The 60,948-nt window shown below is 27.9% G+C and overlaps 11 protein-coding genes across 11 annotated transcripts; 8 read left to right on the forward strand and 3 right to left on the reverse strand.

The window, feature by feature from the left end:
• Positions 1–5,319: 5,319 nt before the first annotated feature.
• OCT59_019425 (uncharacterized protein) lies at positions 5,320–5,652 on the forward strand (the record flags this gene model as incomplete). The annotated part of the gene is made up of 1 exon (XM_025329456.2): positions 5,320–5,652. One exon carries the CDS (start codon positions 5,320–5,322, stop codon positions 5,650–5,652), a length of 333 nt encoding a protein of 110 aa, XP_025169010.1.
• Positions 5,653–10,655: 5,003 nt separating this feature from the next.
• Positions 10,656–10,979, reverse strand: OCT59_019426 (uncharacterized protein; the record flags this gene model as incomplete). The annotated part of the gene is made up of 1 exon (XM_066143528.1): positions 10,656–10,979. The coding sequence occupies one exon, from the start codon at positions 10,977–10,979 to the stop codon at positions 10,656–10,658; it is 324 nt and encodes a 107-aa protein (XP_066005266.1).
• Positions 10,980–12,679: 1,700 nt separating this feature from the next.
• OCT59_019427 (uncharacterized protein) lies at positions 12,680–13,132 on the forward strand (the record flags this gene model as incomplete). Its single annotated transcript, XM_025331365.2, has 1 exon — positions 12,680–13,132. One exon carries the CDS (start codon positions 12,680–12,682, stop codon positions 13,130–13,132), a length of 453 nt encoding a protein of 150 aa, XP_025188872.2.
• A 2,762-nt stretch (positions 13,133–15,894) lies between these two features.
• Positions 15,895–16,623, reverse strand: OCT59_019428 (uncharacterized protein; the record flags this gene model as incomplete). Its single annotated transcript, XM_066143529.1, has 1 exon — positions 15,895–16,623. The coding sequence occupies one exon, from the start codon at positions 16,621–16,623 to the stop codon at positions 15,895–15,897; it is 729 nt and encodes a 242-aa protein (XP_066005267.1).
• A 206-nt stretch (positions 16,624–16,829) lies between these two features.
• OCT59_019429 (uncharacterized protein) lies at positions 16,830–17,776 on the forward strand (the record flags this gene model as incomplete). Its single annotated transcript, XM_066143530.1, has 4 exons — positions 16,830–16,924; positions 17,069–17,175; positions 17,301–17,524; positions 17,585–17,776. The coding sequence occupies 4 exons, from the start codon at positions 16,830–16,832 to the stop codon at positions 17,774–17,776; spliced, it is 618 nt and encodes a 205-aa protein (XP_066005268.1).
• Positions 17,777–18,965: 1,189 nt separating this feature from the next.
• Positions 18,966–22,474, forward strand: OCT59_019430 (uncharacterized protein; the record flags this gene model as incomplete). Its single annotated transcript, XM_066143531.1, has 11 exons — positions 18,966–18,984; positions 19,172–19,187; positions 19,398–19,433; positions 19,509–19,543; positions 19,616–19,640; positions 19,723–19,756; positions 19,839–19,866; positions 20,677–21,469; positions 21,571–21,868; positions 21,941–22,028; positions 22,332–22,474. The coding sequence occupies 11 exons, from the start codon at positions 18,966–18,968 to the stop codon at positions 22,472–22,474; spliced, it is 1,515 nt and encodes a 504-aa protein (XP_066005269.1).
• Positions 22,475–23,167: 693 nt separating this feature from the next.
• On the forward strand, positions 23,168–23,683 carry OCT59_019431 (uncharacterized protein; the record flags this gene model as incomplete). The annotated part of the gene is made up of 3 exons (XM_066143532.1): positions 23,168–23,234; positions 23,300–23,557; positions 23,622–23,683. 3 exons carry the CDS (start codon positions 23,168–23,170, stop codon positions 23,681–23,683), a joined length of 387 nt encoding a protein of 128 aa, XP_066005270.1.
• A 6,874-nt stretch (positions 23,684–30,557) lies between these two features.
• OCT59_019432 (uncharacterized protein) lies at positions 30,558–31,237 on the reverse strand (the record flags this gene model as incomplete). The annotated part of the gene is made up of 2 exons (XM_066143533.1): positions 30,558–30,640; positions 30,826–31,237. 2 exons carry the CDS (start codon positions 31,235–31,237, stop codon positions 30,558–30,560), a joined length of 495 nt encoding a protein of 164 aa, XP_066005271.1.
• A 641-nt stretch (positions 31,238–31,878) lies between these two features.
• Positions 31,879–35,609, forward strand: OCT59_019433 (uncharacterized protein; the record flags this gene model as incomplete). Its single annotated transcript, XM_025332668.2, has 7 exons — positions 31,879–32,167; positions 32,237–32,574; positions 32,651–32,828; positions 32,919–34,430; positions 35,032–35,219; positions 35,295–35,368; positions 35,447–35,609. The coding sequence occupies 7 exons, from the start codon at positions 31,879–31,881 to the stop codon at positions 35,607–35,609; spliced, it is 2,742 nt and encodes a 913-aa protein (XP_025169006.2).
• An 852-nt stretch (positions 35,610–36,461) lies between these two features.
• OCT59_019434 (uncharacterized protein) lies at positions 36,462–36,950 on the forward strand (the record flags this gene model as incomplete). The annotated part of the gene is made up of 1 exon (XM_066143534.1): positions 36,462–36,950. The coding sequence occupies one exon, from the start codon at positions 36,462–36,464 to the stop codon at positions 36,948–36,950; it is 489 nt and encodes a 162-aa protein (XP_066005272.1).
• A 1,253-nt stretch (positions 36,951–38,203) lies between these two features.
• Positions 38,204–38,602, forward strand: OCT59_019435 (uncharacterized protein; the record flags this gene model as incomplete). Its single annotated transcript, XM_066143535.1, has 2 exons — positions 38,204–38,308; positions 38,372–38,602. 2 exons carry the CDS (start codon positions 38,204–38,206, stop codon positions 38,600–38,602), a joined length of 336 nt encoding a protein of 111 aa, XP_066005273.1.
• Between the last annotated feature and the right edge of the window lie 22,346 nt (positions 38,603–60,948).

The raw sequence follows: 60,948 nt of genomic DNA on the forward strand, positions 1-60,948 counted from the left end.
ATTAAAAAACTGTTGCGAAACAGTTTTTTTCATTAACTTAAAATAAAAAACATTTCACAACGTTTTTTTATTAAAATGATTAAAAACTGATGCGAAACGTTTTTTTTCATTAAATTGAAATAAAAAAATGGTTCGCAACGTTTTTTTATTAAAATGATTAAAAACTGTTGTGAAATGGTTTTTTTCATTAAATTGAAATAAAAAAAATGTTTTGCAACATTTTTTATTAAAATAATTAAAAAACCATTGCGAAATAGTTTTTTTTTCATTAAATAGAATAAAAAAATATTTCGCAAATGTTTTTATTAAAATATTAAAAAACCATTGCGAAATGCTTTTTTTTTCATTAAATTGAAATAAAAAACGTTTCACGAACATTTTTTTATTAAAATATTAAAAAACCGTTGTGAAATGGGTTTTTTTTATTAAAAATTGAAATAAAAAACGTTTCACAACATTCTTTATTAAAATAATTAAAAAACCGTTGCAAAACAGTTTTTTTTCATTAAATTGAAATAAAAAAATGTTTTGCAACGTTTTTTTATTAAATAATTAAAAACTGTTGTGAACCGGTTTTTTTTCGTTAAAAATTGAAATAAAAAACGTTTTGCAACATTTTTTATTAAAATGATTAAAAAACCGTTGCGAAACGGTTTTTTTTCATTAAAAATTGAAATAAAAAATGTTTTACAACATTTTTTATTAAAATAATTAAAAAACCATTGTGAAACAGTTTTTTTTCATTAAATTGAATAAAAAACATTTCGCAAATATTTTTTTATTAAAATATTAAAACCCGTTACAAAATGGTTTTTTTTATTCGTTAAATTGGAATAAAAAACATTTCACAACATTTTTTATTAAAATAATTAAAAAACTGTTGCGAAATAGTTTTTTTTATTAACTTGATATAAAAAATGTTTCGCAACATTTTTTATTATAATAATTTATAATAATTAAAAAACTGTTGCGAAACGGTTTTTTTTATTGAATTGGAATAAAAAACGTTTTACAACATTTTTTATTAAAATGATTAAAAAACTGTTGCGAAATGGTTTTTTCTTCATTAAATTGAAATAAAAAATGTTTTGCAACATTTTTTATTAAAATAATTAAAAAACCGTTGTGAAATGGTTTTTTATTCGTTAAATTGAAATAAAAAACGTTATGTAACATTTTTTAAATAATGGATTCGAGTCAAAATCAGATTCATCCGATTTGATCCATTTGGAACACTAAGTTGATAATCATGATGATCAACTAACATATGTAGCACCAAAAAAAAAATTTTTAAATTTTCAGTTTTTTTTTTTGTAAACTAACTATGGACGCAGAAGACAATAATGAAAGAAGTTGTCATAATTCTGAGGATGAAATTGATGTGTTCCTACTGGCAACACCAGCAAGAAGATTAAGTAATTTAGAATCATTAGAAAATGCTCAAAATAATCAAGGCAGTTTTGTATAGAGCCATTTCGAAAAAGATGATATAATAAAAGAGCTACCTGTACTTATTGCAATAAAACTTATATATGTTCTGGGGGTAGTACTACAAATATAACAAAACATTTAAAAAATGTTCATTCTATACAGCAAGAAACTCAGTCAACTGGAATAAATGTTTTAAAAATGTTAAAAGCATCAAAGGTAAAAATAACTTCTTATTTTATTTTTATTTTATAATATTTTATTTATTAATAGATAATTGTATTATTATTTAGTGGTTACAGTCAACTCTCTTTATAGTCACACATTTGGGACAGTCCATATTTGGTGATTATAAAGAGATGTGACTATATAAAAAATTTCTTATATTAGTATATCATAATTCCGGCCAAAAATTAACATAATTTTGGCTAAAATTATACTCAAAACTTTATTGTATCGTAACTCCGTCAATATTAATCGTAGAGAGATGATCTTACCACCATTCGATTCGTCTTGATGAGACGGTTCTAATGGTATAAAATACATCGAAATCCAATCACTAGATTAATTTCCGAAATTAAAAAAATATTAATGGTTTTTGTGTAATAACTCTGCCAATATTGATCCTAGAGAGACGATCTTACTACCATTCGATTCGCCTTAATGCGACGAATCTAATGGTATAAAATACATCGAAATCCAATCATTAGATCAATTTCCGAAATTAAAAAATATTAAATAGTTTTTAAGTAGTAACTCCGTCAATATTGATCACAGAGAGATGAGCTTACCACCATTCGATTCGTCTTGATGAGGCGATTCCAACGAGCTATTAATCGTCTTTTTACAATCACTAGGTACCGAGAAATTTGGCAAAATGTTAAATGGCGCAGTAAACGTAAATCAAGAAATATAATAATGCCGATGCTTACCATTTTGTTGAATAACTCATCAGCCAGTGATCGTAAAAGGATAAAAATACCACCATTCGATTCGTCTCAGTGAGACGATTCTAACAAGCTATGGTACATCTTTGTACGATTATTAGATGCCAAGTTATTTAATATATTCTTTATAATACTGTGATTATAAACGGTTCTTTTTAATATAAGATTTTTGAGGATAGGTGTGATAGTGACTATAGATAGGTTGTAACTATATAGGATAGATTTTAATAATAAAGTGTTTTGAACATTCAACTGGTGTGACTATATAGTAGAATGTGACTATAACGGGAGTGACTATAGAGGGAGTTGACTGTATATGATCATAATGAAATGATAAATAATCTGGTAAAATGGATTGTTATTAAACAACATGCATTTACAATTGCTGAGGAGCCAGATTTTATCAATTTTATACATTCATTACACCCTACTGCGAAAATTCCCAGTGCTGACACAATTAAATCTCATATTTCAAATTTTTATAGAACTGACAAAGAAAAAGTTCAAAATATTTTGTTAAATATTTCAGGAAAAATTTCATTTACAATTGACTGCTGGACCAGTCCTTCAGTCAAATCATTTTTATCAATAACTGCACATTTTATTGATAAGGACTGGAAATTACAACATATACTGTTAGATTTTCTTGAAATGTTTGATTCACATACTGGGCAAAATTTAAAAGAAACATTTGTGACAGGTTTGGAATATTTTTCAATGGAAAAAAAAGTATTTTTATTTTTTATTAGTTTATTCTGATTTTAATTTAATTAATTATCAAATTTACCAATATTTAATATTTATAGTTAATGGGCATTACATTAGATAATGCATCAAATAATGCAGTATTCATTTGTTTATTAACTAATTGGGCAATAGAAAAAAGAATTTCTTTTGATAAAAATGATAATCATTTTAGGTATTTTGCCCATGTCATTAATTTAAGTGTTCAAGCAGGATCCCGAACAATATATATAAAGGTAGGTTTTAAGTTTGCTTAACCAACATATAAAAATTTTTCCTATGTGAGATTTATTATTGCTTATTTGATAACATAATTTTTAAATAGTCAGATATAATTATGCGTAGCAGAGTATTAAATTATTAATAGTCAGATATTATATTTGCGTAGCAGGATAGATTTTTTTAATATATATATATAATATAATATATATTTACATTTTTCACATTAAAAAAATCTAATAAAATATGTAAATAAAGTTATAAACATGTTTATGTAAAAAAAATTTACTATTTTTAATACAAAGAATAAGTTAATTATATACGTAATACAGGAATCATTTTTAGACGTGATCGTGTAATATGTTTTTGATAAAATAAATACGCGTCCACGTAACATTAAAACTATAAATCATATATGCATCTGTGTAATACTTTACAGAAACTTACCATTTTTAATCAATATAGAATCGATATCATTAAGTTTATCTTAACGGTATCATTTCGATATCATTTCAATATCATTTCAATATCGATTTAATATCAATACGATATTGAAATAAAGTATTATCACTTCGATATCATTTCGATATTAAATCGATATTGAAATGATATCGAAATAATAATTAAAATGATATCAAAATGATATCTTTAAATTAAACTTAAAGATGTTGTTTCGATATCATTTCTATTATCATTTCGATATCATTTCAATATCGATTTAATATCGAAATGATATCGAAGTGATAATACTTTATTTCAATATCGTATTGATATTAAATCGATATTGAAATGATATTGAAATGATATTGAAATGATATCACTTGAAAACTTAAAGTTTCTGTAAAGTAGTAAAAAAATATATATTGAAAATAAGAGCAACGGGTGGGTGGGAAGGGAAAATAAGTGTTTTTCTGTTTTTTTATAATTTTACACTATAATTTTTGTAATAATCAATAAAAGTTATTTCATTTTTACTTAGAAAAGTTTTTAAAAATATTTTTTTTGACAAATTTTACAGTAAATTTTAAAAATAAAAATTCCGCGTATTGGTGGCGTTACAAAAAACATGAATAAATCCATAAATATCTATTCAATCATGATAAAAATTTATATGTTAGTAGATTTGAACCTGCTAAACAACTTTACTTGGATATTTCCTTTGACTAAAGTGCTTAAATTACACTCTAGAGTTACAGAACAGATATACGAAATATTAATAAGAAACATTTATAAGTTGTAATATTACAAAAAAATAATAATAGCTTTATCCATATATTATTTCAAAAATTTTTGTTTTTTTAGTTTTTTTTATATACATATTTTATAAAAAAAATTATATATAAATATATATATGTCATAAAATAAATTGCTTAGTAGTGTAAAAAATTTATGGGTTAGATAAAAGTTTGCTTAGCAGACATGAAAAATATTTGCTTATTGACCTTAGTAAATTTTGAATTTTTTATCTGACCTATATATATATTGTTCAGGGTCCTGTTCAAGCAGTATTAACCCAATTGGAAAGTGAAATTTCTAAGGTAAAATTATTATTTAACTTATTTATTATTTTATAAATTCTTTTTTTAATACTAATAAAATCATTATATCTTACAGCTTAGAGATCTTGTTAATAGAATTCGAGCATCTTCTTTGCGTCGTGAAAAATTAAAAATGGCATGTAAAAATAATTAATTAAAGGATTTAACACTTATACCTGACGTACTCACGAGATGGAATTCCACTTACGAAATGATTTCAAGATCATTACAATTAAAAATTGTAAGTTGATTTTTGTAAATATTAAGTTTTTAATAATTTCAATAATTCAATTATTTATTAATTTTAATTATATAATTAAGCCATTGATTCTGTTACACTTAATGATCATGATCTTAAAAAATATTTACTTACAGAGAATCAATAGACTGAACTTGAAAAAATTAAGGATTTTTTATTTTTATTTAAAGAAGTAACAACTATAATGTCTGAATTTACTTATCCAACACTTTCTGCTACTATTCCTTTATATAATATTCTTATTGATCATGTTGAAAATGTTATTGGAGATGAAAATGAGAAAGTTATTGAAGATGTAGATAATGATGAATCTGAAGCTAATAGTGGCAACAACAATGAGAATGAATGGAGTCAAATTATAAAAAATGCTGCGAAAATATGCAGATTAAAATTGTTGGAGTATTACAACAAGACAAATTATTCATATTTAATTTCTACTATTTTGGATCTAAGATTGAAATTACAATATTACAAGGATAATGAATGGGGAGATGAATTAATAAATGATATTCAATAAAAATTAGTATTTTACTAATTATTTATATTATTTACAATGATTATATATACTAATTTTATAATTTTATTAAATTTTTAGGTTTTTAAGTATATATAATAAATCATATGCTGTTTCTATTCAATCTGATCAAACTGAAACTCCTAATAAAGAAAAGTCAGTAATGTCCCGTGTATTTAAACATCATTGTGTGGAAAGTTCTGCTGATGAATACCAAATATATCTTTCTTTACCCCAGCTTGATGGAAATGAAGATCCATTTGAATGGTGGAAAAATAATGAGCAACAATTTCCAAGCCTTCGCTAAAATGGCACGTGATTTTTTATCAATCCCATACGTAAAGTAATACTTCGAACAAGTTTTTTCATCAGAAAAAAATTTGATTACTGATAAAAGAAACTGGTTGGTTGGAAAAACTATAAGAATGTGTTTATGTTTAAGGTCGTGGTGGTTATTATCATTGTTTAACAGTAGTTAGTTTAATAATTTTAATATTTCTTATTTTATCTTTGATAATATCTCTATTATTATAAATAGGTTTAATTTATTTGTAAATAGATTTAATTATAAATAAAGTTTAAATGAAACATAATGTGTAAAGTCAAGCAGAGATAACAATTTTTTATATTATTAAATATGTATAGTAAATGAATTCGATTTTAACTTGACTTGTTAATTGACCATTAATTAAATTAAAAGATTAAATTAGAATTTTATGAAAAAACGCTGATTCAGTACTTTTTTGATAAAAAAAATGAAAAAGACGCCAAAAAATGGCATATTTTTTTATAAAATGATATGAAAAGATGCCGAAATAGCATCTTTTTTGATAAAAAAAATGAAAAAGATGCGAAACAGCATCTTTTTTCATGAAATAATACGAAAAGATGCTGAAATAGCATCTTTTTTAATAAAAAAAATGAAAAGATGTGAAACGGCATCTTTTTTCATAAAATAATACGAAAAGATGCCGAAACAGCATCTTTTTTAATAAAAAATGAAAAGATGCAAAACAGCATCTTTTTTCATAAAATAATATGAAAAGATGCTGTTTCGGCATCTTTTTTGATAAAAAATGAAAGAGATGCCATTTCGGTATTTTTTTTCGTAAAATAATATGAAAAGATGCCGAAACAGCATTTCTTTTCATGAAATAATACGAAATGATGCCGTTTCAGCATCTTTTTCATAAAATAATATGAAAAGATGCCAAAGCGGCATCTCTTTTCATGAAATAATACGAAAAGATGCCATTTCAGCATCTATTTTCATAAAATAATACGAAAAGATGCCGAAACAGCATCTTTTTTAATAAAAAAATGAAAAGATGCAAAACGCATCTTTTTTCATAAAATAATATGAAAAGATGCTGAAACAGCATTTCTTTTCATGAAATAATACGAAATGATGCCGTTTCAAGCATCTTTTTTCGCTAAAATAATATGAAAAGATGCCGAACGGCATCTCTTTCATGAAATAATACGAAAAGATGCCATTTCAGCATCTATTTTCATAAAATAATACGAAAAGATGCGAAACAGCATCTTTTTTAATAAAAATGAAAAGATCTGCAAAACGCATCTTTTTTCATAAAATAATATGAAAAGATCTTTGAAAGCAGCATTTCTTTTCGTGAAATAATACGAAATGATGCCGTTTCAGCATCTTTTTCATAAAATAATATGAAAAGATGCCGAACGGCATCTCTTTTCATGAAATAATACGAAAAGATGCCATTTCAGCATCTATTTTCATAAAATAATACGAAAAAATGTTGTTTTGCATCATTTTCATAAAATAATACGAAAAGATGCTGTTTCGCATTTTTTAGAAAAAATGCTGTTTTGGCATTTTTTCATAAAATAATCACGAAAAGATGCCGAAGACAGCTCTTTTACTAAATGAAATATCGAAAGATGCCATTTTGGCATCTTTTTTGATAAAAAAATGAAAGAGATGCTGTTTTGGCATTTTTTTCATAAAATAATACAAAAAGATGCCATTTCGACATCTATTTTTATAAAATAATACAAAAAGATGCTATTTCGGCATCTATTTTTATAAAATAATACAAAAAGATGCTATTTTGGCATCTATTTTTATAAAATAATATAAAAAAGATGCCGAAATAGCATCTCTTTTCATGAAATAATACGAAAAGATGCCATTTCAGCATCTTTTTCATAAGATAATATAAAAAGATGCCGAACGGCATCTCTTTTCATGAAACAATATGAAAAGATGCTGTTTTGGCATCTTTTTTGATAAAAAAAAAATGAAAAAGATGCTGTTTCAACATTTTTTTGTATAAAATAATATGAAAAGATGCCAAAATATCATTTTTTTCATAATATAACACCGTTTAACATTTTTATTTGTACATTAACAAAAAAACGCTTTTCCCAATAGTTTTTAACCGTGTTAGTAAAAAAAGTAGCGAAAAGATTTTTATTTAATAAAAAAACGTCTTTCGCAACATTTTTTAACTGTATTAATGAGAAACGTTGCAAAACGTTTTTATTTTATAATTTAATGAAAAAAAACATTTTTTGCAGCAATTTTAACTATATTAATAAAAACATTGCGAAAACGTTTTTTATTTGATAATTTACTGATAAAAAATCATTTTCGCAATAGTTTTTAACTGTATTAATAAAAAAGTTGTGAAAAACATTTTTTATTTGATAATTTGCCAATAAAAAGTCATTTTGCAACGTCTTATAACTATATTAAAAAAAACGTTATAAAAGACTTTTTTATTTGATTTATTTATGAAAACTGATCTGGATCCGGATCAGATCTGAATCAGATCAGATCAAATCAGTTAGGATTCGAATTGGATTGAATCAAATCTAATTTGGATTCGAATTGGATCAGATCGAATCTGATTCAGATCTGAATCAGATCAGATTGAATCTGATTTTATTTGATTCGAATTCAGATCAGATCAGATTTGACTAAAATCTGGTCTGATCTGATCCGTTCAGAATACTAAGCGTGGATACCGAATCCCAAAGATAAGTTTTGAAAAAAGAATTTCAAAACTTTCTTTAATAAAAACGTTTTTATACTAAAAAGCGTTTTTTTTTTATTATTTTTATATAGAAATATCAGTTCCAGCGTGGATACCGAATCCCAAAGTTAAGTTTTAAAAATTTTTGAAACTTTAATATAAAAACGTTAATTTTTAACATTTTTTTAATTTTTTGTAAGGATATCGGTTCCAGCGTGGATACCGAATCCCAAAGTTAAGTTTTAAAAAAAAAATTTGAAACTTTATAAAAAAAACGTTTATAACATTTTTTTGTTTTTTTATATAAGAATTTGGCTCCAACGTAAATGCTGATATTTTAGGTAAGTTTTGAAACAAATGTTTCAAAACTTTTTTAAAAACGTTTTTTAATAAAAAAAAATGTTTTTTTTTTATATTTTTTATAATAGGAAATCAGTTTCAGCGTGGATACTAATATTCCAGGTAAGTTTTGAAACAAATGTTTCGAAACTTTTTTTAAAATATTTTTTAATAAAAAAACATTTTTTTTTTATACTCACAGGTCAAAATATAATAAATCGGCCACCAATCGGTCATATAACTGATTGGTAACTGATTAGTTACTGATTCTTTTAATCAGTTACCAATCAGTCATCAATCAGGTGTTAATTCCAATCGGTTACCAATCAGTTATATGACGATTAGTAGCTGACTGATGACTAATTGTCAATCATTAACCAATCAGGCATCATTGGGTCATCACCTACAGGTCGAATTTATTAGGCCTGTTCAATTCCATTCAGTTGGATTTTTCTTTAATTTTTTTTCGAACTACGTAATTTTACATATAAAGCACCGGAACCATCAGTTTTCAGCGATTTTACATATAAAAACACCGGAACTATTAGTTTTGGCATTTTTTTTTGTAATTTTACATTTAAAAAATGCCAAAACTAATAGTTTCGGCATATTTATTTAACCAAATGACCGATTAATGACTGTTTTGTCAATCAGTCGTCAGCCAGTATGTGACCGATTGATGGCGGGGATATAAAAATGTCATCGATCGGCGTTCGTTTTAATACATTATAAAATTAAGGTCAATCACCACCTATCGCATATGCCGGTTGGTGACTAATTGGTAGCCGGAAGAATAGAATACTAAAAGCCGTGGTCTGTTGCCTCTTGTTATCTGAAATTATTCTCAGGGACAATTTTTTTTCTTAATGTGCCGGTTTGTGTATAGTCGATCAACTTTACTTGTACAACTGAATAGGTTTGGCTGAATTATATAAATTATTATAAATTTCACTACCGATTGAAATTTTTTTTTTTGTAAACGTATTTTATTAATTTTATTAAATCTCTCCATACCAAAACTTTAAAACTCAATTTAAAGTAATCACGTAAAATTCTTCTAAATCTATTTTTATTAAATCTTTGATTTTTTTATTATTTTTTTTTGTTTTCTAATTTTTCTAATTCTACCTCGCTTGTGTTTGTCCCATTTTTAGATCTTTTCTTTTTCCTTTTCAAATCCTTGAAGATTCCCATTTGTTTTTCCAATTCAATCGTCTCATTACATCTTTCAGTCCATATTTGTTTTTGTAATCTTATCAAATATTCATCACAAATTTCTCGCATTAATATTATTAGCACAACAATTCATCCACTTCTCATTTATAAGTCCTCTAGTCAATTCTCTAATAACACCTTCCGTAACTATAATATTTGACCTCGTCGATGCCACTTCTAAAATTTTGTCAATGAAACCACTCCTAATCTTATCTTTGTTAATACTTCACTGGTACTTTCTTTTAATAAATAAAATTCTGTATTAGTATCATTTTTGGAACACGACCAAACATGATCCCACGTTTCTTTTTCGATCTTGCATCTTGGACACTTCATGTTTAGAATTCCCCATACTTCTCTTTCCAAAGTGTTTCATACGTCGGTAATATTTTTAGAAAATTTTTAATGCGCCAGCATCTAATTGACACGTCTTTCTATTCATTGTATTTTTGACGTCATGATTTCATTATTTATCAATTTAAAAGTTTCTTTCCAATCGATGAAAATGTTCGCTCCATTTACTTCAATAAAACAATCTTTGACATAGTCTAATAATATTACATTTATTTTTGTTATATTATTACTAAGCTCTTTAAACCAGTATCTATACCCTCCTTCGATCGGTATATGATTCCAACGTAGACTATATTCATCAATTATCAAATTGTTCAAATTTATTTTCACTTCAGGTATAACTTCTTTACACTTAATTAATTCCTTTTTCAAGGCTGGTAATTTCAAGTCTTGCATCGTCAAATCCATATTTTTGAGCTCCAATATTGTGTTAACAAAATTTAAATAGCCCGTCATCTAATTTTCTTCTCATACTACCTGTTTCACTATATTTATATAACCACTCTACTATCCTAATATCCGTTCTTAAATCTAATATAATATTACATGGTAACATTATTAATGCAACTATTCTCATTTTTAATGATTTAATTTTTCCTTCAAAATTAAAATTTATTGACTTCATTATTCTTTGGAATCACTTCTATTCCAAAAAACCCGTTTAGACACAGATCAGATCCTTTCTGAATTATACCTTCAACCTGTAAAATCACCTCTTTGTCTCATTTTCCCTGTTACAAATTCTTTAATTTTCACAGAACCTTCTATTTCTTCTTCGACCCATATTTTATTAACACATTCTTCTATATTACTATAAACTTTCATATTATTGTAATTTTTTTCTTGTAAATTCACCAATATTTTCTTTAACTACCATTTCATTTTTCTCATATATATTTTCCCTCGTCATGTATGGTTTCATTAATGTTATATCATTCTTATCTTTCACTACCCTCCCCTTAATCAATAAAGCTGTTTCTTTCTCAATATAAATCATACATTTTTCTTTATTTGTCTTCCTTCTAATATTGAACGCACATCCTTTACAATCAATTAAATAAGGTGAATTATAATCATTATTACTATCTTGTAGTTCTTTATTCGATCAAATGTTTTCCAATTTCATCGTATTTCCTATGACGTGACTTTTTACTTCTAATACTATATATGATCTCGTTATCTTTGTTCCTTACCGATTGAAATCTATGCGCAAGAATTCCTCTTATATGATATGCTGTCTACATTACAGACTAATTACGATTATAAATTTTGATTTGATCGGTTGCAGCAATATTTTATCAGTTTTCTTTTTCGATTAGATATAGCTTTTTTCTTCTGATTACCGATTTTTGTCATTATTTTCTGGCTTTTTTGTAGTAGTAAACTTGGTAGTAAACAAGTAATTTTTTAAATAATTTTCACTTGATACAAAATATATTTAGCGATTATCACTTTTATGTTAAGAAAATAATTAATTATATGTGTTAAATATATAAAATAAGTTATTTGCATAATTGAAATAAAGTTTAAAGACCGATTAATAAATTGAATCAGGATTGTTAAGAAAAATTCGCGAGAATTTTCCTTGAACTGCTTAAAAAACACGTTTATTGATTTAATTTTAATAGAATAATAAATATTTATTTAGCTCAAGGTTTACGTCTTTTATGAATTTCGATACACAAATTACCAATTTAAAAAATTTCATTATAATTGAATCTATTTTTGAGCAAATAGCACATTTTGGTGGCGAAATGAGATCTGTTTCACAAATTCCTATTAGATTCTGATATAACCAATAATTTGAAAGTACATCTTGTGACCAATATGACCGATATAGGCTTATCTACTGGCTTATCTATCATGTTATTGTACCATATCCAGCATATTAGCAAAAATGTATACTTCTATACTGGGTAGCATTGCATCATATATATAAGATGTAAGAAATTTCTCACACTTTTTTTTTTTTTGATAAAATTTCTCACACTTTTTTTTTTTTTTTGATACACTTTATTTCTCACACTTTATTTCACACTTCATTTTATATATAAAGGATGTAAGGATGTAATAAATGTCTCACACTTTATTTCTCATTTTTAATAACAATGAATGACGGTAATAATGAAAATACCACGGAAGAGATTGAAATTATAAACGTTGGTAAAGAAGGAATATCTTACGGCGAACTAAAAAGCGTCCATAGCACGTCCATGTTGACATTAAGCAACATGTCGAAAGTTATATCGTCTCTTCCATCAACGTCAATGTCAACATCATCATCACCAACAAACCCAATAACATTATACTCTTCAAAAAATGTTAAAATTTCAAAAACAAACAATAATTGGTTGATTCCGTATTATCCTTTCAAAGAAGGCTGCCGGGTGTGTCATTATTATGGACATTCTTTGAAAAATTGCCCTAATCTTAAACCTGAATTTCGAGGAGTAGATCGTTGTATACATTGTTGGGAACCAGGGCACTTAAGTGGTAATTGTAGTAGGGATTCAAAGGTACCACCGTATAATGAAGATTTTTTATCCCCGAAGAAATCATAAACAATTTATTTTATAAATAATTTTTTTCTTTTATAATTTTTTAAATAATTTTTTTTCTTTTATAATTTTTTAAATCTTTTTTTTTTTTTTAAAAATTTATCATGTGGTTGCCGGTGGCAGTGATAAATTTGGAAAAAGTTCACCTGGACACCGGGTGATGTGGTGACTTTTCTTTTTATATACTGTATATAATGTAATAAAATAATAAATATACCGTAATAATATAAAATTATAAGTTCTTAAATTTAATTTGCTAAAATATAAATTAGATTAATTCCTGCATTTATTAAAAATTAATAAAATTGACAATATAAAATCAATCGGATTGCATTGCATTTAATAAAATTTTATTAAATTCTACTTTATTATTAGTTTTATTGTAATGTTATATGACAAAAGTGTTTTCTTTTTGTAGTAGCAATTAAATATGAAAGTGTCTGTTTACTGGAATAACCGCCATATATTTAATAGGGTTCCTTTTACCTATTGTAAAATCACTAGTTATAAATTGGGCATAAATGTTATGAACTGGTATAATACTGTCTCTACCTATATTGTAAAAATCATATTTCCATATCTCAATATTACAACTATTATTGTCATTATTGACCCGACATTGAAATCTTTTTTGTTGATCTTCTGCCGGTAAATACCACTTAACGAATGCTAACTGATGCGTATGGTAGCCATCTGGAAGTTCAACTGTATGCTCAAAGAAGAACTGAACTTGACCAGGGAACGCTTCAACTATTTCATTTTCTTGTATAAAATTAGCTAATATATATGAATTCTTTTTATATTGAGGTGAAATTACTGATCCGAAAATTTCAGAACCAATTCAGACACGACCAAACTGATTAGCTCAAGAATGAACAATAATCTGCTGGTTTGAATTTCTCAGCTTTATTTGTCTGCTTGAGACATATTTGTTAAATGATATAAAATCCAAATTATACGCATCTTTGTAATATTGTACTGCAGTGATCGCAAATTTCTTCAGGAAGATTAACCTTTAATCTTGTCGGTTTCATCATTTTGCCGGGGAATGGTTCCTTGCCAGTAATTGTTTCATCAACATCAAGACGAAAGCTTCTCATGAATCGGTGCATTTCATCAAAATTAAATTCATCGTATGCAGATAAGCTGCCGACAGATCAACGGGCGTAACAACTTTAATCCTTCTTGAGTCTCAGATTATCCGATTGATCAGATAATAAATTATCAAGTTTCTGATTTTGCATTATGATACGTAGGAGCTCGACTCAATTTGACGATGTAATAAGAATACGAACCTAAATACCAAACATTATCATTTAATAATATGGTCGTAAAAAAAAATTTATCAGCCTCAAAAACTCACCTAAAATACCGTTCATTCTTTCGAATGAAAAACACCAGAACGAATACAAGGGACCATAATCATGGCAGCATTCAGTAAGATGAAGGGAAAGGTAAATGTTCGGAGTGATGTATTCTGATCCGTAATGTTCTTCGATTAATTTAGCAACAGTTAACAACCGGCTATGTGCTTCATTTAATGAATTTCTATCAATAATGCGTGATACTAATAAGAAGCACGCTTTAACGAAATTTGCTAAAATTTTCCTATCAGATTCATCTAAAAGATCCCAAAGAATTGGTGTAGCATAAATCATGATGAAGGATCTCCATTGATCGGCTGTAAATGTGGAAAATCCATCTCCAGTTGCTATATTATCAGGAACTCTCCCTAAATCGGCGGGTATTTTGATTCTTTTTGCCCGTTTTTCGATTAATTCGAGGTCAGATTTTGTTAATTTTCCATTTTCAATCCATAGTCGCTTCACAATCCAACGAGTAATCCCAAGAAAAAGACAGTACATCGGATCCACAATTAGGTGCTTAATCGGATTGAAATAAGGAAGCCTCAACATTTCTGACCAGCGTACATGTGTATCAGAAACATGTTGTTTTCTTTCTTCATTGGATATGCAGCTCAGCCAACCTTCAGCATTACGTTGATGTTCATCTACACTTCGCTCTCTAAACCATTCTCCTATATTATCAAATCCCCCGAAGTTTGACCTTTTGTTATCACCATTTCTTTCAGCGCGTTTATAGCATCTATGGCAGCCAACTAATGCCGATATGTGGCCACACAATTTTCACGCTGCGGGGATATCGTTTGAACAGCAAATGATGGCTAATCTGATTTTCTTTCCTGTTGGATGTTTTGATGACACTGGTAAGTCAAAACCATGCCAAAATTCTAGCAATACATCAACTATCGGGGCAAGGTAATGGTTTATATGGTGTAATTTAACTTCTGTGGGTCCCAGTAGTAGACCAAGTGTAAGCATGTATTCCTTCTTGAATCTAATATCACGAGGAAGATTACAGATGACGCCATAAATCACACACACATAGAATTCTTCGAATCAAATGGCTGGAACCGAATCCAGGTTTAACATTATTCCCAGATGAGTATCTGCTGTTTCTGGGGCAAAAAATGGCGAAGGATCTGGGATATCATGTTGTGAGGAAAAGTTTTCCAAATATCGCCGTCATAAATATCAAACATTAACGCCATTGAATTCACTCCGATTTGTCCATTTTCGTAAAAAGCTCTTCAAAACCTGCTCGTTGATACAATGCAACTAGCTGTGTCTTTAAGCATGGTAGAGGGTAAATCATTATCGGCCGCCAAATATATCCTTTAGATATTGGTACCTTTTTTAATAAGACTGTATTGCAAAATTTTTGTTGAATCTTTATCGGATGATTTAAGGGAGCTCGACATTGTTGCATTTTGTGCTGGAGTCGGCTGAGCTTTTGGAAATGACTTCTGTTGGATTGAATAATTTATTACATTGGGGACATACTGCATAAGTATTTGATTTTTTAATAAATCCCATTAGTTTTTTTGCCATATAGGCAGATGAAGGAAAATTTTCAAATCTATTCTTATCGATTTCCAATAAAACCAACTTGAAAAATTTAATTAACGCGTCGATTGCTGAATCGGATAGCTGGAATCTTGTTTGATACTTAAAAATCCAAAGTAAAATCCATGTATCACTAAAGTTCACGCGTGTATTAGAAGTTTCAATAGTATCATCAAAATCGGGAGCAGAAAATTGCTTCATAGTTAATGCTTCATCATCATCTGATAGCGTTTCATCATCAATTGGCAGAAAATCTTCATCACTATATTGTTGGCAAGCTTCTGCCGGGTTAATAAATTGAAGCCTGGCATGCCTGCCATCACGATTTTTAATAGTTGCAGGATTCAATCCTGAAACTTTCCTTTTCTTTTTATCAGGTTCTTCCATTGCCAGCCGCAACTTTTCCTCCTTTGCATAGTGTTTTTCTCTCGTTCTCGACTCAGTCCACTTACCATTGCATTTTTTGCAATTGCATGGCACTTGTGGTCTTACTTTCGTAGTTTTTGAAGCTACCGGTATAAAGAATTGGTTTTTTTTAGATTGACCAACTGTTGTTTGTTCTCGCATCTTTAAATATAATGTGACTGAAAAATTAAAAATGCGCGTTTACCCAATATGATGGTATACGCGGCATAACCTATTTAGGATAAATTAAATGATGTCACATACTCTCTCCCTACCGATAAATATAAACACGTAAATAAAAAGAAATTTTTTTCACTTTAGCTGGTCTCCACTTCTACGCTCCACCTTTTGAAGTCTTTTTCGCCGAAATGGGCGACAAGGTTAGGAAAGACCACAACAAAAAAGAAAGAGCTATGATAACTCAGGGACGTCATCCATGTGCAGACAAAAACCGCCAACCAAAGTCCAAAAAATATAGCACGGAAGAATCATAATATTAATAATATATTCTTAATTATTGTTTTGCGAATATTTCATTATTTCGTTCGAATATTTATTTGAATATTTATTTGAATATTTATTTGAATACAAATTTATTAATAAAAAGAAGACGCGCACACGAGAGACGTAAAAACGAATATTATCACCCATCTTCTTGTCCGTCGGACTCAGAAGAACAATTATCAATACGTAGAAGAGAGAACCGACAAGCAGGTTAATGTTTAATTAGAAGTCTTTTGACCTTTTTACTTTGTATCACTTTACACTACTTTACAATCCTAACTCGTATACATGTAATACGTTGATGCTGACTTAATTGGAAAATTACGAACATGAAGTTGTGGAAACTTCTTACCATGTAACAAGTGATTCGGAATCAGCTTCCGGTGACAAATCTGGTAATTCTGAGACCTCTGATGACGAATCTGGTAATGCTGATAGCGAATCGACTTCTGACGATCCCGATTTGATCTCTGACAATAGTGATTCTGATTCCAATTTTATTCCAAAATATTATTTTTCAAAAGACAAAATGCCACACGATCTTCAGGCGGCCTTGAGAGTAAGTGAAAGTTTAATTTATTATTGAAATTGTTAATTAATGTTGTTATTCGCAATTTAGCTGGAAGTGAAATGGCTATTAAGCCAGTTCCCAGATGAAGATAAGCTTAACCTTAATGAAACGTTTGAACAACAATCGGACTACGTGAATGAAATTATTGTACTGGCAATTATGGAATCATTAAATAAAACGATATTTCCAGTCGCCAATAAAGTTGTATACAGCATGATACATTCATTACACCGACACTGACGAGAAGAATACAAACTTAAAAAAAGATCACCAGAATTCATAGACAAGCAAAATCGAAGACGACACTCCAATAGCCGAAGAAATTCAGTAAATATTATTAATTTCTGTCTTATTCTGTAGTAATTTAGTTTGTTTTATATACACTTTTTTTTTACAGAAACAAAAAAATAGGGCAAAAATGATTAATCACTTATGAAGGGTAGGCGATCCACTAATTCGGAAATTCAATAACGAACACCTGCAGCCAGTCATTAATCATAGTGCATATCACTCCCCCGAAATTTCCGAAACGGATGAAGAGAATCCATCCAGAAAAAGAAAAATAGTGATAAGAGATTTCAAATGGCGGTCGTCAACTGTAAGTAATGTCTTGAAATTAATAACAATTAGCATAAATACTAACCATTTTTTTTCTTCTTATGCTAAGTGTCGTATGTTTTTACGAAATTACATAGATCGGAAGATTTCTGAAAAGTCGAAGGTTCCTAAGAAGAGAAAATATGTTTATGATAACGAAAATTTTTATGACAAAGAAGAAGAGAAACCCTGCAATGCTCCTAAATGGACTTGTACCAAATATAAAGGTATATTAAAAACACACATTAACGATGCCTGCGGCCATCAGTTTGGCAACGAATTACCATTAAGACCGAACGAATTAAATGACAATGAAATTTAATTTCTTAATGTGATTTGTTAAATTAGAAAAGTTAGATTTTAGCTCATATTGATTGTTAAAATTAAAATAAATAAAAATCGGTATCATTTAGATTAATTAAATATCAATTCATATATCAATGTATTAATAATAACCGATTTATGCTGTTGATTATTGAGTTCTGTTTATTTCCTATTTTCAATTAAATTGCTCGAATATTGACTAAATTGTGCCAGTTAAAAAAGTGCCTGATTAATGACGAAATCTTGCCGGTTAAAAAAAAGTGCCCGATTAATGATGAAATCTTGCCAGTTAAAAAGTGTCCAATTAATGACAAAATTGTGCCGATTTCCACCATAAATTTACAGCAATCAGTAATCACGTCAATTCAAAGTAATTTGAATAATCAGCATTAATCGGTAAATGATCAGCATTAATCGGATAGTCCGATTATTAACTGATTGATATCTGATCACATGCCGATTTTTAATCATTTGACCTGTGACTTTAATATAGAAAATCAGTTCCAACATGGATGCCGATATTCCAGGTAAGTTTTGAAACTAAAAGTTTCGAAACTTTTTTAAAAAAACATTTCTACCGTTTTTTTTCATTTTTGTATAGGAAATCAGCTCCAACGTGAACGCTGATATTCCAGGTAAGTTTCAAAACTAAAGTTTTGAAACTTCTTTAAAAAAAAATGTTTATTTTAACATTTTTTTTATATTTAATTATAGGAATATCAGTTCTGGCGTGAATACCGAATCCCAAAGATAAGTTTTGAAAAAAATTTTCAAATTTTTCTTTAATAAAACGTTTTTATATTAAAAACATTTTTTTTATTATTTTTATATAGGAATTCAGTTCCGGCGTGGATACCGAATCCCAAAGGCAAGTTTTGAATAATTTCGAAATTTTAATAAAAAAACGTTAATTTTAACGTTTTTTTTTATTTTTTTGTAGGGATATCGGTTCTGGTATAGATACAGAATCCCATTGGTTAGTTTTGAAAAAGAATTAAAAACTATTTAGAAAAAAACATTTATTAACATTTTTTTTATTATTTTATTGTAGGAAAACGGTTCCAACTTGGATACTGAATCCTATTGGTTAGTTTTGAAAAAAAATTCAAACCTATTAAAAAAACGTTATATTACCATTTTTTTTATTTTCTTTTGTAGGAAATCAGTTTTTTTATTTCTCTAGGTAATGTTTTGATAGATTTTCGAAACTTACTTAAAAAAACGTTTTTAGCTAAAAAATGATTTTTTTATATTTTTTTTTATAGAAAATTGGTTCTAGTGTGGATACCGATATTCCAGGTAAAGTTTTGAAAAATTTTCAAAATTTCATTTTTTTATTAAAAGAAATGGTTAACCAACCATTTCTTTACTTTTTTTGTAGGTTTCCCCTTCGAATTTTATCAGATCAGGTAAATTTCTTTCAAACCCAATTTTTTTATTTAAAAAATGAGTTATTGGCCGTTTCCTCCTTTTTTTGGTAGTTTTCTTCGGACTTTTATCAGGTTAGGTGAGGATTATGGGTGGATGATGGATGGTGGATGATAAATGGTGTATATAAATGATAGATAGATAATAATTTAATATGCAATTTTTAATAAAACGAATTAATAAAATTTAATCAATAAATTGTTATTATAAAAATTAAAATCAGCTAAATGTACAAAAATCGGTAATAATTATTAGGTTTATTAACAATCGTCAATTTGATTTTACCAATTTGTTGCCAATTTTACTGATCGATTTGTTGACAAGTGGCAGGCATTACAGTGTAAATCGTTTATAAAATTAGTTGCTGATTTTTTTGGTACTGATCGGCTAAGGTCAGACCAAATTTCGTCCAACATTCAGCAATTTAAAATTTTGCCAAAATGGACTATTTCGACCAGTGGCTTGAATAAAATGGAGACATGTAAGATAAAATTTAGTGACGCGTTTAGCTTTTTAAGCCTTTTTACTTCTTTTTTTTATTTTTTTACAATGCTACCAACTCATCAGAAAATAAATGATCCTCATACATATTGCTCATTTTTGATCTTTGGAAAATTTTGATAAAATTATCAATGAAAAAACTGTTTGTTGTAAATGTGGAGTTATAATTCGGCTAGATCGTCCATTTAGAACAACAAATTTTGAATGACACATTAAGAGTTAAAACTGTATTCTTGGTACTGACAAACAATAAAGCTTATATCTTTTCTTTGATTAAAATCAAAATACAGAAGAAAAAACTGAGTCACATGAATGTTTGCCTTGTATTGGTTTATTTGGTGATTCGTACACAAATTATGCTACTAGTACTCCATCTGATTATAGTGGTAAAGAAAGGCCTGAAGTGGTTGGAAAGAGACTTTTTCCCGTAAAGTTTTCCCATGATGCTCTTTTTTTCCATAAGAAACTTAATAAAGAACAAATTCAAGAATTTAATACTACATTACAAGTAATATCTCTCTGGAAAATAGATCAATTTGAAGGAGTAATACGAAGTGTGAAGTGTACAGTTATGACAACAAATTTATCGGATTTATGTGGTGAATGTATTGATTTGAAAAATAATACTAGATTAAAAGATGCAATAAAATCTATAAGTTTACCAAGTTTTATTTGTTGGTTAATAATTGAAACTTATTTCTTTTTTTGTATAAAGAGACGGGCAATACCATTGACATTCAAATTTATACCAAAATTTTATTTCAATACCCGTTTGATTGATCTTATAAAAAATCAAAATCTTAGAAGTCTTTGGACTTGTATAATTACCAATAACAATGATTCTGCAATGTGGGCTTCTTTAGCTCAAATGGGAATGAATGGTTCTTTTAGTGGCGAAAAAACATTTACAGAGTTGGCTTCTCTAATGTTACAAATTAAGATAAAAGAGGAAGCGGGTATAAGCATGAAAGGCTTGCAATATTCTGAACACTTTACACATTTCTTTAGTTTGTTATCTGAAAGTAGTCGTGAATATGAAGTATTTCGTAAAGCATTAGATGGAATGTCTATTCAAAGAATTCAGTGATTTATGTATATATTTATTATCTCTTTATTATCTCTTTATTATTTGATTTATGATTATTACAATTATTTATATATTTAATTTATAAAAATTTGTTTAGTCAAATACATGCCTCAAATACAGAGTTAATTACGGATCCTAATTTAGTCCTAGATAATGTGACAAAATTTGCTTGCATAACAAAAGAATTAAAGTGGGAAGGGCCAATTTTATTAATGACTGATTATACAAAGATCTGTTCTAAATTAGTTTATTCTCAAAAACTTGGTTATATTACGGGATCTACTTTACCTTCAAGTGAAGTATCAGTTTCTGATATTAATGATATACATGAAAAAATTTGTAATATTTATGAAAATAATGCATTTGCAACACAAGTTCAAGTTATTGTTCTTAAGGTATTTTTTTAATTTTTTTTTTTAATTAGTAAGGTTTCAGTGTTACATTATTTTAATGTTTATTATATTTAGATTCCAATTGGAAAAATACCTCTAATGGTGATTGCTATCTTGCCTACAAAAGATGATAAATCTGCAGAACAAATTTTTAATATCCTCTGTACTAAGGTTGCTTGTCTAAACCTCTTCAAAATCCTACGATTAGTTTCGTCAAAATTTTACTATAGATTTATTATAGTTTCGGCAGAATTTTGGCAGTTTCGGCATTTATAATAAGTTTCGGCAGTTTCGCCTTTCTCCAAAGTTTCGCCAGTTTTTTAATATAACTTTAATATAGTTTCAGCAGAATTTCGCTTTTTGGCGAAACGCCATCTTGCCTAAACCCCTAGGTTTCGGCAAGCAACCTTACTCTGTACTGTATTAGATTTTGCACACCAAAATAACTTAAATATTCTTAGTATAGGTGCTGATGGTGCAAGATCAGAATTTAATGCTCAAACAAAAATTATGAATTCATCGTCAACATATTTTACGTTTGATGATCCATTTTACAATGTACATTTTAAAGTGCCAATTATACATGGAAGACCGTTGGTTCATGTTTAAGACCCAAAGCATGCCAAGAAAACAGCATGGAATCAATTATTTACTGGAGTAAGACATCTTTCATTAGGAATAGATACTGTACGATATGATTAGCTGTATCTACTAGCACATCAAGATACTTTATTGAAATGTAATGTTCTTAATATTAATAAACAAGATGATGGTGCAGCGTATTAGATGTTTCATTCAGATAATCTATTACAAATTATTCAAGCAGAAAATATTTCTGATATGATCAGACTTTTTATTTACTTATTTGTTCTTGGTAAGTTGTCTTACATTTAAACAATGAAATTATTTATTGTAATACTAATTAATTACTTGATTATTAGGAGAATTATGTGATCATATCTTAATCGAAAAATTGATCATAAGGTAAGAATTAGGATGGCTATGCGTGCATTTTTTTTTCTTAAAGTATGGAAAGATTACATTCAATGTTGTGGCATGATTCATTCATCAAAATGGTATAATATGCAACACAGTATTATATCTATGTAAAGTTTTGAGATTTTTATTAGTATGGCAGAATCTTTGAAAATGCTTATTATTGTTGATTGAGAATACTATCCTCACTACCCTTTATTTTTATGGGAACATGTAACTGAGGCTTTTGAACACATATTTGGTATATTACGTCAAGTAATAGCTGATTTTAACTTTTATGAATTTTATAAAATTCAAAAACGTGTAATGTATCGAGATAAAATTTCATGTGCTGGACTGATTAATACATCAAGAGATCGAACATCAGTTAGAAGTAAGAATTTGTTATATTAATTAAAATATATTTAATAAAAAAATTTACAAATTTTGTATATTTAGGTTATGTATTTGATATTGATGGTACTTCTCTTTTCCATGAAACTATTGAATATTTACGTACTTGGCCATCTGAAGATGACTTTAAAGAAGCAATTCATATTGAATATAGTGAAGCAATATCATTTGCAAAATATCTTCAAATTGACAATCGGACTGCACCTTCAATGCAAAAACTTATTCATTGTGATGAACATTCATCAGATGATCAAAATAATTTAGAAACGGTTGATGATGATGAACAATGTCAAAATTTAGCCGGTATAAAATTATTTTAATATTTATTAATCATTTTCATCTTTTTTAATTTTAATTTTTATTTTAGAATCCATTGAACCACAAATGGAAATTGAGAATATTGGGACTGCTGCACTTGAAGTTTCTTAGCTCTTGTTGGATGAATCAGATGATGAATCAAACATAAGAAATGAAGATGAAGTAACAAATATTTTGTTAGCAACTTTTTCTGATTTACGTTACATTCTTAAACAAAAACCAGTTCCTCAAAAGCAATTTAAAAGGTTTGATCCACTGTTTACACCTGAAAGATTTGTACATTATAAAGCTATAATTGATATTTGAAAAAATCATGATGCCTTTACATGACATTCAAAAAGTGCCTTCAACAAACAGGCACAACCTGAAACATCTGAAACAACTGAAAAATCTGGTTTATTTAATTTCAATAATGCTAATCGATTAATTACTGAATTAATAATTGATTTAAATGTTCGAAAAGAACGTTAGAAAGGACGTAAATGACTTGCAACTATTCCAATAGCTGTTGGAACTAATGGTAAATATTTCTTTAATTGGCATTGTAAAATTCAATTATGTTTAAAGCTAAAATATTTAAGTGAATATTTTTTTTAAGTGCACAATATTATTGATGCAAATGTATCTGATATTCATTATCTAATTTCGGGTGGATATTTGATCATTTATTCAAACAATAAACTTTATATTGCTCAAATTATCTCAATGTATTATCTGAATGTTTATAACAATCTTTGAACAAATACATGCGAAGCAGGAGGAAAATTATTTGCCCATATTCCAGCTAAAGAAGTTTTATATTATTTTAATTCACCACCTTTTGTTTCTCAAGGTTCTTTTTTTACTTTAACAAAAGAAAATTTGGAAATTTTTCAGTATTTTAAAACACCAGAAATGATATCAAATCTAGCAAAGATTTTTCATAAATAACAATTTTTGATAATAAATTTGTAATTTTTTTGTTACTAAAATGTAATATAACTAATATTTTACAAAATAAAACTTAATTTTCTATTTCTGGTAAGAAATTTAATAATTGTAATTTTATGATTCGAATATATTATAATTATTTATACTTACTGTAACTTTGGTTTGCATAATTAGTAAAATCATGTGGTTCGCAATCATATGATTTTTCTGTATTTTTCCAGTGACCTCTATTAGAAGTTTTTCTGATCTTACTATAGCTTATTGGAACGTTTCATAATGATGAGTCGAATAATGGTTAGATCATCTTTCTATGATCACTGGATGCCAAAATATTTAACGAAACATCAAAAATTGGCATTTTATATTTTGCGATACTGTGCTGTTTGACATTTTTCCTATTATCTCAGCATCCAGTGATCGTAAAAAGATGATCTAACCACCATTCAACTCGTCATTATGAAATGATTCCAACGAGTTATGGTGCATCTTTCTACGATCATTAGATGTTGAGTTATTAAGTAAAACGTTAAATAGCGCAGTATCGCAAACTGAAATACAAAATGCTGATTTTTGACGTTTTACTTAATATCTCAGCATCTAGTGATTGTAAAAAGATGATTAAACACCATTCGACTCGTCATTATGAGACAATTCCAACGAGCTATAGTGCATCTTTCTATGATTATTGGATGCCAAGTTATTATGTAAAACGTCAAATAACGCAGTATCACAAAATATAAAATGCTGATTTTTGACGTTTTACTCAATATCTCAGCATCCAGTGATCGTAGGAAGATGAACTAACCACCATTCGAGTTGTCATTATGAGACGATTCCAACGAGCTATGGTGCATCTTTTTACGATTATTGGCACTGGTCAAAATAGTCCATTTCAGCAAAATTTTAAATTGCCAAATGTTGGACGAAAGCTAGTCTAAATTTGGCCGATCATTGCCAAAAAAATCGTCAAAATTATTTATAGACGATTTGCACCATAACGCCTGCCACTTGTCAACAAATTGATCAGTAAAAATTGGTAACAAATCGGTAAAATCAAATTGACGATTGTTAATAAACCTATAATTATTACCGATTTTGTACAGCTGATTTTAATTTTATAGTAACAATTTATTAATTAAATTTTATTAATTTATTTTATTAAAAATTACATATTAATTAATATCTATCTATTATCTATATAAACCATCTACCGACTCTACTGTCTACCATCCATCATGCATTCACCCATCATCCTTACCTAACATGATAAAAGTCCAAAGAAAACCTACCAAAAAAGGAGGAAATGGTCAGTAATTCATTTTTTATAATAAAAAAATTGAAGTTTCAAAAGAAACTTTCCCAATCTGATAAAATCCGAAGAGGAAACCTACAAAAAAAGTAAAGAAATGGTTAGTCAACCATTCCTTTTAATAAAAAAAATAAAGTTTTAAAAAATTTGAAACTTACACGCCCATCCAATAAAGTCCGAAGGGGGAAATCTACAAAAAAAAAGAAGAAACAATTAGTTTAACGTTTTTTTGATAAAAAATGAGTTTTAAAATATTTTCAAAACTTACCCCTAATTCGATAATGGAAACTTACAAAAAAAAAGAAGAAACAGTTAGTTCGTTTCTTTAATAAAAAAAGTAAAGTTTCAAAAAATTTGAAACTTACATGCCCATCCAATAAAGTCCGAAGGGGAAATCTACAAAAAAAATAAAAAAACGGTTAGCAAACCGATTCTTTAATAAAAAAATTTGTTTTGAAATATTTGAAACTTACCAAATCAAAAATCTGAAGTGGAAACCTACAAAAAAAAGGAAAAAATGATTAGTTAAAGTTTTTTCGATAAAATAATTTGTAAGAAAAAAGAAAACAAAACTTTGAACACACCTATCCAACACCCAAGAACTGGAGGCCGAAACCTACAAAATAGAAAAAAAATTTAAAAAAAAATTTTTTTAAAGAGTTTCAAAGTTTTCGAAACTCACCTAGTATATATCTAACGCCAATGAATCAGAAGCTGAAACCTACAAAGAAGAAAAAATAAATTAAAAAAAATTGTTTTTTTTTTGAGTTTCGATTCTTTCACTTCGAAACTCACCCATATATCCAAAGTCCAAGCCGAAACCTACAAAGAAGGATAAAAAAAAAATTAAAAAAAGTTTTTTTTTGAGTTTCGATTCTTTCACTTCGAAACTCATCCATATATCCAAAGCCCAAGCTGAAACTTACAAAAAAGAAAAAAAAATTAAAAAAATATTTTTTTAGAGTTTTGAAGTTTTCGAAATTCACCTAGTGTATATCCAAAGCCCAAGAACATAGAATAAAAAAAAACGTTAGAAATTAAAATTAACGTTTTTTTATATTAAAGTTTCTAAAATTCGTTCACTTAGTATGGGATTTGATATCCAAGTAGGAGCTGATTTCCCTACAATAATATAAAAAAAATGTTAAAAAACGTTTTTTTTTTAAAGAAGTTTCGAAAATGAAACTTACCTGGAATATCAGCATCCTCGTTGGTGCCAGTGTTGGCATTTTCTGGAATCTGGAATCTGGAAACATGTATTCCAGATTGATTCCAGTGGTTTTGGAAGCATTGGAATCAAATTTCCAGATTCCAGAAACCATTGGAATCAATTTGGAATCAAAATTCCAATGTTTCAGATTCCAGATTCCAGTAAAATTTTCATTGGAAACTGGAATTTCCCATCACTGGTTGGTGCTGAATTTCTACAAAAAAAATAAAAAAAAAATGTTAAAAATAACGTTTTTTATATTAAAGTTTCAAAAATTTTTGAAACTTATCTTTGGGATTCGGTATTCACGCCAGAACTGATTTTCCTATAATTAAAATATAAAAAAAAACGTTTTTATTATAAAAACGTTTTATTAAAGAAAGTTTGAAATTTTTTTTTTGAAACTTATCTTTGGGATTCGGTATTTACGCCGGAACTGATATCATTACAAAAATATTAAAAAAATAAAACGTTTTTAATTTAAAAACGTTTTATTAAAGAAAGTTTCAAAATTTTTTTTTCAAAACTTATCTTTGGGATTCGATATCCACGCCAGAACTGATTTCCCTACAAAAATATTAAAAAAAAAACATTTTTAGTTTAAAAACGTTTTATTAAAGAAAGTTCTGAAATTTTTTTTTGAAACTTAACTGGAACATCGGTATTCACGTCAGAACTGATTTCCTATATAAAAGTGTAAAAAAAAAAATGTTTTTTACGTTAAAAATGTTTTTTTTAAAAGAAAGTTTCGAAATTCTTTCGAAACTTACCTAGAATATCGGTATTCATGCCAGAACTGATTTCCTATATAAAAGTGTAAAAAGAAACATTTTTTAATGTTAAAAAATGTTTTTTTTAAAGAAAGTTTTAAAAATTTTTCAAAACTTTACCTGGAATATCGGTATCCATGCCGGAGCTGATTTCCTGCAAAAAAAAAACATTTTTTAACATTAAAAAACGTTTTTTTAAAGAATGTCTCGAAACTTTTTTGATTTAATAAAAAGTTATCAAATTCAATGTATACATTTACCTGAAAAAATAAGGTGTAAGAAAGGGGAGGAAAAAGGATGAAAGAGAAGGAGGAAGAAAGCGAAAAGTTTAAAAAGTTAAAAAAAGTTTGTTTAAAAAGATCTGTAAAATATCGATCCAGATCATCTGATCATTTCAGTCACTAATTTGTCGAATTATTGCCAACTAGTTACCATTTGGCAAATTTGGCAAAATCATGTTGATTTATATGACTAATCGGTATAATTTTACTGAATAATTTTAAAGGAATCATTTTTCGTATAACAATCGGTATAAGTTGATTTTTCACCAAAAGACTGAACAAACTTTCATTTAACAATCAGTATCAGTTGATTTGTGATTGATTTTACTGATTTTTGCCATTGGTCAAAAAATGTGACGAATCACATGACCAATCAGCAAAAATTATGCCAAAAGCTCTTAACGGTCGAAAGTTTTGATTTTGACCAGTGTGGATGCTGAGTTATTATGTGAAATGTAATATTTTTAGATTTTGACAATTTTGACATGTCAAAACTATTTCGGCATTTTGACAAATCAGAGAGCCAATATCGAAATGTCAAAATAGTTTCAACAATTTTGACATGCTGAAACTCCCTAATTTTGGCAGGCAACTTTAGCTATAAGTTTTGCTGGTATTCATCGAGAATTTCAAAATATTCTTTGCCTTATTGCTGTTTTCAATTCTTCAAAAAAACTGAAAAGACTTTCACATTTTAAACAGGTAACCAGATGATTAAGATTACAGTCTCCAAAAGCATGTCGTATACAGTGACTAATATAAGAATTATAAACTGCAATACTAGATGCTGTAATTACCAGTTCTTTTGAATATTCTCGATGTATGTATCGTCTCAATTCTTGTGATTTTGTTAGTAAATGTTTTTAATATAATCAAATTATGTTATATTTTATAATTATGTTTGCAAATTTAGTAAATTTTATTTGTACCTTTAAAGATTCATTCATAATATTAGCAGAAATTATTACTTCAATATCTTTAAATACCATATAGCTGCAGTCATTACATGTAGAATATAAACCACCTAAATTTTCTCGATATACATATTGACCACCTTCAAGATAAGTCATAAAAGATGTATGACATATACCATTAGGATATTCTTCTGCAAATCTTTCTCATAACGCTTTTTTAGTATTTTGTAAATATTTGATTAGTTTTCCTGATTTGGCATCAGTTTTGTATGAACTCATATTAACAAATTCTTTATCATTTAAAATCTGACAATTTGTTTAAGCATTTTAAGTGCAAACCTTTGTTGATGGATTATTAGTTTTACAAGTGAAAGAGCTTCATAACCATTGATACGTGCATATTTGCGAGATTTCACAATAGTATGTGAACTAACCTGTATATATTCATTATAAATAAGATGTAAAAATTATTGTATTTGTACAGTCAAACCTTGATATAGCAAACTTTTGATATAGTAAATTTTTCAGACAACTATAATAAATTTCCCTTCATTATAATGAATTAACCAATCAAATCTTTTAAAATTTTCACTATAGTCTTATAGTGAAGTTGGGTGGGTCTGGATCCTAGAGTTCATTATAATAAGGGTTAACTGTATAATTTTTGCAAATTTTTCTTTTTTTTGTATATATATTTTATTTATATAATTTTAAAATAAAAAAATTTTAAAAAAATATGTACATTAAAATTTCACGTAAATAAAGCAAAATTATATTACATTTAAATTTTGTTTTAATTCTTCATAGGTAAATTTGTTGGAAATTATAGAAAGTATATGTCATTTTCTATCAGAAGTTTTTTTATTGTTGGCAAGTGTATGTTCAAAACACATCCAAAATTTTTGTGTTGCATTTGACATCATTTTTGGAGTACTAGTAAGAAAATCACTTTAATATAAGTAGCAAATACTTCTTTATCTGCTTCTCCATTTGATGATTTTATTTATAATTGATACTAATATAAAATATTTCATTTTAATATTTGAATAAAAAAAAATAATAAAAAATATCATATTTACTGACCTGTGATTTTTTATATGACCAAGAAGTTATATTTGTTGCACTAGCTACTTTTAGTATAGTTTGCCATGCACCCAATTCACATTCACTAAATTCATATCCTCTTGGATATATAGTACGTAAAGAAGATTCAAAGTTAATTATTAGATTTTTAGATTTAGCCCAATTTGTAAAAAAATATTTCTAATTAGAGCAGTGACATATATTAGCTAATATTATTTTAATAGTAACGTTTACTCCTTCACCTCCAGGTAAGATTTTATGACCAATCACAACCATTTCACATGGTTTATTTTTATACATGTGTAACCTAAGATTTTCTTTTACTCATTTTGCCACAAATATTAGTAATATATAATCTATTGCCTTAGCATTTGCTAGAGTTCTTCTTTTTATATGATAATCAAATAAGTTTTCTAGAATATATTCATTATTCCAGTCATCAAGAGTACATTTAGGTATTCGATGCTGTTGAATTAAATTTGTTGTAATTAGATTATCAAAACCAAAAAGTTGTATACTAGTAAAATTTTCCAGCTGTCCAATTTTCCCCATGCCTCATTTGGTGTTTTACCTATAAATTGTTTTATTAAGGTGAAATCTCAGTAAATTTCAATAATGCATCTCTTTTCTTCAATTTGTGATACAAAAATTGATTGTTTTTTTTATATCTATGAAGAAGGGATGATTGAAAACTTGAACTTACATAACACCATTTTTTATGTGATGACAACTCCATACTATAAATAAAAATCTTACAGTTTCCTATATTAACAGTAACAGAAATATAATCAACATCTTTTTTTAGAGTTTCAAGAATATTTTTGTTATTCCAACCCATTGCTTGATATCCTGAATGGCGTGTTGAAGTATTAAAATGATTCTTGTAAGCTGTAGAAATAGCCTTTATAGAACTTGACTCTGTAACGACATGCAAACCACTTTGACAGCAGTACATTGGCATTAATTTGCTATTACCAGAACCGGTTTGTATTGTTAAAATAAAGTCTACTTCATTAATGTGAACTTTAGTCTGTTGCCCCAGTTTAATCGGAAATAAAGTTTTATTTTCATCTGAAAATATCCACCAATAAAATGAATAAGGCCTATAGTGGAGCTCAGAGACTATAGAACCTGGTTTTATTAAAGTAACGCATAAATTTTGAACCATTTTGATGGTTATTAAAGATTGTCAACAAGAGATTTAAATTTATTATAGCTAGTTATTATATATCTTAACCCCAAATTTACTATATACAAATCATATGATCTGATGTCAATCATTCGCGGATCACGACTTAAGGAAAATGATAGAAAAAAAAGAAATTTTATACAGAATTTATAATAAATGATATACGTTAAACTGCTGAGTCTTAGGATCTAGTCCAGAACAGGACTTGGTCGGACACAAGTCCTGGACTAATCATATATGGACTTAGTTTGTAGGTCCATCGGATAGGACTTGCAAGTCTTAGGACTAAAACCGGACTAGGACCGACTTTACCAACCTTACCTGCATGTACGTACAACCACGTACAAAAAAAAAAAATTTTTGTTTGTCGAATGCTTACATAATAAATTTTTTTTTCAGCAAGAGGCTGAAAATTTACGTATATCCATGCATATTTGTGTTTCAAAATAAATAACTCGATTAACTTTTCACAATAAAAAAAAATTTTTTTTTTTCTGGAATTTTACGCCATGCATATTTATACACGTGGTTCAAATAATAAAAGTATATAATCGCAAATGGACGATATAAAAAAAAATAATTTCTTTGGAAATAAATTTATATTTATAAGTAATTACCAAATGGGCATTGAAATTGAAGATAAACCACATACTATTGAAATATTACCAAAATTTACCTTCGATACCTTCGATGGTTGTAAACCACATGATGGTAAACCTATTACTAGGATAGAAATATCACCAAATGAAAAATACCTTGTTGTTTACAACGAAGAAGTTCTTTCGGTTTCCAGGAGGGATGTTGAAAATATGACGGAAGATTATTCTAAACTCATTGATAATAAAATCAACCAAATTTGTGTTTCCGATGATAAGGAACTTGTTTATATTGATGATGGAAACGAATTAAGTGAGTAATGATTATTTAATATGTATTTATTCATAATTAGTGGGTGCTTATTAACTTGTATTTTATTAGGAATAATTGATATGAATGGTTTCAATAAAATACGACTAAATTTTGACATTGAGCATAAAATGCTTTATTGTACCTTTAGTTCAAAAGGCGATTTTATTTTATACGGTGAATTTTATTTTGATACTTACGATTATAAAAATATTATTTGGGTCTTTTCAACACAAACTAAAAATAACAAGTGGATGTGTAAAAAAGTTTACATGGTACCCGACGATTTTAAACCATTACATCATATATCAAAACATGATAAATTTTATCTATTTTCAAATAATTACATTTATGAATGGAATATCCTTACCGGAGAATCAATCAGAAGCATATTTGTAAACGAGAATGAGGTAGTAAATTATATTAAAATCATTCGTTTTAAAACTATGTATAATTAATTATTATCTATTTTTAACAAATTAATAGTTTAAAGCAGTAGATCTTAATATTACAAGTAATGAAAAGTTTATTTGCTTGAGAATCAAAGATAAAATCAAAGATGAAATCAAAGACGAAATTAAAGACGAAATTAAAGATGAAGATAAAATTATTATTTATTCAATTGAATTAGGAATTACTATCGCTTCTTTGGATATAAATAATGGTATTTGCCTTTTTATTTTTATGTTTTATGTATTATACCATTAGCTTTTATTAATATCGATTCATAATTTCCTTTATTTGCTTTATTTAGATGATCAACTATATAGGTTTATGAATCATACTAGTCATATTGGATTACACCCATTATTATTCAGCTGTATACTAAACAGTGAAGTTTGTAATTCCGTCATGAAACAATGTTGGAAAAATGGTTTAAAGGAATTTCAAACTAATAATTTAGAAAATTTTCCAAATAACGTTCTAAATAAAACAACTACAACCAATTACGCATTTGGAATTCTAGATGGGTTTGTTCTGAAGATTAAACTTACAGAACAATTATCAAAAATAGTTTCACCCCAAAATCCTAAAGAATCAAATTTAGAAAATAGTGATGGTTATGATGATATAAACTTTAATTTATTTAATCCAGATATGAGTATTATATGTGAATTATTTGAAGAAGTTACTTCATCTTTGATTGACAACAGAAGTGAACTTGAGAATGAAGAAGGTTTATTTATATGGAATATAATAATTAAAAAAGCAACTGAATATGAAGTTAGATTGGAATTAAAAGTTCTTAACAACAATTCTGATCTTAATAGATCCGATTCTAACAACAGTTCTGATGCTAATATTATTTGTAAAAGACTTGATAAATTTGAAAGACTTTTTGAAAAGAAGATTTATTTATGTAAAACTAAATTATTTAATTGTAATAATATTGTTATATTTACAACAATTGGTCTTTTTATTTATCATTTTAATGAAAATAATAAGTCAATTTCCTTAAATTATTTTTATTTTATGGATTTATATATCATGGAAGATGAAGAACAATATAAGGATAAATTACAATATTATAAAGATGTATTTTCAAAGCCTAATTTACCTTTACCAAATTATGATAGTTTCAAGTCATTTGATAAATGGGTTTCATATATAATAGATAATAAGGAAAGTCTTTTGAAATATGGTGTTGAATTATTTACTTTTGCAATTAAAGAACATAAATTAGAATTAGTAGAAGTAATCTATAAAAAATGTATGTTTTATTTTAAAAAGGATTTAAAAAACAATAGGGTATTTTTGAGTGTTATTACTTCTGCTATGCCAATATTAAATGAATATTATCCAGAATATATTTCAAGATATTCATTAGAAACAACTATGATTATAGATTCCCCTTTTTATAGTATAAATCACAAAAAAAATAATTTACATCTTCATTCTTTTTCCCTAAATTTTCAAATAATTGATTTAAGTTTTTTTATTTTGATAAAATATTCCCATTTATTGAAAATAACCTTAAAAGCTGCTCATATTTTTAATCAATATTTTTCAAAATCTTCAAAACATACATTAATACCAATGATTACTTTTATGATTCCTTATATTAAATTTAATAATTATTCACAAAATTATAATTGGCTTTTGAAATCTAGTCCATTTACTAAAACAATAAGTAAAGAAATATTTAAAACATGGAATGGAGAAGCATTAATTAACTTTAAATGGAATGCTTATGGAAAATATTATTATTATACAATTTGGATTGGATTTCTTGCTTTATTTGGATGTTTTATTGCTGCAATTTATTGTAATGATAATATTCGAAATCCACTTTTAATCATTTCAATTATACTTGGATTTTTTCATTTGTTTTTTGAAATTCTTCAAATTATATATAATCCTATTAAATGGTTTTATGATCCTTGGAACTGGTTTGGTATGTATATAACTATATATATAATGTTTAATTTAATCATTTAATTATTTTAAAATATACTAATTATTATGAAACATATAGATATATTTGTATATTTACTTCCAACATACACTTCTATTTATTGGTTAGTAAACCATAATAAAAATGATTGGATAGTTCAATTACTATTTTATTCATGTTTATTATTAGATTTAAAGTTATTATTATTTTTTAGAATATTTAAATCTTATGGTATATATTTTTCACTTATTATTAATATTATAAAAGAAGTATATTTTTCTTTAATAATCTTAATGATTATTATTATAATAAGTTTTGCACATGCAACTAATATTTTACTATCACAAGATTTTAAAACTACAGTTTTTGCAATATACTTGTTTTTTATTGGTATAGTTTTATTTATTTTAATTTTAAATCATAACATTCATTAATAATTAACTTTAATTAAATTATTTATTACTTTATATAGGTGATTCAAATGCATTATTCAATTTATCAGATGAAAAAAAACCAACATTTCTAATATTGACAGTTTTCTTTACATTATTGATTATTATATATTTTTTAATTGTGTTTATCAAGTTATTTAGTGAAATAAATCAATATCAAAATCAAAATAATAATTTTAAAATCCTACAATTGATGTTAAAGGTTAAGGTATAATATTATTATTTAATATAGTAAAATTGCTTAATATTTAAAAATACTAAAATCTTCTTTTTTTTATTATAGATCTTAATTAAAATTGAGTTATTTTACTTAACATCATATCAAAAATATTGGAAGGCATGGTTTCCTGAAGTAATGTATGTTGATTTATTATTTTTTATAAAGAATTCTATTTACTTAATATTATTACTAATTTATACAAATTTATTTTTCAGATATTATTATGCTGATGTTAATAAATCTCAAAAAAAAATTATAGAAATAATTAGAAAAAATGAATGGAATATTGATGAATCTTTAAAAATAGATCAAAATTTATTAAAAGCACTTAAAATTCAACATAATTCTATTATAAAAGAATTTGAACAAATAGTTTAAATAAGCAAATAATAACTCTAAAGAATAAATAATAATTATGTAAAATTTACTTATTGAAACTAATAAGAAATTTGATAAATTATTATTATAAACTTATAGTTATATATAAAAAAAACATTAATTGGCAAATAAATATATATTTTATTTTCTTAATATTTAGTTTTATTTATTACGGCTTTTTATATATTATTATTTATTTATTATTATAATTAAAATAACCAAAATTTTAAAATAAAAGGTAATATTTTAACTTTATGTAATTAATATATTATATTTTAAATGTAGGAATTAGTCTTATATCAGTAAATTCTTTGAAATATAAATTCCTAATAAGGATTCCAAAAATTTTATAATTAATAAAAACAGATTTCTAAGAAACTTTTTCTACTAGCAAGGATTTTCCATTAAATAAATTTTATAAAAGGAAGGGGTAAACTTTTATATTAAAGTGATATTAGGTAATATCTGACAGTGCTCTTACAATATTATTATGATATTTTAATAAGAAAAAATGTATTTGTAACAGCCTGTTACATATCTTATTTGTAACATCCTTTTTTTATTTTTTTTTAATAATAAATTTAGGATTAATTTTATATTCACCAGTGGTTAATTTAAAATTAATTCACCAGTGGTGAATTTCACTTCAATTTTTATAAATTTTTATTAAAATACCAAATTTTAGTAATTTAATGGTGAATTTCACCTTAATTTACATGTATTACATACATGTGTTACATTAAATTTTTAAAATTTTATGGTGAAATTCACCATTGGTGAATTTTACCCTAGCCTTAGAACGCCATTTTTCTTTTTTTGTTTTTATAATTTTCTTTAAAAAATATAAACAATATGGAGGATTCTAATGATTATAATAAAGATATATATAAGACAAATGCATTTTTTTCGCCATATTCTGAAACTTTAGACTTTTTATTATTACCATTTAATGATAATTTTGCTATAAATTTTTTACCAGTTATTGAACCAGATTTTAATCATAATTTTACAAACATAGATAGTTTTTCTCTTGAAACACCTTCTAAACTATCTATTAACCCTTCTTTAGAGTTACTTTCTGAGCCTTCTTTAGAGTTATCTCCTGAACCTTCTTTTGAACCTTCTTCTGAACCTTCTTGTGAAACTCCTTTTAAACTACCTTTTGAAGAACATTTTGAATCATTATCTGAACATATTTATCAGTATAATCTTACTGTAGGAGATTATTTTGATGATTGGCAATCAGTTGATACATTTATGCATCAATATTGTTTAGAAAGAGGGTTTGGATATCAAGTTTATCGAAATAATAAAGATCCAAATAATTTTACTATTATATGACGTAAATCATTTTGTTGTTCTTCAAATGGAAAATATAAATCCAGAAAAGTAATAGATCAGAAATTGCACGTTTACGTGATACTATAAAGACAAATTATGAGTGGCACTGCAACTTCTCATTTCCAAAAATGGAAAATCAAGTAAAATGTACATCATTAAAAGATATACATAATCATGAAGTAAACCCTACCCAATTACCTCATATCATTGCTAGATATAGACGTTTTGATAATGAAATAATAAAAGACTTGAAATTTTTTTTGGATTGCAAAATTGTACCTATTATACTGCTGAAAACATTAAAGATGCCATTGAAAAAATCCTAAATGTTTGGAATTTGTGATCTAAAGTGCATTCATAATGGGAGTAATGTTAAAAAGTGTATAAAAAGTATGAATGGTATTGAATGAATTTCCTGTACTTTACACACGTCACAACTAGTAATTGGAAAGAGATTGGTACTGGTCAAGAACTTGATTTTAAGAGTCAAAAGGGTAATTGATTTTTTTTTAAGGATTGAACAAGCTGAAAGGCTAGAGGATATTCAAAAAAATCTAAATAAAGGGTAATTAATTTTGATTAAAGTTAATAATGTATATATAATATTTTAATTAAATATATAATTATAGGGATCAAAGAACTGCTCCTTCGAGATGCAATAAATGTTCTTAATACAAGATTAGCACGTGAAACTGATAGCAATTCAAAGAAAGATTCTATATGGTTAAAGGAAATTATGATTACTGCTCATGAATGGGATTTAATACAAAATTTAGTTGATATATTGATTATTTGGATGGTAGTTCTTATTTTACGTATAGTATAATTAATCCTGTAATTGAAGAAATTAAAAAAAGACTAAACCATCATCGGCCACAGAAATAGATGAAGACGTTTTTGATTATGATGATATAGAAGATGAATCTGATCAACAACATGTAAGCACACCTGTAAATACATCTGGATTGTTGAAAGACTTTATGAATGCTTATATTAATATTGGAATTTTCAAGATTCTTGTACCCTTCTTTATTAGTAATAATTGTATAATATACAAATATATATATAGGTTTTGTATCTCTATTTATCTAATGAAAATAATTGATAATTGATAATATCAATTTTATTAAATTTTTATTTAAAATCTGGTTATAATCTAAACAATAAAAAAAATCATAATCCAGATAAATATTGGCAGATAATCCAAATGATCTACAGATTCGCTATGGATATCCAAATTTACGAAATTAATTATGAATCAGATTAACAGATCACAGATTCATTCAGATCTTAACACCACACAGGATGAAGATGATGAGATAAAGGAATTTGAACCTTCATCTCAAGATAAAAACTTAGTAAATATTGCAGATGAGTTAGAAGATAAACTACGTTATCATTTGTGAAAAAGGTTACGTCAGAAAAAGAGGGTAGAAGCAAATTTTGAAGAATCAGAAGCAGAATCAGAATTAGTAAACTTTGAAGATACTGAATTCATTGATCCTGAAGACCTTCAGGGTGTATCATTAGATGATACCATAGATGTAGTCGATGGAAAAACCATACCAGAGCGTATAGTAAAATGGCCAAATGATGCATATTACGACTTTTTAGAGTTGATAGTAGAGGGTAATATCTCTCAACAAACATAGTAATTTAGACAAATCACCATTGCCAAGTTCAATGATGGATTATCTTAATCAAATAAATTCACCTTTGATAGACTTTCCAATTTTTCGTGCTATTCAAGCTTTTCTGCAATGACCAGAAGTAGCCAATAACTTCGTCCATAAAGGAATCCAAAATAAATGAAGGTTGGTAAAGGCAAAACAAGAATATTTGGCGAACCTTTTGAAGGTAACTGGTGGCCATCATTAAATCAACTATTGTCCATCAGTTTTTTTAACTCTTAAAATTTGCTGGAGGCTAAAATTCTTTTAGTATTTCTCTCTAAAGTTCAAGATACAGAAATCAAAACTACAGAAAGTTTTCAAAGTTTACAGCATGATATATATCATAAATGCTTCAAAATTATACTTCAACTTTTATTAGAAAATCTGAAGCACTATATTTTGGAATTAATGGACAAGTGATTACTTTTGCTGCACAGATATCTTTTTTTCTCACAGATATGCTTGAAGCTGATGATATAACTGTGATATATAAAGGAGCATGGTGCAAAATACCATGCCATACTTGCATGATTTTGCAAAGTGATCTGAACAATATGAGTCTTAAACTAGAGAATATACCTCATAGAACTTATTATGAAAATATGAAGGAAGGGATTTTCTGTGTATTCTGTTGAAAACTCCTTCTGAAAATTTCCATAAATATCTTTATATTTCTGTAATGAATTTCAAAGATGTAAATTTTACACATGTATAATTTGTTTCAGAAATTTAAATATATACAAAGCCTGCATTTCTGACTATATGCATCATATTGATCTTAGACTCTTCAAATACCAATTGGAATTTACACAAGATATTTTGAAGGCAGTTGGAGGAACAGAATTACAAAAAAAATTTGATGATCAACTTCATCAGATTCCTCGCTTTCTGGATCTTAAACTCTTACATAAATTAGAACATTTAAACATATTTACTGCGTCAGACTATCGTAACATAATGAAAATTGCCCTTTTTGCCTTAGATGAAATTTTTTAAAAGAACAAAATAACCTGTAAAGAATTTTGTGAACTTTACGCAAAGTTTAGTAAGATATACATAATAAGCAGGAAAGAAATGTACACTGAAAAAGATCTGAAAATTTTTAGAGTAAGTCAAAGTTCATGAAGTCACATTAGAAATCATCAATACACTAAAGATTATCAATTATAGGAAGCAATTATTGATTGGTCTCTCCATTGTTCACTACAAACTGCAATTTTCTGAAATTACACAATTGGCAGTATCACACAGGTAGGATGCTAGTAAACATACAGTATATGATTTTATTCTAATTTATTTTGATTGTTTTTAGTGTCTGCTATTAGAAAATATGGTGCATTGAATGGATTGTCAATGGAAACATATGAAACACTCCGCAAATTATATGTCAAAACCCCATATTAGTTATCAAACAGAAAAGACATAATGAGACAATTGGTGAATGCTATTAGTTGAATTCGATATGACTAAAATCAATTTTTTTAAAATATACATAAAGTTAATTATAAATTCTAATATTCTTTATAGGTAAAATACAAAGAATTGATATCTTCTGCTAAAAAAGTTATTCATTGTAAAGCCAAAAAATTTGGAAAAGTACTTTGAAAACTAACATTAGATAATATCGATCAAAAAATAAAATTGTTGAAAAATCTGAAAATCCATCACATTCAAACTTCTTAAATACCTTTTTGGACACATCTTTACAGAAGTCTGAAAATAATGGATTTTACATTAAAATTTATGGCAAAGTAAATTTATATAAATTTACATATTATTTTATTTATTTTTTTGTATTATTAATTAATGAAATAATTTATATTGCAGGTATTAATGTTAGCAGAAATTTTATTTCTTCCAAACCATCCTATCTTACCTATCATACTAGTACATTGGTATGATTATTATTCCAAACGGTCATATGATCAATGCATTGTCTATTTTTAGGCATTGCAAAATGGATTGTGAAGCGAATTTGGGTCGATCAGGGAATCTTAACTTCAAGTATGCTCAATGAAGTTCAAAAACAAATGAATCGATTTCAAGTTCCGGTCGATTTGGGTCAAATTCCTGGCAAAATCGACTGCGGAAAGGATTTTCTAACTTCACTGCTGACCAGTGGCGAAATTTTTTCACAATTTATGCCACAGTATCGCTTTGGGACCATCTCTCAGCTGAAGATAGAAAAATTCTGACTCATTTTGTCAGAATTTGTTCGATATTGGTAAGTCAGATTATAGAATCCGACATGTTGCAGAAAGCCCATAGACGACTTGTTAAAATAATAAAGCTCATTGAGGTACAATATGGCAGGAATAAAATTACACCGAATCTACATCTCTCGCTTCATTTGTCCGAATGTTGTCATGATTTCAGCCCATTATATGCATTCTGGTGTTTTTCATTCGAACGCATGAATGGAATACTCGGTAAGATACACTGGCCTTTATTATTATTATTATTATTATTATTATTATTATTATTGGTTTTAAATTTTCTTTTAAATACAACCCTTAGGATCATTACCGAACAGTAACAGAAAAATTGAACCAGAACTAATGCATCGATTAATGAATGATAACCAAATCAGAGATATCATTACTTCTAGCGCTCAGATGAAAGGTCTTGAATTACTCGAAAATCATCCTACCGTTGGATCGCTATCAGAAAATGACCAATTCGCTTCAGATGAAATGGAAAGGTTTTGGCTAAATTCAAAAAATATCCAGGAATCTACTGTTACTGGATGCGAAGCGTTTCCTGGTGAAATGTTAAGACCTACTTCCGAAAATGTAGTATTATCACAATCGATGCTTGATTTAATGATCGATTATTATATTGCTACATATGAAATGTATAATTTCCAAAAACCATCTGATGCTATAGAGCAAGATGCGATAACTATTCATGTAAAAATGAATAAATTTGGGAGATGTCGTATTGGATCTGAGGTGTTTGGCTCCGCGTTATCATTTCGACACATAAAAAGTTCATATGTATTAGCCAAATTCATAACGACTGATGGAAAAGTCAATCGTTATCCTGGACAAGTCCAGTATTATTTCAAGCATGAAATTGACTTGCCAAATGGACCTACTGAGCATTATTTGGCTTTTATTAGGTGGTACCGACCAGCAAACACAGCAAATATTCGGTATCATTTTAGTATTGATGATACTGAAGAAACGGAAACATGCAATGTTGAATTATGGAAAACAGATTTTTTTCCTGAAAGTAGGGATTGTATTATTCCAGTACACAACATTCTTTGCCGATTTGTACCCGCTAAATATAAAATTTCTTCTAACCGCAACGCAACTGAATATTTAGCGATAAATCCATTAAATCGCAAGTTTCACATTCGGTAATTTACTAAAAGCTACAGAATTTTCTTTACAATAATTGTTTAACGAATTTTATGGAATTGGTTATTTAATAATAAATAATACGAATAAATTGATTTACAATAAAATTTGACGAATCTTTAACTTCAGTGTTTTCTTATTTTACTTATATGTCATTATTATTTATTGATATTAATTAAAATTAATTAAAAAATCGGTTAAAAATCGTCAAAAAAGTTTTAAGTCGATCGTTGTTATTAATAAAAATCGATAAAAAAGAAGTATTGGTCGATTTATAGTTTTTTTTATGTTACAGCTCAACCAAAAATCGACCAAAAATCGACCAGTTGATTTATGCTGAAATTTTTCCGAATTTTGTAATTAGCCGAATGTGTGACGAATCACGTGATGACGATGACGAACTTTTGACGAAAGGTATTAATGCCGAAAAAAATGATTTCGACCAGTGACCCTCTTCTTTGGTTACGATAACTTCCTTTTCTCTCTCTTCTTTAGCTTTGAATACTTCATTTCGCTTTTTAGGTATTTGGTTTTCTTTATCTGCTTCTTCTCAATTTGTGCTTAAGCAAGCGCGCTCTATGGTTAAAGATATGGCTGCTCTTTTTGGTCCAAAAAAGTTATTAGCGCAACATGTGGCCTATTTATATATTGCTGTTTTCCTCCCATGATTGGAATTTCGTCTACAAACCACTCTTTTTTCAGAAAAAACGATTGAATCGATTATTAAACCCATGTTCTTGGTTTTACAGAAAAAAACTGGACTTGCTGCTACCCCATTGGCTTTGTTATTTCTTAAACTTCCGTTTTCAATTCAAAATGCCTTTTATCGGTTCCTTTCCTCCTATATTGCATCTTTGCAAAAAATATTTACACATCCTGATTTTAGTGTTCCAATCCGAGGATATCCATCACCATTTTATCCGATCCGATTAGAATCCGCCATCAGTTTATCTGATCTGATTAGAAATCCGTCATCCGGAATATCCGCATAAGTATCATCCGGATCATCCAGATCATCCTTAATTCGTAATCCATGTACCAATCGGACCACCCCTTAAATCTGCATTTCCAATATAGGAATATCCACCAATTTTTAATCGAATAAATTGAAATTTTTAATGAAAAAACTTTGACATTTGCTTTATTTTATTAAAGTATCAAAAATAACTTTTAAAAAAGTCAAACTTTCACCAATAAACTTTAAATTTCTTCAAATCGTAATTTGTGTAACCATCGACACAAAACCGAAAATTTTTTTTACTTAATAATTTGAAAATAAATGCTTTAAATATGTTTAGAACTAATATTTTAAGATAAAATTACCATTTTTAAATTCCTAAAGATTGATTTATAAAAGTTTCATATAGGCATTAAAAATGGGAAAATGGATTATTGTTAGTTAACCTTAAAATAGGAAATATTTTTACATTTATTATATCATTTTTTTTTAATATTCTATTAATATATGTCCAAAGTATATATGTGTGAATTTTGAGACTTCTTGCTAGTACTTTTATTAGAAAAAAAAATGATAAATAATTTTTACTAAAATTTCGCTAATTGATGATATTTAAAAGCAATTTGCAAAATTTTGAGTTTTGAAATACTTAAATTTATATTTTTACAAAATAGATTTAATCTCAAGTTTTTTTAAAAAAAAATTTAATTGGTTTGGCTAAAAATTGACCGACTTTACTTTTTTTGGAAGTGGAGATTTGATTTTGCCGATCACTAGGTCCGATTCATTCGTGGATCGGCAATTAAGGATTATCTGAATTATCCGTTAATACCATTAAAATTTGTATATTATATAATTCCAGCCAGCATTAACTGATCGGCACCAGAATTTCCTTTTTTGGATACTTGTACAACAAGAATTCCCATTTTCGCAGAAATCAAAATTTCCTTTTTGGAAATTTGTGTAACGTCACGTGATTTGGCGGGATCCGAATCATTATAAATTAAATTTGTCAGATATCCGTCAGATGAATCCGTTATTATCCGTAATCCGAGAAATCTGATCCATTATTATCTGTCATCTGTGTAATCTGATCCGTTAACTTATCCGTTATCCGTATAACCGCCAATATCCGGATATCCGTTAAAAAATCCGGATAGCGGCTAATCGGATTGGAATACTACCTGATTTCAGGCATTTTGCCCTTTATGCTATCTCTTATCTTCAAAGATATTTGGGCGCTGAAAGCTGCCCGACTACCATTAGCCTGGAACCATGGTCTCAAGTAATCTCTCTTCGAACACATACTTTGTTTAATTCAATTTTATTTTCCTCGTGATTGAATATCACATGGTCCCTCCCTTTCTGACCTCCGAAACGGGATTTACAACAAGCCTTGCCGCTTCGATCCATTTTACCACATTCGATTTTTCAGATGGCTTGGAAACTCTGGAAAAATCTGAACATTTTTGTGCTTGCTCAACTGGCTTCTCGTTACCTTGGTATCATTGGTCGTAAAGGACGAATTCCTACTTGATTTAATTTTATTATTAATAATTTTCTTTCTTCTTCTTCCTCTTCTTTATTTTTGTCTTTGTATTTTATTAATTCTTCTTTTACTTTAGTTTCACCTTGTTTATTAGATCATACTGTTAAAGATTATCATTTTTATCCTCAATGGGCTATTAATTTTAATTCTGCTACCCAAACTTTATCTGTTGGCCATGTCTGTATCACCTATAAGAAACAAAACTCTGCTATTATGTCTCATTGGCTTCCTGTATCTACTTCAGCCGATAAACGATCCTATAATTTTTGCCCTGGTTGTTCTTTTAACATACCTGCTCTATCTAAGAAATCTGCAATTAAACAGCGCTGTAATAGCGAAAAATGTTTTTTCAATGTTGCTTTATCTAAAACAACGGGATATCCTACCAGAAATGCTAAAGTATTTGCGGCTTATCTCCCTATAACTCTATCTACTTCATGGAGTTATGCTACTTCTCTGGCTCTTGTACATTTGACAAATTTGTCCTCGCCTGATCCCTCCATCAATTTCTCTCCTTCTACATCAAGGATTGATGACGATGATATTTTACCTCTTTCTGTGCATACTGTGTATACCGATGGTTCATTCTTGTCTGCTAAGAACTCTTTTTCTCCTTCTATGACTTCTGCTTGGTTTGCTTTTAATGATGATGAATTTATTCTTGACTCTTCATCTTTGTGCCTCCCTTCATGTTTTCCTTCAGCTTTGCGTTCTGAGATCTATGCTATTGTATTAGGACTAAACGCTCTTCCCCATAACTCTTCAATTTCCATTTATACTGATTGTAGTCAACTTATTTCGTTATGGAAACGTTTTGTTAATGCTCCTTTTTCACCGAAGTTGCTTCGTGAACCCAATCATCTTCTTTGGCTTTCTATTCGATAACTTATCATGGATCGTGTTCTCAATGTCAATTTGATTAAAGTCCCTGCTCATGGCGATGACATTTATAATATATAAACGGATTCTTTGGCTAAAAATGCTCATTCGTCTTTACAACCTACTTTCTCATCTTTGGCTTTTTGTCAGCTCCATATCTATTGACTTTTAATTCTTTGCCTATTGACATGAATATCCATCATTTTATACGCTCTATAGCAGATTCTCGTGCTCTTTTATCATTCTGTTCTATGGCGCATTTTACTGCACTTGGTTCTCCTGCACTCTTTGACTGGGCTGGTATACATTTTTGCCTTTCGCAGATTAAAGGTTTCGCTTCGCATAAGAATGGTCATCCTGAATTTTGGATCTTTAGTATCAAACTTCTTTTGGATATGTTGCCTACTTTGACTACTCTACAACAACGTATGACTCATTTGTATTCTCCGGATTGGCTCTGTCCGCAATGTAACTCTGCTCCTGAAGATTTGAATCATCTTTGGACTTGTCCTTATATTTTACCTGATCTTAACCCATGTTCAACGCATCATTCCAAAGTTATTAAATTTAGAGACCTTTGCTTATCTTCGTTCTTATCCTTGAAATCCTTGGATATTTCCTTTCAAACTGAATTTTCTACTTTAGATTGTTGGGATTACGATACCCCTTCTCCGTCCTGTCTTTGGCTTTCTAGAGGATTATTGCCTGCGCATTTGACGGCATTTCTGAAACAGTATTTTCCATTTCTGTTATATACAAAACTATTTCTCCTCTTCTTAATGACTTCCAAGTCGAACTGTATGGTGAAATTTGGTTATGTCAGAATGTTCTTTTCCATGCTTGGGAAGAGTCACAGGGTATTTCGGCTGCTTCCAAATCATGTGGCCCATCTTTAAATTCTTCACCTATTACTTCTTCTTCACAAATTCACAACTCTTCTCTGGCGACAGTTTCTCAGGATTCCTGGATTTCTTGGATATCCTCTTATATAATTCGGGGTGGATCATGGATTTCGCACTTGGATTTTCTGCGCCACTTAACAGTTCAACCTCTTAGGATTTCTTTCTGGTAACGGATTAGATTTTTGGATGTTGGATAGTTAACTCACACTGGCCTTCAGGTAAAGTTGGGATATGCGATTCTGTAATAGTTTAATTTTTCTTCGCTTTAATTTATTTTAGTTTAGATTTCTTTACTTGTATGAGTCGTGAAGCTACTCTTTTTATTTTTTAGTTTATTTTCTTATTCTTGTAATATTGTTCAATTTTATTTTTGATGTTAAATATAAATAAAAAATAAAGTCATAAGACTGTTTGCACAGGAAAGGATAAAACTACCACCATTCGATTCGTCTCAGTGAGACGATTCTAACAAGCTATGATACATCTTTGTACGATTATTAGATGCCAAGTTATTTAATATATTCTTTATATAACTGTGATTATAAACAGTTCTTTTTAATATAAGATTTTTGAGGATAGGTGTGATAGTGACTATAGATAGATTGTGACTATATAGGATAGATTTTAATAATAAAGTGTTTTGAACATTCAACTGGTGTGACTATATAGTAGAATGTGACTATAACGGGAGTGACTATAGAGGGAGTTCACTGTATATTTGAGTGGCAACCACTCGGAATCCAAACAGAATATTGCCTTTTTAAAAAAATTGGTCAAAATTGAGTTATAAATCAGATTAAAATCAGATGATCGATTTCTATCTGATTTGGACTATTTCGACTAGTGGCAACAAATTGACGGTTTTGATCCACAGAGTAAAAACATGGAGTGATTCGGAGATAGGTGGAAAAGCAGTAAACAGCCCATTGGTCAGTAAATCGGGCAATTGAATTAGCATTGTCATATACAATGCGGGCTTGTTGTACTTTCGTATTGGGTCTGAAAAAAAAGCGGCAAGAGATAATGTTTCCAAATTTCTTGAAGTAAGCCATAAGGTTATCTTTTTTAATAAAGAATGGAATATCGGTAACTTGGATAGCCCAGAGATCTTCATTAGAACAGAGTTGGCAAGGGTTATGTACGTGGAATATAAAGTCAGGGAACTCAGGATGAGAGGAGCCAGCACATAAGTCACATGCTTCAGCAGTATGGAAATGGATAACAAGACGCTTAGCATCACCAGAACCAGTTATACGTGCTTTTCAGTGTATGACTCGTAAGTTTCTAAAAAAGATTATTAACAGCCTTGATAAGAGCCTTATTAGTTGGAAATTTTTTAAGGGATTCAGGGGCAGCATTCAGCGTAGCCGCAGCCTGAAAATCATCTCTGGTTATAGAAAAAGTTACCACTGAATCCAGGACTTGATCGCCAGAAGAAACACCATTGGTTTTCAAATTGGGCAACGCATTAAGGGTTGCGCAACGTGACTGAGCGTAGTTGGCGCAGCAGAATTTTTTGGGAAGGAGGTCAAAGTATTTTTGCCAGAGATATTTTGTTGAGGAGAAAAGAAAGGACCATCTTTTCTAACGACAACAGTCTGGGTGTCGGCAATGTAATCTTCATTCATAGAATTTTTGGTAATCATACGGTTACATTTTTGCTGGACAGTGTTTTCACCATCAGAGCTTGAGTCATCAGAGTTATTATTCTTGATGGGAAGCTTTCCTACTGTTAGGGTTATAATTTTTACGGCCTTTCTTAGTATAGTTACTAGACATAATAGAGGATGTTAGGTTGAAAATATAAAATTTTGTTAGTAGTTTGTATTATTTTTAAAAAAATAATAAAAAATATTTTCGTCAGAAATTTTTGTTATTGAAAAATTCAGGAGAGAATTGATGATGATATTTTATTATAGACAAACATAGTTTGAGCTTAAATTTTATTAATTAATGCTAAAGTGACTTTAGAGAACACAAAGTGATTTAAAAAGTACTACAACAAGTGCAAAACTAATAGAAAACAAAGAACAAATAATCTTCTGAAATTACAAATAAAAAGAAAAGCTAAGATTATAAACCCCACTCTCTCTATATAAATAACTACAGCTACCATTAGTTGAAATAAGGCAAATCGGCTAAAATCGAATTACGGCTGAAATATGTCCGATTTTTACAAAAAAAATATATTCTGATTGTTATTCGATTGACTGCCAATCAGATGTACTTTGGAACTTAAATCATACTAAATTCGGACAGTCAATCAGATGTACTTCAGAACTTAAATCGGACAAAAATCGGACTATTTTTTTCTGAATTTATTTCAATTTTTATTATCAAATTTATTAAATGTATTTATTAATTAAATGCTTAAAAACTTTATAATTATATTATTATTATTAGATCTATTTAAATTACAAATAAATATTGCTAATTCAAAATTATAATAAAATAATAATAATAAAATAAACCATGATTTGTACTTACGAATCTTGGTTTTAATTCATCCATTCGTCGAAAATCCACCCAAACCTATAAAAAAAAAAAGAACGGTTATTAGTAACCGTTCATTAATATTAATAAAAAAAATTTAACCAAGATTCGTATATACCTACAAATCTTGATTTTTTTCCGTTCTTCAGAACTTGAAAGCCCACCCGAACCTATAAAATAAAAGAAAGGAACGGTTAGTACCCGTTTCAAAATAATAAAAAATAAAAATAAAAAATAAACCAAGATTCGTACTTACTTACGAATCTTGGTTCCTTTCTTCTGATCTTTGGAAGTCAACCCAAAACCTAAAAAAAAAAAAAAGGAACGGTTAGTAAACTGTTCCAAATAATAAAAAAAAAATAAAACCAAAACCAAGATTCGTATATACTTAAGAATCTTGGTTCTTTTCCGTACTTCGGAATTCAAAAATCCACCCGATCCTAAAAAAAGAAAAGAACGGTTATTAGTAACTAAGGAATGGCCCTCAAATGATTTTTCAAATCTGCAATATTGCGGATTTTGGAGTAAAATTGCGGTTAGTAATCCGCAATTCCACAATTCTGATTGGCTAATGTTTTTAAATAATAAATTATTTTTTAAACGTTTATAACGATAAATAAATAAAAATGTTTTTTAAATCAATATAATAAATTTATTTATTTATTTGTTTATTTGTTTATCATTCGTCTTAAGCATAGACCAATATTTTTCTAAATTGCATAACTGTGCCGTTTCTTAGAAAAAATTCTGGACAATTTTGTCCATTTTTAAAATAAATCTCCCCGCTATATATATTTTCATCCAGCAACCCTATAAAAAGAAAAGAAATGTTAGTGACGTTTCTTTTTAAAGAAAATTAGCAACAAACATCTTTTCATTCGGTTCTCTCTTACCTCAATTTCAAAATTCTGGTCGTGTCTTTATTTATTAAAACCCTACGAAAAGAAAAAAAAATAAATTAATTAAATTTATCAAAAAAAAATAATGAAAATTTTCCGGTTCTCCTTTACCTCAATCCGGAATTCTGGTCATACTTTTCGTCTGGCAACTCTAGTGAAAATTATTAAAAAAAAGTAACAAAATCCCTTCCCGGTCCTCTCTTACCTCAATTCCAGAAGTTTGGCCATGCTTTTCGTTTGGCAACTCTACAAAAATGAAAAAAAAAATAAATTAGTTTGAAAATATTAAAAAAAAAAGCAACAAAAACCCTTCCCGGTCCTTCTTTATCTTAATTTCAAAAGTCCGGTCATGCTTTTCTTTCAGCAACTCAACAAAAACAAAAAAAAAAATAAATTAGTTATTAAAAAAAATAACGAAAACCCTTCCCGGTCCTTCTCTTACCTCAATTTCAAAAGTCTGGCCATACTTTTAGTCCAGCAACTCTACAAAATCAAAAAAAAAAAAAAATTATTAAAAAAAACAACTTGCCGTCCGGTTTCTCCTTATCTACATGACTCCATTTTAAAAAATTCAGTCATAATTTTTGTCCAGAAACTTCAATAAAAAAGAAAAAGAGATCATCAGATGATTTGTACTATGCAATTTATCTGATAATCTGTGTCAGACTGGAGGACTATAATTGGCAAATCCGCAAATCCGCAAATATTCCGCAATTTTGTAAAGTACCACAATTGTACCGCAATTGAATTGCGGTACTTTAGATTATTTGCGGAATTGCAGAATATTTGCGGAATTGCGAATAATTGCGAATTGCAGATTTGCAGATATTTAGACTTCAAAATCCGCAATGTTACGCAATACCGCAAATCGCAATTATTCCGCAATTGCCTATTTGCAGCGTCATCCTTATTAGTAACCATTCATTAATAATATTAAAAAAAAAAGAAAAAAAAATCAAGATTCGTAATTATACATGCTGCCCAAATTATTTTGGGATGCCATAATTCATTCGGTTTATATATAATTTACTATGTAAAGTGCCAAAATAATTTGGGATGCCATAATTGAATTTGGGATTTTACTTATAATTACGGCAGTCCAAAATAATTTGGGTGGCATGTATATTCGTAATTAGTAGTTATGAATCTTGATTTTCCATTCTTCAGAATTTGGAAATCCACCCAATCCTTAAAAAAAAGAAAAGAACGGTTATTAGTAACCGTTCATTAATAAAATTAAACAAAACAAAAAAATTAAAACCAAGATTCGTATATACTTACGTAGTGCTCCGAAATAAGTCGAGTTGACTTGCGAGTTGGTCGAGTCGAGTCAAGTCAAGTTGAGTTGAAAATTACAATCAAATCAAATCGATTCAAGTCAAGTTAATAATTTAATAAAATCGAGTCGAGTCAAGTTAAGCCGAATTAAACATAATTCCGGCCAAATTTATGGAATTTCTTTTTTTGGAAATTATGTTACACAAAATCCGAGACGAAAAATTTTTGAAATTTACAAAAATGGAAATTTGTGAAATGGCTATCACCAAAAAAAGGAAATGATCGGCATAGCCGAATAAAATCACGTGATTTAATTCGACTTGACTCGATTCGATTTGACGGGCCAACTTGACTCGAATCGAGTCAAGTTTATATTTTTTATAATTTTAACTCGACTCGACTCGACTCGATTTAACTCAAGTCGAATTGAGTTTACATATAACTCGACTCGACTCGACTCGTTCGGAGCTCTATACTTACGAATCTTGGTTCTTTTCCGTTCTTCGGAACTCGCGAACCTAAAAAAAAAAAGAACGGTTATTAGTAACCGTTCATTAATAAAATTTAAAAAAAAACAAAATTAAAACCATGATTCGTATATACTTACAAATCTTGGTTTTTTTTTCATTCTTCAGAACTCGGAAGCCCCTTCTGAGACTCCGAACCTATAAAAAATAAAAGAAAAAGAACGGTTAGTAATAACAATTCCAAATATTAAAAAAAGAAAAAAAAACTAAGATTCATAGTACGAAATCTTAGTTTTTTTCCGTTCTTCGGAAACTCACCTAAACGGCCGAACCTATAAAAAAAGAAAGAAACAGTTAGTAACCGTTCATATAATAGGAAAAAAAATAAAATAAAAAATAAACCAAGTTTCGTACTCGTACTTACGAAACTTGGTTCTTTCCATTCTTCAGAACTCGAAAGCCAACCCGATCCTAAAATAATAAAGAAAAAAATGGTTATTAATAACCGTTCGTTAATATTACAAAAAAAAACAAAAAAAATTAAACCAAGATTCGTTTACTTAAGAATCTTGGTTCTTTTCCATTCTTCGGAACCAGGAAGTCCGCCCGAAACCTATAAAAAAAAAGGAACGGTTAGCAACCGTTCCGAAATATTAATAAAAAAAATTAAACCAAGATTCGTTTACTTACGAATCTTGGTTCTTTTCCATTCTTCGGAACTAGGAAGCCCGCCCAAAACCTATAAAAAAGAAAGGAACAGTTAGTAACCATTCCAAAATATTAATAAAAAAAATTAAACCAAGATTTGTTTACTTACGAATCTTGGTTCTTTTCCATTCTTCGGAACCAGGAAGCCCACCCGAAACCTATAAAAAAGAAAGGAACGGTTAGTAACCGTTCTGAAAAATTAAAAAAAATAAAAAACAAGATTATTAAGAATCTTGGTTCTAAATCCCCTTCCTCTTTCCCCTTCCCCATTTTTTATTTTAAAGTCCAGTTTCGTGTTAAAGCCAGCGTCCTCCTGCTTCTAACAAAAAAAATAATGAAAAGAAACGTTAGTTTGTTTCTTAAATTAACAAAACTTCACTTTCCCGTTTTTTACCTTAAAGTTTAGTTTCGTGTTAAAGCTGACATCCTACAAAAAAAAACAATGAAAAAAAATTCGTTTTTTAAATTAAAAAAAAAAAAATTAAAAAAAATATGTAAGTTTCAAAACGAAACTTACATTACTTCCAAGAAAAAGAGGCAGAAGAAAGGTATGAGAAAAGGGAGGGGGAGAAAGGAAGAAGCAAGGAAAGGATGAAAGGGAAAGGAAAGGACAATAGGGAAAGGGAGGGGAAGGACGAAAGGACAGGGGAAAGTAGGGATGAAGTGAAGTAAAAGGAAGGAATGAAAAGGGAAAGTTTAAAAAAGATCTTTTTTTAAACTTTGATATGCATAACGCGTGATGTTTAATTAGACTATTCGACTAATGTCTAATCATAGATCATGGTCGAATTTTTAATTGAATATAGGCCGGCCTTTTTTGACTAGTGAAATCAGAAATTGGCTATGCCGAATGTCACCTGATATACAGACAATCATCAATTATTAGCCGAAATTTAGCCGAAATAAGGACGATTTGCCTTATTTCCGATTTGCCTTATTTCGACTAGTGTACTCCCCCAAATCTATTTCAAAATGGGTAAAGTCAACTATGCTATACGTAACCCATCCAGCGCCGTATCCACTCCTAGAATCAGTAAAGAACCTTTAAGCTACCATTAGCATTTAGCACCATCAGAAACGCATAAAATTCAATTTTTCCTATTTGACTACATATTATGGATAACAAACCTATTTCACGGAACTTTTTAGTGTCATGCAGTCCAGCTGATGAGGAACTTTTTAGTGTCGTGCAATTCCCGAAAGGACATCCACCTCATTGCGAACAATCCCAAATGAAGGATACCCACCTCATTGCGAACAATCCTTTGACCTTGGCATACTACAAAAACTGTTATCACCCGAGTGATCATCAATTTTGAAATTGTAACACCAAGCCACCATGATGATCAAATTTTCCAGTATCCCCCACCTTCAAAGAAAATAAGATTACACCAAAAAATGTGACCAAGAAAAACAAAAAGCAAAAAATAAAAACATAAATCTCAGGAAAACTCAAAGTGCAATGAGAAAAACCTGAGTAAAAAACACCAAACATACACCTCAACTCCATCTTCTTATTTTAGAAGACTAACTCCCCGTTAACAACATCAACTAGCAAGAAATACGTTGGTCAGAAGCTCCTTCCAAGAAATGCCAGTCCGGCCTGTGAACCACTTGGCCAGTTAGTCTTTAAAGGCGTAGGAATCAAGACGTACTACTTTTCAACCTTTTAGAAAGCCCAGGATAATGTTCATATGAAACTGCCATCTTACAGTATTATTGGTAACTCCAAAACTCATGATAATGGTCTTAACTCAATATAAGTCGTAAGGAGTTCAAGCGAAACTAAAAACCTCAGTAATAACTTCATATAACGTCGAAAAGTCCTTTTACTATCACTCAAGGCAAAAAATCCTCATTTTTTATCCATATCTTCTTGGAAAAAAATGGGCAGAGCCCAACGGGAGAGAAAGTACGATGATCCTTGATATTTTACTATAATATATTGAATATCTAATAAATCTATGATATGTGACTGATATTTAACTACCCAATATTAAGGATGACATCGCAAATAGGCAATTGTGGAATAATTGCGATTTGCAGTATTGTGAAACATTGCGGATTTTGAAGTCTAAATATTCACAAATCCGCAATTCGCAATTATTCGCAATTCCGCAAATATTCTGCAATTCCGCAAATAATCTAAAGTACCACAATTCAATTGCGGTACAATTGCAGTATTTTACGAAATTGCAGAACATTTGTGGATTTGCAGATTTGCCGATTATAGTCCGCCAGTCTGACACAAATTATCAGACGAATTGCATAGTATAAATCATCTGATAATCTCTTTTTCTTTTTTATTGAAATTTCTGGACAAATATTACGACTGAACTTTTTTAAATGGAGTCATAAAGATAAGGAGAAACCAGACAGAAAGTTGTTTTTTTTTAATAAATTTATTTTTTTTTTTGATTTTGTAGAGTTGCCAGACGAAAAACATGGTTGGACTTTTGAAATTGAGGTAAGAGAAGGACTGGGAAGGATTTTTGTTATTTTTTTTTTAATTTATTTTTTTTTCATTTTTGTAGTGTTGCCAGACAAAAAGTACAGTCGGATTTTTAGAATCGAGATAAGAGAGGACTGGGAAGGATTTTTGTTATTTTTTTTAATACTAATTTATTTTTTTTTGTTTTTGTAGAATTGCTAGAGAAAAAGCATGACCGGACTTCTGAAATTAAGGTAAGAAAGGACCGAGAAGGATTTTTGTTACTTTTTTTTTAATATTTTCAAACTAATTTATTTTTTTCATTTTTGTAGAGTTTCTAGATGAAAAGCATGACCGAACTTCTGGAATTAAGGTAAGAGAGGACTGGGAAGGGATTTTGTTACTTTTTTTTTAATAATTTTCATTAATTTATTTTTTTTTTCATTTTTGTAGTATAGAATTGCCAGACGAAAAGTATGACCAGACTTCTGGATTGAGGTAAGGGAAATTTTCATTTTTTTTTTGATATAATTTAATTAATTTATTTTTTTTTTTTCGCAAGATTAATTAAAGATATGACCAGAATTTTGAAATTGAGGTAAGGGAGGACTGAAGGAAAAGATGTTTGTTGGCTATTTTCTTTAAAAGAAATATTTCTACTTTTCTTTTTATAGGGTTGCTGGATGAAAATATATATAGCAGGGAGACTTATTTTAAAAAATGGACAAAATTGTCCAGAATTTTTTCTAAAAAATGGCGCAGTTATGCAATTTAGAAAAATATCGGTCTATGCTTAAGATGAATGATAAACAAATAAACAAATAAACAAATAAATTTATTATATTGATTTAAAAAACATTTTTATTTATTTATTGTTATAAAACAGTTAAAAAATAATTTATTATTTAAAAATATCAGCCAATCAGAATTGTGGAATTGCGGATTACTAACCGCAATTTGACTCCAAAATCCGCAATATTGCAGATTTGAAAATCATTTGATTGAGGGCCCAACCTTACCCGATATGTATAAGATATGTACATGATATTTACAATATATGTCACCAATTTTCTACATTTCTACTACACTTATTGGTAGCCGATATATGTAGTATTGTTAAATATCATACACATACTGTATATCACATATATTGCACATATATCAGGTATCCGATATGTACCCGATAACATTGATTTTGACCAGTGTGAACCATCATTGTGGAGTTCAGAGTAGGTTTGGATTTTTTTGTTTATGATCATAGTGATATGTTATTGTATCATGTAATAGGCCTTTTCAGCAATTTTTACATTGATTTCATCTTTTGCCTCTTTGTGTTTTAATTTAATAACTCTTCTTTATTGGTTACTACTGGGAGGATAATAAGTTTTACCTGAATTTGAAAATAAGGAAATCCAGGAAACGTAAAGAAGATCTTTAGTTTAACGTAAACACAAGGAGATAGAGAAACCCAAGAATCTAAAAAAATATGACTGTTATGCTACACAGCTCTTGGTTCAATGATGTTTACCATTGTATTTGCAATTTGTGGATCAGTTAGTTTGGCGATGTATTGAGATTCTAATAATAAAAAACAGTATTTACAAGCTTGGAAGATTCTATCATCTAACGATGAATTTAAAGAAGCAACTGGTGATTTGAAGATTCTTTTGCAGTAGCACTTAAAGCATTCATTTTGTTTTTTCTTTGTATATAGATTGTTTTGGGATATACATTTAAATCCATTTATAAATTTCTTGTACATGTAGTGAAATCCTTGATTGATGACTTTATTATAACCGTTTGCATGGTAGGAGACTGTATAACTAATGTAAGGTTGCTGGAGAAACTAGGAGGTTTTGGCAAATTGGAGAAATGCTGAAATAGCGAAATTTTTCCAAAACTATATGAAAGTCTTATTAAAAAGTTGGCGAAACTCTGGAGAAAAGCAAAACCTGATGAAACTTATTATAAATGCTGAAACTGCTGAAACCTTGCCGAAACTATAATAAAACTATAGTAAAATCTTGGAGAAACTAATCGTAGGATTTTGGAGAGGTTTAGGCAGGCAATCTTAAACTAATGCCTAAACAATTTGATTTGATCATTTATAAACTCTATTGACTTGCCAAATTTTGGTATTATCATTAGTATTATTAGGTTCCATTGATAGTAAAATCGATGTTGAAGTAGAATCATCAATAGCATCTTCGTTAATGGGTGAAGGTGATCTATCAGACTTGTTGTGTTATTAGTGTCCTTAAAACTATGAATAGTTATATTTTTGTGTAAAAAAGAAAAAAGAACAAGGTAATTATATTGAGAAGCATCCAGGAGATATCCTTTTTTATATCTCAGATGCATAATGGGTTTACAGATTTGTTGATCATTAGAGAAAAGAAAGTTTTTTATCTTGCTGCATAAATTTGATCTTGGAGATTAATGATTAGGTTCGATTTGTTAATACAAAAGATTTGATTTTTTAAGCATTCAAAATGAGCACATTGGCATTTCGTGATTTTATCATGTTTGCATTTTATAAAAAATGTAATAAAAATGTAATAGAATAGACTGAATAGTAAATAATATAAAGAAACATGGTGTATTTGAAACTATTAGCCTTATAATATATTTGATATTTAATGCCAAGTCAATGTGAATAAATTGTTTTTGATTCTTTTTTTTTCATAGGTTGAAAGCATCAGCGATCACATTTAGGTAAAGTGTTGTTATCAGAAAGTTGTACAATTAAAGTATTAATTTAAAAAATTCATGTTGATATGTAATACAAGTACATCAAGCGTTAGACATGATGGAATTTTTAACGTTAAGATTATGTTTATTACGATATATTTAAAATCATATATAGGTCACGTAATATATATAATCATGTGACAAGGTGCGATGCATCGACATGGTGATAAATTACAAAACTCTAATAAATAAATAAAATAAAATAATTATAGTAGGTAATCAAAAATATATAGACATCTCTCAAATTAAAAAAATTATCATACATATAATTAAGGTTGCTTATTTAAACCTCTTTTATAGTTTTGGCATTTATAATAAGTTTTGGCAGTTTCACCTTTCTCTAAAGTTTTGCCAGTTTTTTAATATAACTTTAATATAGTTTTGGCAGAATTTTGCTTTTCGGCGAAACGCCATCTTACTTAAACCCATAGGTTTCGGCAAGCAACCTTACATATACAGTCAGACCCCTATACAGTCACACCCTATACAGTTACAAGGACCCCAAAAAATACTTATATAGGTAAGGTCCTAAAAATATTTTTTATTAGTAGTTCTAAGCACAGGTTTTTACTATGATTGCTAAGCATTGTTGATATCTAACCTTAAAAATTATATAAAAATAAGCAAATTAATCTTCTAACCTAATTAAATTTTTATTATAACACATATAATTTATAAAATATATTTATTAATTAATATATTTTATTAAATCCAATTTTAAATATGTTGTGAAGTTAAACTAAACATAATATACAAGTAGATTAACAATATTCAATTAATAAAGTTAATAAATAGTAAAAGAAAAATTCGAAATTAATACTATTACAAAAAATGTAAATTTCTCCATAAGTATTATACTTACACCCATAAAAATTAATATGTAGGTAGTTTCGACCTTGCTAAACAATTTTCAATTAATTTAGAAAGTCGATTTTATTTGACTAAAGGGGTGTAATTACGCTCTGAAGTTGTAAATGAAGAAATGAGAAATTCAGAAGTTAGTACCATTATGAAAAATGCACTTTCTCCATAAGTATTATACCCACACTCATGAAAATTAATATATAAGTAGTTTCGACCTTGCTGAACAACTTTTAATTAATTTAGAAAGTCGATTTCATTTGACCAAAGTGGTGTAATTACGCTCTGAAGTTGTAAACGAAAAAGTGAAAAATTTAAAAGTTATTACCATTATAAAAAATATGCTTTTCTATATAAATATCATACTTATCCTTATGAAAATTAAAATACAAGTAGATTTAACTTGCTGAATAACCTTACTTAAGCATAAAAGATAATTTGATATAACCAAAGTGGTAAGTAGTGAAATTATTTTAAAGTAAAACATATTTACAGTAATTTTATTTAACAAAATAAACATGTATAATTTAGTAATTTTATATTAAAAATAATACACTGAGTTTAATAAAAATTAAAAAGATACTATTGAAAAATAATTAATAAAACATTGAAAAAAAAAACTGAAATTCCATTAAAAAAAAATTTTTGTTTATGTATTTATATAAAATCGTGAAATGTAGTACAAAATTAACACTTACCGTTAGTAAAAATAAATAAAAATTAATTATAAATTCAATATATAGTAATTCAAAAAGTTCTATAAATATGAAAAATAAGCAACTAGAAACTCTTAATATTTTAAAATAATACCAAAAATATGCAATTTAATTATCTTATATAGTATAAAATTTTCTCAAAATTAAGCATTATAAAATTCTTACATCATAAAATTTTTCTATGTTGGCTAAGCACCTTGTTACCTTACATATAGTGTTCTAAACGGATCGAATCAGATCAGATTTGAGATGAATCTGATCCGATTTGAATTCAGAACAAAAAAAAATGGATTCGATCTGATCTGAATTCAGATAAAAAAAAATGGATCTAATCTGATCTGAATCTGAAACAGACTTGATTCGATTCGGTCTGAATTCAATTCGGATTTATCTGATTTGATCTGAATCCAAAATTTAAAAAATGTTGTGAACATTTCACAACATTTTTTAACGATTTTAATAAAAAACGTTGCGAAATGTTTTTTATTTTTAATTTAAAATAAAAAAACCGTTTTGCAATGGTTTTTTTACTATTTTAATAAAAAACGTTGTAAACGTTTTTTATTATTAATTTATCGAAAAAAATGTTTCGCAACATTTTTTTAATGATTTAATAAAAACGTTGCGAAATATTTTTTATTTTTAATTTAAAATAAAAAATATCGTTTCGCAACAGTTTTTTTACTATTTTAATAAAAAACGTTGCAAAACGTTTTTTATTATTAATTTACCGAAAAAAAACATTTTGCAACATTTTTTTAACGATTTTAATAAAAAATGTTGTGAAATGTTTTTTACTTTTAATTTAAAAGAAAAAACTGTTTTGCAACAGTTTTTTAACTATTTTAATAAAAAATGTTGCGAAACGTTTTTTATTATTAATTTATTGAAAAAAAAACATTTCGCAACATTTTTTTAACAATTTTAATAAAAAACGTTGTGAAGCGTTTTTTATTTTTAATTTAAAAGAAAAATACCATTTCGCAACGGTTTTTTTAAATATTTTAATAAAAAATGTTGCGAAATATTTTTTATTATTAATTTAAAAGAAAAAAACCATTTCGCAACAGTTTTTTTAACTATTTTAATAAAAAAACGTTGCAAAACATTTTTTACTTTCAATTTAAAAGAAAAAAACTATTTTGCAACGGTTTTTTTTAACTATTTTAATAAAAAACGTTACGAAACATTTTTTATTATTAATTTATTGAAAAAAAAATGTTTCAAAACGTTTCAAAACGGTTTTTTAACAATTTTAATAAAAAACGTTGTGAAACGTTTTTTATTTTTAATTTAAAATAAAAAATACCATTTCGCAACAGTTTTTTAAATATTTTAATAAAAAATGTTGCGAATAAGGTTGCTTGTCTAAACCTCTTCAAAATCCTATGATTAGTTTCGTCAAAATTTTACTATAGATTTATTATAGTTTCGGCAGAGTTTTGGCAGTTTCGGAATTTATAATAAGTTTTGGCAGTTTCGCCTTTCTCCAAAGTTTCGCCAGTTTTTTAATATAACTTTAATATAGTTTCAGCAGAATTTTGCTTTTCGGCAAAACGCCATCTTGCCTAAACTCCTAGGTTTCGGCAAGCAATCTTAGTTGCGAAACGTTTTTTACTTTCAATTTAAAAGAAAAAATACTGGTTTGCAACGGTTTTTTTAACTATTTTAATAAAAAAAATGTTGCAAAACATTTTTTATTATTAATTTATTGAAAAAAAATATTTTGCAACATTTTTTTAACGATTTTAATAAAAAACGTTGTGAAATGTTTTTTATTTTTAATTTAAAATAAAAAATACCATTTCGCAACAGTTTTTTTAAATATTTTAATAAAAAATGTTGTGAAACATTTTTTATTATTAATTTATTGAAGAAAAAAATGTTTTGCAACATTTTTTTCGATTTTAATAAAAAATGTTGTGAAATGTTTTTTATTTACCATTTTGCAATGGTTTTGAACCAGATCTGATCCGATTTTAATGAATTGTTAATCTGATCTGATCTGATCTGAAACAGATCAAATTTTTTTGATTCAGATTAGATCACGGATCATAAAATATATGGT

This window comes from Rhizophagus irregularis, chromosome 29 (genome assembly GCF_026210795.1).
Source record: "Rhizophagus irregularis chromosome 29, complete sequence".
In the NCBI taxonomy this organism is placed as follows: Eukaryota; Fungi; Glomeromycota; class Glomeromycetes; order Glomerales; family Glomeraceae; genus Rhizophagus; species Rhizophagus irregularis.